Source organism: Bos indicus, chromosome 14, assembly GCF_029378745.1.
Source record: "Bos indicus isolate NIAB-ARS_2022 breed Sahiwal x Tharparkar chromosome 14, NIAB-ARS_B.indTharparkar_mat_pri_1.0, whole genome shotgun sequence".
In the NCBI taxonomy this organism is placed as follows: Eukaryota; Metazoa; Chordata; class Mammalia; order Artiodactyla; family Bovidae; genus Bos; species Bos indicus.
The window spans coordinates 77,651,062-77,714,977 of record NC_091773.1 but is presented as its reverse complement, the minus strand read 5'-3'; the positions used below and the strand labels follow the sequence as shown (position 1 = coordinate 77,714,977).

Sequence of the window (63,916 nt, the reverse complement as noted above, 5' to 3'; positions counted from 1 at the left end):
TTACCAGCTGAGCCACCAGGGAAGCCCAAGAATACTGGAGTAGGTAGCCTATCCCTTCTCCAGGGGATCTTCCCAACCCATGGAAGCCCTGATAGCTCAGTTGGTAAAGTAGTTAAAGCTAAAATCTTTAGAAGGTCAGCCTCTATCATCCAGCAGATGGTTGTGAGAATACCATTCCCTAAGCTACAGATGAAATGGTTGGATAGCATCACCGACTCAATGGACACGAGTTTGAGTAAGCTCTGGGAGTTGGTGATGGACAGGGAGGCCTGGCATGCTGCATGCAGTCCATGGGGTTGCAAAGAGTCGGACACGACTGAGTGACTGATCTGAACTGAACTGAAGCTACAGATAACCAAGGTATGAGCTTATGAGTGTGATAAGCCCCTTATTTTCCACTTGATAGTGATCCAGAATGAAAGAGGAGGCTTGAAGATGCAATCAACCACTGATATTTTTTAATGACAAAAGGCAGGTCAACTGTCATTTACACGTAACATGTCCTCACCCAGAAGTTCTGCTGATAGTACTTTCCTGGTCTTGACAGGGCTTTTAGACCGGCCCATAAACAGCGGTGTCACCCCACACAAATCTAAGGTTGACGGCGTGGCAAGACACGGCCAGTCCCACGCATGACCTATGAGTGGTCGACAGAAAGATCAACGTGCTCCGTGACCTACTCTTTCCCATCACTTCCTTTCAGTGTAACTACCCAACCTAACCCAGATAGTCTGAAATTCTTTTCTTTTTTTAAAGATAAGAAAATGTAGCATACTACATACATTCTTTTGCACCTTTGCTTATTTTTCCTCTTCTTTTTTCCCCCCCATTGGATCTGTCCCAGGACTCACCCTGTCTCTGTTCATGGAGATCTTCTTCATTCTTTTCAAATATTGACAGTAGCTGATTGTGCGGATGTTCTGCGGATTATCTAACCAGTATCTGTAAACGGCAGTCTGATTCCAATGGTTAGCTTGCTCTTTTGGAAAACTGGATAGAGTACACAATAAATTCAAGCCAGAGGACACTGTGAACCTAAGCAGTGAAATGAACAATTTGGGAAGGATTTTAAGCCCACTAATTGGAACTTCTTTAACAATTTTGGTCCATTCATTCATTTATTCATTCATCCAAGGATTATTCTTGAGCACTAGGAACTGACCAGATAGACCATCATTAACCTTGAAGTGCCAGGTCATCTGTGTTGCTGGAAACGGGGACACCAAGCTCCTTACAGAGAGGATCCTTGAGTTTGTAAAATACGAGACAGTTGATCTGAGACAAGGACACCATGAGAAGGTGGCTTATGGAGTTTTGAGCTTTCACAATCTTCTTCACAACATTCATAATATCCCCAACTATATCTATAGACTTAGTGTAGACTTAGGGCACTTAGCTGAGTAACCCAGACTTAACTTTTCAAGACAACATTCTTAAATAAGTTTAAGATACTTATATGTATCTTACACATGTATATGTTATAAATACTTTTATATCTTATATACACCCATGTATGCGTCCTAAGTCACTTCAGTTGGGTCTGACTCTGTGCGACCCTGTGGACTGTAGCCCACCAGGCTCCTCTGTCCATGGGATTCTCCAGGCAAGAAGACTGGAGTGGGTTGTCATCCCCTCCTCCAGGGGATCTTCCTGGCCCAGGGACTGAATGCACATCTCTTGCATCTCCTGCACTGGCAGGCAGGTTCTTTACCACCAGCACCACCTGGGGAGTGAAAAGTGAAAGTGAAGTTGCTCAGTCGTGTCTCATTCTTGAAACCCCATGGTCTGTAACCTACCAGACTCCTCCGTCCACGGGATTCTCCAGGCAAGAACACTGGACTGGGTTGCCATTTCCTTCTCCAGGAGATCTTCCTGGCCCAGGGATTAAACCTGGGTCTCCCGCATTGCAGGCAGACGCTTTACCGTCTGAGCCACCAGGGAAGTCCCTGTATGTACCCATATATGTGTGAATATTGTCTTCTGTGGTGAAAAATGAATATCGATTAGACCTTATTCTTGCAAGTCTGGTTCCTATTATATTAGTGGCATAAATGAATCCAGTTATGCCACAGAATATGGAATACGAAAGCCTTGGCCTTCTCCTAGGTGCAAAAGAAGCATCGTTTATTGTATTTCATCGCATTCTCTTCTATGCTGCTGCATTCTAGCCTCATTAAGATCTGTACAAGCAGAAGGAGCCACTGGCTGACCACAGAGCATCTACCTCAAGTCCAAAGAACACTTCAAACTGAGCCTTAGTTAGTGGTCCCTGAACAATGAGCGGTTTCCTAAAGCTGGACCTCCGGGGACCTGCAATTACCACTTTATGCAGCAGCCACGTGGATGGCAAGAGAAAATGAAAGATTTTCAAACATTCTTTTATGCAGTGAGTGAGTGAAAGTCGCTCAGTCGTGTCCGCCTCTTTGTGACCCCATGGACTACACAGTCCATGGAATTCTTCAGGCCAGAATACTGGCGTGGGTAGCCTTTCCTTTTTCCAGGGGATCATCCCAACTCAGGGATGGAACCCAGATCTCCCGTATTGCAGGCGGATTCTTTACCAGCTGAGCCACAAGGGAATTCCAAGAATACTGGAGTGGGTAGCTTATCCCTTCTCCAGTGGATCTTCCTGACCCAGGAATCAAACCAATGTTTCCTGCATTGCAGGCAGATTCTTTACCAACTGAACTATCAGGGTTTACCCAAGGGTCATGCCAATTAGGGGCTTCCTTGGTGGCTCAGATGGTAAAGCGTCAGCTTGCAGTTGGGGAGACTGGGTTCGATCCCTGGGTCGGGAAGATCCCCTGGAGAAAGGAAAGCTACCCACTCCAGTATTCTGGCCTGGAGAATTCCATGGACGGAGGAGCCTGGCGGGCTACAGACCATGGGGTCACAAAGAGTCGGACACGACTGAGAAACTTCACTGCTACTGCTGCTGCTAAGTCGCCTCAGTCGTGTCTGACTCTGTGCGACCCCACAGACGGCAGCTCACCAGGCTCCCCCATCCCTGGGATTCTCAAGGCAAGAACACTGGAGTGGCTTGCCATTTCCTTCTCCAATGGATGAAAGTGAAAGTGAAGTCGCTCAGTCGTGTCCCACTCTTCGCGACCCCATGAACTGCAGCCTAGCAGGCTCCTCCGTGCATGGGCAAAAGTACTGGAGTGGGGTGCCATCGCCTTGGGGTTCATGCCAATTACGAAGCTCTTTGCATAAATCTGTTCATAAACTACACTGCATTTGAACATTAAGTGAAACTGCATTAAACAGCCCGGGGGTTCCCCGGTCCCCGACGGCCCTGGGGCAGCCCTTTCCTTCCAGCAGGACCCCTGCTCAGAAGCAGCCCACCGGGCAGCCTTCCCCTCCTCCCTCTCTGTCTCTCCTTCTGCTGCCCCCGCCTCCCCGCCGAGCACAGTCTCTCCCCCTGGATCAAACCGACCGGACGGGCCCCGCGCCCCGCGCCCGGCCGCGGCTCCAGGGCGCCCCCAGCTGAACCCCGACACGGCCCCGGGGCGGGCGGAGCAGGGCCGGGCGGAGCAGGGCGGGCGGGGCCGCGGGGCCTGGAGCCGGGCCGCCCTCCGCTGGCTCCGCCGCAAGGGGCCATGTCGGGGTTCAGCTGGGGCTACGGCGAGAGCGACGGTGAGCCCGGAGTGGGTGGACGGGGTTCCGCGCGCCCGGGGGCTTCTGGGGTCCTCCTTGGAGACGGCGGCGCTCCGCGGAGCCGAGCGCGGGGCCGCAGGGGGCTGAGCGCCGTGCAGACGCGGACAGCGCCGGGGACCGCGGGGGCGGGGGGGCGGGCGCTGCGGGAGTCTGGACGCCGTGTAGACGCGGACAGCGCCGGGGGTGACCCCGGTCCACACACCCCGGCCCCCCACCTTCAGACGCGTCCGCTCCCTGGCGTTCGACCAGCGGAGAGCTGCCCCCAGCAGTAACTAGCGACCCGTCAAAGGCTCGCAGTTCACAACAGATCTGACGGCAGACTTCTATGAGCTGAGGACAAGCTTGCTTTTTTGCTCCTTTAAACTCGTTATTCATTTAGGGGAGGCAAATCATGGCCAAGATGTGACAATATACTTAAGAAATTTTAATGACTTGAATCGCAGCACTGAGATTTAAGTTGTCTTCCTGGCCACCAATGCCCCGCAGGTTTCTTAATAGCTGTTACTATTAACTGTTCCCCCAGCAGCCTGCAGGTAGTTGTCTGGAACTGCTGATTTTAGCAAGATTTTAGGTTCTTTTTGAGAAGTGAAGTTATATTTTAAACTACTTTTCCACGCTTTTTCTTTCTCCTTCCACTCATTCTTGCAGAGACTGGCGGTTAGCAACGGATCATTGATATTTTAAAGCGTTGGTCAAAACATGTTTATTGGTGGGAGCAACAGTTAATAATATGTATACTTTTCTTCTTGTATATTCTAAGTTATCAAAAGTAAACTATTTTTTCTTATTTTTATATTAAACTGATTATTTCAAATGGCCATTATGTGCAAAGTGACACCAAGAAAGTCTTACTCTCAATATTAGATCTGTGAATAATAATAGTAATAATACTTTCCTTGGATCAACATGCATATTATTGAGCAGTAGTATACACTTAGTTTTATAGAAAGCTTACTTTCACAAAGAAACAGAAGAGTTTCATTTCTAATTGTAGCATTTTTGAGACTATGATAAACTTGCCAGTTGAAAAATGGCAGCAAGTGAGAGTTTTAATAATGAAAAATATATTTAGGTGGATTTCTCTTTGAGTGAGACTACAATTATAGTCTTACATTTTGCTAATCTTCAATTTATGTTTGGGAAAATTGAAATTTCTTTTAATTTCCCTCTGCTGGAATAATTTTTCTTGTTATTTAATAGTTGGGTGGCTGCATGCTCAGTCCTGTCCAACTCTTTGCAACTCCAGGGACTGTAGCCCACCAGGCTCCTCTGTCCATGGGATTTTCCAGGCAACAATACTGGAGTGGGTTGCCATTTCCTACTTCAGGGGATCTTCCCTATTTAATAGTTTCTAGGTGTTAACACTGCCCTCACTATGATTAGGAAGGGAAGGGTATTTTCAATCAATGAATATTGATTACTCTTTAATAGGTTAGAAAATATTGGTTCCAGTGAAGTGCATCTGAAGTTTTAAAAATCCATCTTAGAAATATGTGAGGGAGATTAAGAGGTACAGACTTCCAGTTACAAAATAAATGACTCATGAGGATGAAATGTACAGAGTGGGAATGTGGTGAAACATCATGTCATGTTTTTGTGTGCTGAGAGATGGTAATTAGACTTATGGTGGTCATTTTGAAGTGTATAAAAATATCAAATCGCTATGTTGTGTACTAGGTACTAACATCGTGTTGTAGATAAATTATGCTTCAGAAACAAACAGGCGTATAGAGAAAGAGGCCAGATTTATGGTTGTTACCAGAGTGAGTGGGAGGGGGGAACTGGATGAAGGTGATCACTCCAGTTATAAAATAACTGAGTACTAAGGATTTAATGGACAACATGATACATATAGTTAACATTGCTATATGTTATGTATAAAAGTTAAGAGAGTGAGTCTTAGTTCTCATCACAATGAAGACATATTTTGTCTGCTCTTTAATTCTGTATCCATATGAGGTGATTGATGTTCACTAAACTCGTGGTAATCATATCATGGGTTATGTATTGTAAGTCAAATTGTTATGCTGTACACCTTAAACTTACATAGTGCTGTATGTCAATAGCATCTCAATAAAACTGGAGGGAAAAATTAAAAATTGAAAGCATAAAAGAAAGATCCTTTGTAGAAAAGCCATTAACAAGGAATTATTTTATATTTCCGCTAAGAATTGTAGGGCTGTTCTCTGCTTTTGACTTCCCAGTGGCTAAGACAGTGAAGAATCCACCTGCAATGCAGGAGACCCAGGTTCCATCCCTGGGTCAGTAAGATCCTCTGGAGAAGGAAATGAAACTCCAGGATTCTTGCCTGGGAGATCCCACGGACAAACAAACCTGTTGGGCCACAGTCCCTGGATTTGCAAAGAGCTGGATACTACTAACACTCCCTGATTTTAAATTCAGTAGCTTTCTGAGGACCACGCCTTTAAGTAGATCAACTTTGGCAAAATCCCATTCATATATTGTTTCCTGACTGGGCAAGTTCTGTTGCTTGTTTTCAGTTTAGACTGGCAAAACCAGTGAATGCAGAGATTAAAGGAAGCAAACTGGAAATAGTAGCAATGATAAATGGAACATCAGAAGGGGAGGCATCAGAAGATGCCACCACCTTCACAGACGACTGAGAACTTCTTCCAGGAACCTTTGACAATTTTATTAGTTTGGTTTAGGAAACATGACAGTCATGGAAAACTACACATCTCCAAGGGTCTTCAAAAGTTCCTGAATCAATGAAAGAACTACCATGTATCTCTACACCTGTGTTTAGATGAGTTTCAAAGTTGCACGTTATGGAGAATTTATAAAAGAGGAAGGGGCATTTTTAAGAGGCAGGGAAATGAACATACCATCGTGTTTAATAGATAATATTGACTGATGCAAAATGATATTATTTTTGTTTTATTTTGGTTTTCCTCTGTTTTAAAAAGTAGTTCTGGCTGTAAAGAACTGGAAATAGAAGCATAAAGGGATTAAGAGTAGAAAGAAACTCTTTCCTAATTAGAAAAATAGTTAACAACATACTATGACACACGTATATTTGAAGTCTGATTCTCAATAGGTTAATGCATACTTGAGGGCAGTGAAATAGAACATTTTTTTTTTTTCACATTGGAAAAGGACTGGCTTGTTTATAAAAAGAGTGCTAGAAAGGTGAATGACAGTACCTAGTAAATAAGGAAATGTAGTACCTTTCCTCAGAAAAGGCGATGGCACCCCACTCCAGTACTCTTGCCTGGAAAATCCATGGACGGAGGAGCCTGGTAGGCTGCAGTCCATGGGGTCGCTAAGAGTGGGACACGACTGGGAGACTTCACTTTCACTTTTTACTTTCATGCATTGGAGAAGGAAATGGCAACCCACTCCAGTGTTCTTGCCTGGAGAATCCCAGGGACAGAGGAGCCTGGTGGGCCGCCGTCTATGGGGTCACACAGAGTTGGACACGATTGAAGTGACTTAGCAGCAGCAGCAGCACCTTCCTGTAATAAGATGTAACAAAAGAATTTTGGTTTTCAAGTTGCTTCCAAGTCCAAAGTGTATGATTCATAAGAGAACAACGTCTAAGTTATGTGTGTGGTTCTGTATTCGTGTTCTGACTTTTTATACCTGATGCATGTATGAAGTAAAGAATTTATACTATCTCCTTTGCAAAGAAGATGAATAAGAAGGAACATTTGATTTAGACTGAAGCTGTTGATAACTCTGATATATTTGCACTTCTTGAAATTTCATTCTAAATCTTATCTTTAAAAAAATATTTTGTGTTGTCAGTAGCAAATGCTTAATTCATTGTCATGCTGTGTCATTTTAGTAAGTACTTGAGTTTTAGAAAAATCAAGTAAGTTGCTTAGTGAGCAGGGAAAAGCTTAGTCAGCAGCCTTTTCTACTGGCCTGGTAGAGGTTGTGCAAATTGCAGGCAGAGGAGAGAAGGTGAGAAGAACCTCTAACCTGTAAAGTCTGGAGGCTAGCTTGGAGCTTATTTGAAGTTGCGTCTTGCTGTTGATTTTGGTTCACCTCAATTTACCAAACATGCTTAATTTGGGAACTTAATGCAATTTTGACTATAAATGCAGAACTGGGATGACAGTTGTTCCTTGGGTGGGAGCTCAAATGTAGTATTGGCAAAACAACCGTGGAAGGACCTTCTGGAATATAGAAAGAGAAATAAATTGTTACTTGACTCTATTGCAGAAAACCAACCATATTATATTTCCTGATATGGTGGAGTCATTTTATATGGATTATACTATGTGAAAAATTTATATATTTCCTTAGTTTGTCTGTTGTACATTATTTACAGGAAATTAAATTGAGGCCTTGGTGATACCCAGGGATACAGTGAATGAAGAGAAGTGGGAAGAACATTTGAAAGAACGACACCCTTTCTTCACTAGACCGCTTTCTCCGCGACATTAGTTCTTTTAGCTCATGAGCCTGGCCTGTGGCATGGTCACAGTTCGTTCCTGGAGCTGAGACTGAGTCTGGCTGTTTTCAGTGATGAACTGTGCTGTTGTTTTTAGTTTGATAGAAGGCATTTGCAAAGTACTTTATGAAACTTACATACTCTTTTGTCAACAAGGGTGAGTTTAACTCTGAAGATGAATTCAGGCAAACCAAGAGGTTTGCATACTTACAATAAAGTATGCAATAAAGTATGCAATAAAGTATGCAAGACCAAATACTTGATCTTGTAAAATGAAGCAAAACAGTTAGATGTTAAAGTCCTGAAGGTAAAGGTCGTTGTTTACTCATCTGTGTGTTTTCGTCAAAGTCAAGTACAGCATGTGGTACTCAACAAGCCTTTGGTTGAACGAAATAACTTACTGCTTCCTTTTTGCTTGGTCCTGTGTATTGAAGGTCCTGTTCATTGGAATGAATTTTTCCCTATTGCTGATGGGGATCAACAATCTCCGATTGAGATTAAAACCAAAGAAGTGAGATATGATTCTTCCCTCCGACCTCTTGGTATCAAGTACGATGCCAGCTCAGCTAAAATCATCAGTAACAGTGGCCACTCCTTCAACGTTGACTTTGACGACACGGACGACAAATCAGGTTGGCGTTACCTTTTTTTTTTTCTTGCTTGGGGGTGAGGAGTTTGAATGATTGGATGGTGCGTTCTTCTTCTCTTTTAAAAAATTTCTTTATTTTTAATTGAAGGATAATTGCTTTACAGGATTGTGTTGGTTTTTGCCAAACATCAGCATGAATCAGTGGATGGCTCATTCTTATCTTCCACATTTGAAACACTTGTGTGTTCCTTGTTAGTGTTCTGCTAGAACTTGTAATAAAGTTGTGTTTGATTAGTTCACAGGATAAGGTCTTATTTATTCACACTGTGAATAAATAATGGGCCAACCGGAAAAAAAAAACAAAAACTAGTATATTTGTTAACTGAATGAAGTAGAAAAGAGCGTTTCCTGAAAACGAACATTTAATCCTCCTTCAAGTATACTTCTTGCCCAAAGAATAGATGATACCAAGTTTAAAAATAGATGAAAGAGAAAATTAGAGAGAATCATATTTTGGAATACCTTTAAAGGTTTCTGATAATTTTTTAATTTTATTTTTAGTCTAACGTTAGGATGATGCTGTATTTATTAATGAAAAATACAGTTAGATTATAAAAATCCTTATTTAGAAGTCTTCATGCATTCGTTATTTTGGCCTTGCCACTTGACTTGAGGAATCTTAGTTCCCCAACCAGGGATCACACCCAGGCCCTCTTCAGTGGAAGCCTGGAGTCCTAACTACTGGACTACTGGGGAATCCCCCATTTAGTCATTAAGCTTAGATTTAGATAAGTAATAAGGTCTTCATGTGTTTATATAATGTTACGTTGTTAGCAAAAATGAAACGCCCATTCCATTTCTTCCTCATCTTTCTTAACTTCATAAAAGTGATTCATTTTCATCAGAACATTTTAGTAAATGCGTAAGGGAGGGGAGAAGCAACGTCACTTTTTACATTTATTAAATTGTATTTCAAGCCCTCAACTTTATGAACCCATATTAACAGACATGATTGATGTGGTAGGTACACTATAGTAGTCCAAGGTTTCTAAGTACAAAGTTTATACCCCCTATAGTAGTTTGATACTGTTTATGATATCTCAAGCAAAAAACTGAGGCTATCCATTCCGACTTTTAGAGTAAGAACTGATTAGCTTGTACTTCATCATAAAAACCTTAGTTATGAAAAATTCTTCCTCTAATTTGTGCAGTGATGATCTGGGTCTTCTCACTCCCTCTCTTCCCCTCTCTCTTCCTCTCTCATTTTCCCTCTACCTTGGGTTAATCAGTGGAATCAGTTTGTCTGTTTCCACCTTTGACACTGGGTCTGTGATGGGTAGCGTGTGCCTTCACCCATAAGCGAGGGTCTCACTGCTATCTAATGAGATTACCAGGGTTAACTGGAAATCACCATAAGGGGCTTTGTATTCCTCTGATCCAGAAGCTGCATAAATATAGGTCATGATTCTCATTCTTTTTTTCTCACGATAAATGAGGGGGATGTTTCATGGTGATTTGAGGGGTTAAATTATTTAAAAGGTGGAGACCACCATAGCTAATACAAGCGATAAAAAACACAGATACTTCTGTAGCAGGTCACTTTAATTTGAATAAAGCAGTTTCCATTTTGTAAAGAAGCAGTTCTTCCCCAAGCTAACTCTGAATCCCACCAGTCACAGAACCACAGGCAGAAAGCTTTCTGCACAGTCCTGGCGGGGCTTCTTTGGTTGGGCTGCTGCACAACCAAGGTTAACCTGGGGGAGCTGCCTTTCAGAATTTTAATGGTCCTATAAAAGGGGGACAGGTGGACACGAAATTCACCCAGGAAGGAATTTCAGAGGAAGAACTCCTATCGGCCATAGTAAGGGAAATAGTAATCAGATGAGGAAAGACCAGAGTGCTCTCACTGGAGCGTCTGGTTTTTCTGAAACCAGACAGGATCCCGTCTCTCTGGGAATCTCACCTGGCTGGCTCCTCCAGTCAGGTCCTGGAACATCCCCAACCTCCTTCCTACAGAACTTCCCACACTGCATTGTGACTGCCAGCTGTTTCTTTCCACTCAGCTAAAATGAGCAACAGCCGTGTCTTACTCATCTACCTAGCATGGCACCTAGCACAGAAAGTAACCAATAAATGTATGTTTCAGTTAAATTGAAGTGAAATGAAGTCGCTCAGTCATGTCCGACTCTTTGCGACTCCGTGGACTATAGCCTACCAGGCTCCTCTGTCCATGGGATTTTCCAGGCAAGAGTACCGGAGTGGTTGCCATTTCCTTCTCCAGGGGATCTTCCCAACCCAGGGGATCAAACCCAGGTCTCCCGCATTGTAGGCAGATGCTTAACCATCTGAGCCACCAGGGAAGTTTCAGTTAAAACCATATTTTTGGGGGATGATTTTTTTGGAGGATATGGAAAATACTGTGATACGGCATTATGCTATATGTAGGCGAAGGTGGTGGGCTTAGTTGCTCAGTTGTGTCCGACTCTTTGTTACCCCATGGACTGTGGCCCGCCAGCTCCGCTGTCCGTGGGGATTCTCCAGGCAAGAAAACTGGAGTGGGTTGCCTTTTTCTTCTCCAGGGGAACTTCCCAACCCAGGGGTTGAACCCAGGTCTTCTTCATTGCAGGCGGATTCTTTACTGTCTGAGCTGCCAGAGAAGCCCTATATAGGCAAAATCTCAATAAAATTATAAACCACCAGCAATCAATTAATATTTACCATTTGATACATAAATAGCTTAAACATTGGTGGATTATTCATTGTTCAAACATTGAATTTTTTATAGGCTGTGATACTAATTTTGAAATTTTAAAAGGTGAAATAGCTCTTAGAATATAGTAAATAACAGCCCTGTCATGACAAAGGGGCTCATGTAACTCAGTGAAGCTGTGAGCCGTGCCGTGCAGGGCCACCCAAGACAGATGGCTCGTAGTGAAGAGTTCTGACAAAACGTGGTCCACTGGAGGAGGGAAGGGCAGCTCATTCTGGCATTCTTGCCATGAGAACCTTATGGACAGTCTGAAAAGGCAAAAAGATAGGACACCGAAGGTGAGCCACCCAGGTTGGGAAGTGTTCAGTATGCTACTGGGAAGAGTGGAGGGCAATTACTAACAGCTCCAGAAAGAATGAGGCGGCTGGCCCAAGGGGAAATGATGCTCAGTCATGGATGTGTCTGGGGGTGAAAGTAAAGTCTGATGCTGTAAAGGACAGTACTGCACTGGAACCTGGAATGTTAGATCTGTGAATCAGGGTAAACTGGAAGTGGTCAGGTAGGAGATGGCAAGAGTGAACATAGATATGTTAGGAATCAGTGAACTGAAATGAATGGGAAATGGAAAACTTAATTCAGGTGGCCATTATATCTACTGCTGTGGGCAAGAATCCCTTAGAAGAAATGGAGTAGCCATCATAGTCAACAGATGAATCTGAAAAGCAGTACTTGGGTGCAGTCTCAAAAACAACAGAATGATCTCGGTTAACTTCCAAGGCAAACCATTCAGAATCACAGTATCCAAGTCTATGCCCCAGTCACTGATGCTGAAGAAACTGAAGTTGACCAGTTTTATGTAGACTTACAAGACCTTCTAGATCTAACACCAAAAAAGATGTCTTCATCATAGGGGATTGGAATGCAAAAGTAGGAAGTCAAGAGATACCCAGCATAACAGGCAAGTTTAGCCTTGAAGCAGAGCAAAGGCTAACAGTTTTGTCAAGAGAACATGCTGGTCATAGCACATGCCAAATGCCCTTTTCCAACAACACATGAGATGACTCTACACATGGATATCACCAGATGGTCAACACCAAACTTTCTTTGCAGCCGAAGATGGAGAAGCTCTATACAGTCAGCAAGAAAAAGAGACCTTGAGCTGACAGTGGCTGAGGTCATGAGCTCCTTATTGCCAAATACGACTTAAGTTGAAGAAACTAAGGAAAACGACTAGGTCATTCAGGTATGACCTAAATCAAATCCCTTATGATTATACAATGGAGGTGATGGATAGATTCAAGGGATTAGATCTGTTAGAGTGCCTGAAGAACTATGGACAGAGGTTTGTAACATTGTACAGGAGGCAGCCACCAAAACCATCCCAAAGGAAGAGAGATACAAGACGGGCAAGAGGTTGTCTGAGGGGGCTTTACAAAAAGCTGAGGAAAGAAGAGAAACAAAAAGCAAGGGGGAAAAGAAAAGACCGACCCAACTGAAGGCAGAGCTCCTGAGAATAGAAAGAGAGATACGAAGGCTTTCCTAAATGAACAACGCAAACAAATAGAGGAAAACGATACAATGGGAAAAATTAGTGATCTCTTAAAAATACCTGGAAACATCAAGGGAACATTTTGTGCAAAGATGGGCACGATAAAGAATAGAAATGGTAAACAGAAGAGATTAAAAAGAGGTGGCAAGAATACACAGAAGAACTATACAAAAAAGTCTTAATGACCCGGATAACCATGATGGTGTGGTCACTCACCTAGAGCAGGACATCCTGAAGTGTGAAGTCAAGTGGGCCTTAGGAAGCATTACTATGAACAAAGCTAGTGGAGGTGATGGAATTCCAACTGAGCTATTTCAAATCCTAAAGATGATGCTGTCAAAGTGCTGCACTCAATATGTCAGCAAATTTGGAAAACTCAGCAGTGGCCACAGGACTGGAAAAGGTCAGTTTTCATTCCAGTCTGAAAGAAAGGCAATGCCAAAGAATGTTCAAACTACCATACAGTTGCACTTACTTCACATATTAGCGAAGTTATGCTCAAAATCTTTCAAGTTAGGCTTCAGCAGTATGTGAACTGTGAACTTCCAGATGTACAAAAGGATTTAGAAAAGGCAGAGGAACCAGAGATCAAATTGTCAGCATTCATTGGACCATCGAAAAAGCAAGGGAGTTCCAGAAAAACAGCTACTTCTGCTTCATTAACTATGCTAAAGACTTTGACTGTGTGGATCACAACAAACTGTGGAAAATTCTTAAAGAGATGGGAACACCAGACCATCTTGCTTATCTCCTAAGAAACCTGTGTGCAGGTCAAGAAGCAGCGGTTAGAACCAGACATGGAACAACAGACTGGTTCCAAACTGGGAAAGGAGTACGTCAAGGCTGTATATTGTTGCTCTGCTTATTTAACTTATATGCAAAGTGACTCAGTGCTGTGCTAAGTCGCTTCAGTCATGTCCAACTCTTTGCTACAGTATGGACTGTAGCCTGTGAAGCTCTTCTGCCCATGGACAGAGGGTTGCCATGCCCTCCTCCTGGGGATCTTCCTGAACCAGGGATCGAACCCACATCTCCTGTGCTGGCAGGTGGGTTCTTTACCACTAGCACCACCTGGGAAGCCCTATAGGTAAAGCACATCCTGCAAAACGCTGGGCTGGATGAATCACAGCTGGTATTACGATTGATGACTGACGTGAGAAATATCAACAACCTCAGAAACGCAGATGACACCACTCTAATAGCAGAAAGGGAAGAGGAACTAAAGAGCCTCTTGATGAAGGTGAAAGAGGAAAGTGAAAAAGGAGACTTGAAACTCAAAAAACTAAGATCATGGCATCCAGTCCCATCACCTCATGGAAAATAGAAGGGGGAAAAGTGGAAGCAGTGACAGATTTTGTTTTCTTGGACTCCAAAATCACTGCAGTCAGTGACTGCAACCATGAAATTAAGAGACAGTCGTTCCTTGGAAGGAAAGCTATGACCAACCTAGACAGTATATTAAAAAGCAGAGACATTACTTCCTGACATAAGTCCATCTAGGCAAAGCTATGGTTTTCCAGTGGTCATGTATGGATGTGAGAGTTGGACTATAAAGAAAGCTGAGTGCCGAAGAGTTGATGTTTTTGAACTGTGGTGTTGGAGAAGACTCTTGAGAGTCCCTTGGACTGCAAGGAGATCCAACCAGTCCATCCTAAAGGAGGTCAGTCCTGAATACTCATTGGAGGGACTGATGCTGAAGCTGAAGCTCCAGTACTTTGGCCACCTGATGCGAAGAACTGACTCATTGGAAAAGACCCTGATGCTGGGAAAGATTGAAGGCAGGAGGAGAAAGGGATGACAGAGGATGAGATGGTTGGATGGCATCACCAACTCAATGGACATGAGTTTGAGTATGCTCCGGGAGTTGGTGATGGACAGGGAGGCCTGGTGTGCTGTGATTCATGGGGTCGCAAAGAGTCGGACACGACTGAGCGACTGAACAACAAAGGAACACCAGTCACTTGGTGGATTCAGTGGTTGTAGTTTGATTTTTCAACTCTAAAAATTGTCAGTGTCTCAGTTATAATCCTGTTATCTAGTTCTAGGTAACTGCCCAAAGTCAACCAAGTGTACAGGATCTCAAATTACACATTAAAAAGGAAGAAGAAGCAGGAGCAGTTATGGGGCGTGTGAGCACACCTTAGTCATGCTCTCCCACCCCTTCCCAGCCAAGATACAGAGATGGCGCTGCTCATGTGTTCCTACCCCAAACACAGTTGCTGGCCCACTGTAAGCTCTTAAGGGTTGCTGTATGAATGAGTGAGCGGAGAGTAAGTTGACGTGCATGTGCTCAGAGCAGAGGAAGCCAGACTTGTGAAGACTTCCTGGATCCAGAAAGAATTCAAGCCCCAGCAGCTGGGACCATTCCTGTCTCCTCTCTCTCTCTCTCTCTCTTGCTATAATCCTGGTGGATTTGTGCTCTCTGTTTCCTCTTTTCCTAGATTCCAACCAAAACATAAGCGTGCTGTTCATTTACTTTTACTTCAGGGAGCTGTTCGCCCCACCACGACCAGGCCACGACGTTCATTAGATTCTCCGGGTCCTAAGACTTTGCTCTTTAGCGGTGCCCCGGCTGATTCAGTAGCGTCCTTACGGACTGAAGGTTGTGAAGGAGTGCTTCTCTTTCTTACTTTATAAGGTTCACTGACCCGGGCACTGTCATCCACACTGGTTATCCAGGAGAAGGAGGTCAGTGCTGCCCTCAGGGGAGTTGTATTCTAGCGAGATAGACAGTAAATGCGTTAACAGATAAGTGTTTTGATTAAAAAAATTTTTTTTTTTAATTTTGTTTTGCCAGCCTTGCTTGTCATTTTGGGCAACTGACTACTGTGTGCTAACAATTTAAAAAAGTTAAGTTCAACTGAATAATGTGTACGTTTCTCGTTGGTCTTTGCAGCATATAGCAAATGACTGATATCTATCTACTAAGTTATTACAATTTCCCAAACTTTAAAATTAACCCTGCTTTATTAATCAGTATAGACCTCTTATATGAGTTTTACTTGAAATAGTTTTTTAAAATCTTATTGGAGGCATATATACATGTATAAGGCTTCCCTGGTAGCACAGATGGTAAAGAATCTGTAATGTGGGAGACCTGGGTTTGATCCCTGGGTCTGGAAGATCCCCTGGAGATCATATATATATGATTTGGGTGAAATAATTGCTAATTTTAAAATTTAAGATGGCAACAATACTATATTTATTCATCTAGGTTGAAAAGTAAGATGAATAATTTGACTTCTGCAAACACTAAATCAGCCTCATTAAAAATAATTTTTGTCACCATTATTTATCTTATAGCATTGTTTAGCTGTTTTCTTATAAACCATCTCAAGACTTGTGATGAGCCTTGGTATTTGGACTCATTTTTTCCCACTCTGTGTTTCTTCGGTAGAGCACTGCTCCTCGAGAATGGTCTTCGTGATTAGACATTTGCTGACCATAGTCCCAGGTTGGACATTTTAATCGAAACAAAGTCCAGATACATATAGAGTAAGGCGGTCTCCATTGCGTAACTAAGCAGAGTTGTGCTAATCTGGCTTTTAGACCCTGGATTCAGAGCAAGCTTTCAAGAGATTACCCAGTGTTCTTGGACATTCCCTGATAGCGTGTGTGTGATTTTTATATCACTGTCGTTTCCTGAGCCAGCTTGTTTGCATCTTCTTCCAAAGTTAATTCTGCGTTGATCCCTCAGGCTCTCTCATCCGCTTTTTATATGTGAAGGAAAGACTTCATGGTTCGGCTCAGGTCTTATGCAACAGCAAGGGAAAAAGAGACAATAGGAGTGTTGATTTCTTTTTGTTTGAAATGCCGCTACATCCATGCTGTATGGAGTCACTTAGGGAAATGTGCCTTTTAAACTAATTTATCTGTGAATCATCCTTGAAACTGTTTGTCTACATACAAATAAAATATTTTATTCATTCCTTTGTCAAATATTTACCACTCATCTCCCCTGTGATGGTTACCCCGCTGGGTGAGGGTGTGGCAGGGACCCCAGCAGACAGCCTCTGTCCTCCTGTCCAGTGGGAGGTGAAACTACAATTTGCTCTTTGTGTCAGAGTAACAGAAGAGTGAGCTCTAGAGTGTGGTGTAAGTGGTTCTCTCTTCCCTTCTGTTTTTCAGATGGCTCGAGACACAACCATCTTTATCTATCTTAAAGAAATCTGGACATAAATGAATCTAAAGGAAGTCCCAACCATTCAGTCTTACAAAAGATTTTATTACATATGCCCCCAATTTGTTTTTCCTTAGGCAGTTTTGGGGATCGTAGAAGTTAAAGAACATTCAGTCCAATCTCCTAATTAAAAATAGTCAAACAATTACAAACATAGACAAGAGCTGAAGCCCATAGACGCACGCTTAAGTGAGTTTTGAAAGATGGCACAGTTTAGTTGCTGCTGCTGCTGCTAAGTCGCTTTAGTCGTGTCCGACTCTGTGCGACCCCATAGACAGCAGCCCACCAGGCTCCCCCGTCCCTGGGATTCTCCAGGCAAGAACACTGGAGTGGGGTGCCATTTCCTTCTCCAATGCATGAAAGTCAAAAGTGAAAGTGAAGTCTCTCAGTTGTATCCGACTCTTGCGACCCCATGGACTGCAGCCCACCAGGCTCCTCCATCCATGGGATTTTCCAGGCAAGAGTACTGGAGTGGGGTGCCATCGCCGTCTCCGATGTATGTGTTAATATACAGTATTTGTCTTTCTCTTTCTGACTCACTTCACTCTGTATAATTGTTTTGTCTTTTATTTATTGTTGTTTGTAGAAAACTTCATGATGCTGCTTAACATCTTTTGCTGCTTATATGAGGTGGCTCATTCTTGATGAGTTTTGAGATATATATGTATATATATTTCTTCTGAAGAGGAGGGTCATTTAAATTAGCTACCGTTTAAGGCTGTACCTCACAGATCCACACTCAAGCCTATTGGTGTTGATGAAAGATTAGTTGTGCTTTTGATGTAATCAGCCTACCCTGCTTTCTTATCCTCACATATCCTTTGAAGATTTGCCCAATAAAGATTAATTGGGAGGAGACAGGTTAGGACTGTTTTCTACTAAGAAGCTTATACTTAAGATATGATTCTGTTGGCATGGTTTTAGAGATCATATGTGTTGAGGCAAAGGACTAAAATATACTCTGCCAAAGTGACAAAGATGTGATGGATTAATTTAAAAGAGTTAATTTTGTTTTGTATTTCATGTTTCTCCAAGAGGATGGGATTCGAGTATAGAAGATGTGTTTACTCTGCCAGTTTCTGTAGTGATCGTAACCACAGTGAAAAAGCAGCCACAGCTAACGTGTCTGGCTTGCTGCCTCTCTGCCAGGCAGTGATAAGTGCTTTGCCTCCAGTTTTTGTTCTGTTTTCACAGCAGCATTAGGAGGAGGTATACTCTTCTTGAAGTTATAGACATAAAAGCTGAGGTTTCAAAACTAGAGGATGTGTGCAAGACGACCCAGTAAATAGAGTGTGAGCCCAGGTCTTCTAACACTGAGGCCTGTTCTCAGACTGGAATGCTGGGCTGGTCTACCGAGTTCAAGGTGGGCCTCTTTACACTTCACATTCTTATTTAAACAGGCTGACAGCCTCCATTTCACAGAACAATTCTTTACCTCGATGAACTCCCAGTTTTTCTACTTTCTAACCAGCATGTCTGTTTCCCAGGTATTCTGTCTCCCAGGCATCTGATTTCCCAGATATTCTGTAAAAATCTATTGTGGATTCTCTAACCTTTTAAAACACTTGGTTTTATTCCTTGCATACCGAAAAGTTGTATTCTTGTCAGCAAACTGAATGACACATTTATAAAAAAAATCCCTTGGAGGACATGGAGATGTTGAATGATCCAGGACGATGCTGTGGCTTGTGGACATTCACATGTTTTTCTTTCCTGCTAACAATTTGAACTGTATTGATGTGTAGTTCTTCGTGGGGGCCCCCTCACTGGAAGCTACAGGTTACGGCAGTTTCACCTTCACTGGGGGTCCACTGATGATCACGGCTCTGAACACGTGGTGGACGGCGTGAGGTACGCTGCAGAGGTGAGTCAGCAGCCCTGTATTCGTGGCCCAGAGTTGTTCCCTTCTGTTTTAGTTTGATTTTTATTTCCTATTGGAATATAGTTAATTCACAATGTCATGCAACTTTCAGGCATACAGCAAAGTGATTCAGTGATGCACGAGCATATATCTGTTCTTTCCCAGATTCTTTTCCCAAGTAGGTTATTGCACAGCATTGAGTAGAGTTCCTTGTGCTGTACAGTAGGTCCTTATCATTTAAAAATTTGATTGGAGTACGGGAGTACAGTTGTTCCAGGATGCTGTTAGTTTCAGGTGGTTCAGTTATACATATTCACGGAGCTTGTCTATGTGATGGGATTTAAGGGACGCACGAGACAGCTCTCCTTACACCAGATTCGTTTATCTCCGTGGCTGAAATTGCTTTATTATGTCAGCATGAGAGTTTATCAACATGAGAGCCACAAATTTGCCCCTTCTGAGCCTTAAAGCTTAGGGTTATTGTGCCCGTTTTAGAAATGAATAAACTGCAGACAGATTAAGTGGAAGGAAGGGAAAGAAACATTTGTTTCAGGCCCAACTGTGTACACACATGCAAAGTCCATATTATAGAGTTAATTGTAAATGGCAAAATTCCTTTAGGGACAAAAAGTAAAGTCACAAACTCTCCTGAACTCTACCTTACCTCTACAACCTCAAGTATTAAAATGCAGTCTCTGTTAATTCTTCAAGTCCTTGGTATGAAGTGTTCATTGACTTGTTTTTTTCCATTGGGGAGTTACTTCCTTTCCTTATACCTGATATTCATTAATTATATTCTGCTTTTTCTAATCCTCTGGTTAAAGGATAAAGCATAATATTCTTTAAGTTTTAATTAAATATTCTTCAAGTTTATAGTTAAATATTGCTAACACCTAGTTTTACCATGAGATGAAAGTGAATCATTGTATGATTCAACCAAAGCTACTTAAGTGAAAATATATAATGCGTCAAGGAAAGTTATGACCAATCTAGATAGCATATTCAAAAGCAGAGACATTACTTTGGCAACAAAGGTTCGTGTAGTCAAGGCTATGGTTTTTCCTGTGGTCATGTATGGATGTGAGAGTTGGACTGTGAAGAAGGCTGAGCGCTGAAGAATTGATGCTTTTGAACTGTGGTGTTGGAGAAGACTCTTGAGAGTCCCTTGGACTGCAAGGAGATCCAACCAGTCCATTCTGAAGGAGATCAGCCCTTTCTTTGGAGGGAATGATGCTAAAGCTGAAACTCCAGTACTTTGGCCACCTCATGCGAAGAGTTGACTCATTGGAAAAGACTCTGATGCTGAGAGGGATTGGGGGCAAGAGGAGAAGGGGACGACAGAGGATGAGATGGCTGGATGGCATCACTGACTCGATGGATGTGAGTCTGAGTGAACTCTGGGAGTTGGTGATGGACAGGGAGGCCTGGCATGCTGCGATTCATGGGGTCGCAAAGAGTAGGACACGACTGAGCGACTGATCTGATCTGATCTGATAATGCGTCTTGTAAGTAGTCTCAGCAAGACAGAGCAATGTTACCAGCCATGTTCAATTTTTCTTCATTTTTTCTCTTAATTACTGAGTTGTGGAGTTGAGGTATGCTTTCATAGCCCTGCTGATGACAGAGATTCAGATTCAGACTTCTTTCCAGTTTTCTTTTCCCACTGGCGTGCACAGCTGCTCTCTGAGACCATCAGTCGAAGCTTCCTTTTTGCCTACTAAAGCACTTTTGTTTGAGGCTGAGTGCTTAGGGTATGTGACCTGCCCTGTCCCTGGGCTGGAGGAATAAAATCTACGTTTAAAATGGACAAAAAAAAAAAAAAAAAAAAGCCTGGAATGTGGAAAGTGGGACTCCTGAATCTGTATGGCGTCTCAGTTTATATCACCTACTGAATAGTTTTCGTGTTTGCTTCCTAGAGTTTTGTGTTCTAAATTTGACATCTTCTTCTAAATCTCAGAAGCTTTGTGGGGATTGAGAGCTGGCTTTGCATCACTGTCGTAATTTTCCTAAGTCAGGCAAGTTAGTCGCATTGCTTTATGGTTAAGCCTTCTAGCCTCCTATACTTGAAAGCACACTCTGAGAGAGGCCGACTGTGAGCTGGCAAGTGGCCTCCTGAAAAGGGCTCTCAGATCCTGCAGTTCTCCAGCGGCTCAGAGTCCTGACTTGTAGAGCAAGGACCATCTTGTTAGGTTTTCCTTCTTGACGTGGCTAAAGCTTTGACTGGAATTTCATGCTGTTCTTAGTGTGTATTTCAGGCTGTTTAGTTCATCTGCTCACGCATGCGCTCATTCATTCATTCTTTTGAGATCCTAGCGTGTCCCCAGTCAGGGCCCACTTACCCGCGCTCATCATGAAGGGAGTACTGGGAATGAGGAGGGGTGGTCAGGGAGCACTTCCTCACGGTAGAGGTTTCTAACCGCAGGCCTGAAGGAGGAGCAGGAGTGAGCCAGGCAACGCGGAGAGGGAGCTGCAGAGAATCGTGCGTGAGCACTCGGGGCGGGGAACAGTATCACCGATTATCACACATTTGAGAAACAGAATGGCCGGTGTGGTTGGAGCATGAAGAACAAAGCGGGGTTGTCAGGGGTAAAATCAGGGAGGCCGGAGGGGCCTGATCGTTCGCAGATGAATCGTGTACGGATCGCAAACACTTTCAGTGCAGCGGGAAGCCGCTGACTGTCTTTGAATCAAGAGGTGGTCATCTTTGTGCTTTAAAAATACCAGTTTGAGCTACAGTTTGAAAACGGATTGGGTTGAAGCAGAGGTGGGTCAAGGGAGTCAGTGAGGAGGCTCTGGGGGCAGTTCCAGGGAATAGAAGAGGGTGCCCTTGGAGCGTTGGCCGGCGGAAGTGCTGCTTCCTTGGGGTTTGGTGATTGACCAGAGGCGAGAGGGAGGCGGGGGAGGACTCAGTGTTTCTGTCGAGAGACAGGAAGGCTACTGGAGGGAGGGGCGGTCTGGGTCAGACCTCGGGGTCGGGGGTGTTCAGGGCTGACAGTAAATAAGTAGATAAGTCGTATGCGGTAAGGTCTTTAAAAGGAACACCACATGATCTGGTGGAGTGACTGGGTGCTTACAGAGGGCCTCTTTGGGATGACACGTGATCATCTTTGAGACTGAATGGCTGGAAGAAGCCACCTGGAGGAGATCCAGGGAGATCTTTCTAGTGACTAGGAACAGCCGGTACAAAGGCTCTCAGGCAAACGACGAGGTTGGCATGTTCAAGAAGAGAGACCTTGGCTTCCAGGATTGGAGCGAATGAGAGAAGTTGTAAGTCATGTCCCAGAGAGGCCACAGGGACCACACCGCATCGGGCTTGGGGGCTTAGCAGGCAGTTTGCAGTTTATCTCTGTGTAGCAGGACCAATCAGTGGAGGGTTTCGAGTAGGGCAATGGCATATTCTGGTCTATACTTTATAAACTATAACTAGCTGCTCTGTGGCAAAGAGGTTGGGCAAACGTGGAGGAAGCAGGGAGGCAGACTAGAAGGCTGTGAACGTGTTCACATGCGCAGTGATGGTGACTTGTGCCATGGGGTAGTGGAGGTGAAGAGAGTTAAACAGGTGCGGGATATGTTTGGGAGGTAAAATCCCTGCTACCTGTCCAGGAGAAGGGCGTCCAGACTGAAGGAAAGAAAAGAGAACTCAAGCCAAAAGACTATGGCTTGAGCAGCTGTGAGGATGGTTGTGCTTTTTGCTGAGACGGGAAAGCTCAGGGAGGAGCAGGCTGAGACAGGAATTAACTGCTGGGATGTGTTAATTTGGAGATGCCTCAGGCTTGGCTTCCCAGGTGGCTCAGTGGTAAAGAATCCGCCTGCCAGTGCAGGAGACGTAGGAGACTGAGGTTTGATCCCTGGATGGGGAAGTTCCCTTGGAGAAGGAAATAGCAAGCCACTCCAGTATTCTTGCCTGGAGAATCCCGTGGATAGAGGAGCCTGGCAGGCTACAGTTCATGGGGTCACAAAGAGTCGGACGTGACTTAGCAGCTAACCAGCGACAACATAGATATTCCAGGCTTGCGTTCAAGTAGGGTGCTGGATACAAACCTGGGTCTAAAGAGGTCAGAGCTGCCCGTGGAGGCATTTGGGAGCCATTTGCCTTTGATTTCAGTTCAGAAGTATCCCTTTGTGCTTGGCTATAGAAGTGATTCCAAAGAATTTCCTTAGTTTCTCCAGCTACTTTTGTACCTGACTTCAGGATTATCATCAAGTTGTATCCTCTTAAGAAATAAAAATATGAAGAAACAAATGAAAGGGAAAACCATTTAAAGCTGTGAGGGAAAGTCGCTCAGTTGGGTCCGACTCTTTGCGACCCCATGAACTATACAGTCCGTGGGATTCTCCAGGCCAGAATACTGGAGTGGGTAGACTTTCCCTTCTCCAGGGGATCTTCCCAACCCAGGGATCGAACCCAGGTGGATTCTTTGCCAGCTAAGTCACAAGGGAAGCCCTTTAAGGCTGTAACCTATATAAAAAGTTTAATTTGGAGCCTAATCTAATGATTTGTGACATTACAGAGATTAAAATAATCTAAATCATGGAAGACTTTATCTCGAGTTGCATATCTATTAATAAAAAAAAGTAGGCTAATAGTCCATTGCATATTTAGAACTTTATCTGATTATAATTTATACCAAATATATGATAAGCAGATTATGTAGTTGATAGTAAAATTATGATTTCAACATTAATGGGGACTTTCATCATCATGAGCTCATTTTATGTATCCGTATGCAATTTAAAAACACTAAAGTTGAATAATGCTGTTATTTAGAAACTGCTTTTCATTAGGGGAGAATCTTATTCCCATTTATACATCGGCTGCAATGACTTTTTGTCATTCAGTTCAAATCACTGTGGCTGTCACTGTTCGGAAATGTGCGTTTGTTATTTGTTTGAGGTTCAGTTCATCTATGAATGCTAGTAAAAGTTGTGTCAGTTCCCCTTAGGTGACACTTGCAGTTAAGCAAGGTGTGTGGGAGCGAGAAGGACTCGTTTGAAAGAACAAAAGATTTCTCTTGCTTTAGTTTCCCATAGCACTTCAAACACTTGTTGCTTTTTAACCAGTGGAAAGATGATAGACGGATTCACGTCTCCTCAGCGGCACGTTCCTTTTCTAGTCCTCTGGGGTTGTGAACCTCAAGAGGGCTTTTCACATCTGTCTGCCTCTGCTCTCATCTCTTACCAAGTGAACTGCTGTGCTGCCTTGGCGCCGGCTCAAACAGCTCCAGCGTGCCTGCCTGCCGCTCCCTCAGTGTGGCACAGCGCTGGTCGCCCGTGAGCCGATGGACTTTGCTTCATCATCCGATGCTTTGAGGCGCTTTGCGCTTCCCCCGACTACCTCAAGTCAGCGAGGAGCAGGGCACCGCGAGAATCCGAGAATCCGCGCTTGTGTTTTCTGTCTGGATATTCCAGTCTGCCTTGATTGTTTCTGGGCAGTGCACTATTTTAAGTTGCTATAGTTCACAGTTTAGGAGAATTCTTATTTATCTTACAATCCTCCCGTATCAGTTGCCTGTAAGATGGGAAGTTATGGTTAAAAGAACGGATAAAACCATTCCCTTGAGGGTACTAAATCCTCTCTGTAACAGCTAGAAGGGTGATCTGTGCAAGAAACCCTTCACAGGCGTTTGCTCCCTGAGCGCCAGAAGGGCTCCTTTGACGGAGGTCTTACCTGAAGCCATGCTTCAGGGAGGGTCCCTGCTGAGCAGGGCCGAGCTGTGACCGTGGCCGAGTCAGGTGGGTGCCTCGCGGCCCTCTGGCTTCTGCCTCAGTTTGTCCTTCGCTTAGCCAGGAATGAAGATCCTCCAGGAAGGGTTTTCCGCCTTGCTGTCACTCTACAACCCTTCACACTTGTTTGTGAGTTGGGGATTCTGCACTGCGCCCCACGGTGGGACACGGAGCACACCTCTGGAGTTTGCAGTCAGCCGCTGCTGCGGGGGAGCTGCAAGTGGGTGAAGCCTGTCTTCTAGAGTGCCAGGCCCTCCACCTGCTTGTCTCCCCGATTTTCCTTTTCCCCTTGTCAGTGGCAGCAGCTGCCTCTCATTTTCTTCCTGAGATGCCTCTGTTTGGAACAGCCTGAGGCCTCTTTTTCCTGTTAAAACTTCCTCTCAGCAAAGAATTTGAACATTCATAGAAAGTAGAATATATGTAACTATTGCTGAAAACAATTATTAAGGTGAATTTGCATTTTCAAGCCATAAATAGTCTTAAACTTTTAAGACTTAAAACTTTTCATGGACAACTGAGCACTGCCCTTAGTAGCAGGATTGTGCCCGATCACCTTCTTCACAGGGTTGACTTCCCCACCCATCTGTGAGTGTGAGCTTGTGTGCTGGACTCAGCCACCAGCGGGGGTCTGACGGAAGGCTGCACAATTGTAGTTCCATCTGTGGACGTGGGTGTTTTGAACTGTGGTGTTGGAGAAGACTCTTGAGAGTCCCTTGGACTGCAAGGAGATCCAACCAGTCCATCCTAAAGGAGATCAGCCCTGGGTGTTCATTGGAGGGACTGATGCTGAAGCTGAAACTCCAATACTTTGGCCACCTGATGTGAAGAACTGACTCTTTGGAAAAGACCCTGATGCTGGGAAAGATTGAGGGAAGGAGGAGAAGGGGATGACAGAGGATGAGATGGTCGGATGGCCTCATCGACTCGACGGACATGGGTTTGGGTGAACTCCAGGAGTTGGTGATGGACAGGGAGGCCTGGCGTGCTGCAATTCATGGGGTCGCAAAGAGTCGGACATGACTGAGCGATGGGACAGAACTGTGGACGTGGGGGAGCCCCAAGTCTTTTGGAAGCAATGGTTGGAGATTTTGGGGGCTAGAGAGGCTTGGCAGGATGCTCCAGAACCTTCTATGATGTAGACCTCAGCACAGGACACCACAGACCAGCTAAGCGACAGGGTCCTTCCCTTGTGTAGTTTTCAGACCAAAGTAAATAGGAGGATTCTGTCCAAGGTTCTCGTGCATAGGACAGGAAGATATATAGAAATGTTTTATTTGCATTTATGTTTTTAAAGGTGTCTAAAAAATAATGTTTGAATTATGTCCTGTTCCTCCCTTTCAGCTCCACGTTGTTCACTGGAATTCAGACAAATACCCCAGCTTTGTTGAGGCAGCTCATGAGCCAGATGGACTAGCTGTCTTGGGAATATTTTTACAGGTGAAAAAAATCCATTGATTTCGTTTTGAATAACTAGTCAGTCGTGTTGGATAAAGAGTTTCATTGTGGAGTAGATAGTCTACCACTTTTTATTCAATAATAGTAAACTTGTTCTAGGCTTACTGTTTTCCTTTTGAAGTGAATATTCACATTTTATGTTAGTTTATGGTCCATCTAAGGGCCCAGAACTACCCTAGGAGGGTTGTCTTATGATTCATCTTATTGTCCACGGATCAGTTTTATGTAGCTGCAATAACAATAATATCAGAAGTATTACCTAATAGCAGAAGTGTTACACTGATATCTTGAGAAGGCAATCTTTATGATAGGCTCTTCCTGATTGCTCAATATTCGGAGATACAGCTTAGGGTAAAGTTCAAGTTCCTGATTCTTGAAGCACTAGTTTGACCACTAGTTTATTATGGTTTATTATCCCAAACGCACTGATCGATTTTAAAGATTTCTTTGTGTTTTCCTTTGTCTGGTATTCATATGAGGTTAGACAAGTGCCAGTGTCCTGATACCTGTGCAAGGGCTGGGCGGCTCAACCCCCACTGTGCCAGATTCTTTAGGGTGTGCCCTTTCGTGATGCCAGCAGCTCTGTGTGTGGTATAACTCGTTGCACGGGGGCTGGGGGAAGCCGGGGGCAGAGAGGAGACCAGCGTGCACAGCAGCAGCTCCTTCTTTGGGTCCCCAGGTCTGGCGGTGGCTGTGAAGGCCAAGTGGGGAAAGGCATTATACTTGAACCCTGAATGACCTAAAACCTTCAGGTAATTCAGGACACCCCAAACAAAGGAAAATAAGTACGTATATATTTTCTGAAGGCTTCTCCTCATGATGACATAGTCTGTTGATTCAGAACCTCAAGTCATCTTAAAAGGAAAGTGGGAGATGTTTTCCTCTAATGTTTGATGTCACCAAGAATCAGGGTCTGAAAGTCACATCTAGTTAAACAGTGCAGGTATTATGGAGGAGTTTCCTAAGCAAAGTTTCTCTCGAGAGAACCTGTACCCTAAATGTTCATAAAGCTGGAAGAATATGAAGCTATTACTTCCAGCTTTGGAATCAAAGGTATGGTTCAGCCAAGGAGCCCTGTAATATTATCTTGTTTAGATTTTTCTGGTGTGATACGGCTGGCAGGTGAAAGAGAGCCTCATTATAGAACAATCACTGCTTGTTCTCAGCTGACTTAGGGTTTAAAAAAAAAACAAAAAATAGGGACTGAAATGGAGTGAGTCAGACAGTAACCATTTCTTTTGCAATTTCATGTTTTCAGATTGGTGAACATAATCCCCAACTGCAAAAGATTACTGACATTTTGGATTCCATTAAAGAAAAGGTAAAGTTAATTACTGTTTACCAGTGACTAATATGTTCCCTGTTTTCTCCTGAATTCTCTTATCTTCTGTTAGACTTTGACGTAGCATATGCTGCAGGCTTGGAAGCGGGTTTGAAACATCCTTGACCAATAGAGCGGAAGTAACATTGCCACTTATCTCTTGAAAATTATGACAGGATCTTAAATTATCTAAAACAATAATGTAAATTATTAAAATTTACATTAAATTTTATGTAAATTATCTAAAATTTCTAAAATTATCTAAAACAAATAATGTCATGCCACTTACATTAAAAAGAAATCCAGCGCTGCTTAAATAAATCTAAGTGAGGTGCTACTTCATCTTCAATTTTTAGAGTAAGGCAGATAGTTTTTTTAAAGACCTAACAGCAGATACTAAATCGTTCCATGAATTACAGAATTCCAGTGAAATAGCATTTCACGGGTATTTATTTTTTTGAGGTCTGTGTAAAGCTTTCCCACTGTCATTTATGAGAATTCTTTTTTCTTCCTCAGGGTAAACAAACTCGGTTTACGAATTTCGACCCGGTATGTCTACTTCCTCCATGCCGGGATTATTGGACATATCCTGGCTCTCTTACGGTCCCACCTCTTCTGGAGAGCGTCACTTGGATCATTTTAAAGCAGCCCATAAACATCAGCTCTCAACAGGTACATCGCTTCCTCCACGCTGACCCTGATTCTCTAGAGGGGCTGAATCGTGTGTGTGTGTGTGTGTGTGTGTGTGTGTGTGTGTGTTTCAAACCCTGCCCTTCATTTCTGCTGTTATGAAGCCTGTGTTTTCCCTTCATTAGTCAGATGAGTGGTTGAACCCAGTGAGGTTTCTCTTTTCTTATTTGACCTTCTATGATTAGATTATTTCTTTCCCATTTCCTAGAAATGTAATGTGCAGACAGGCATGGATGGACGTGACGTGCCCCCTTGCGGGCTCTGCTCTTTCTTCTCTTGTGTGGTCCGAGGTATTAAAGGTCTGCGATACAAAAGGGAAAATCAGGAGCGAGTCTTCCTTCAAAGGGCGACATTCTCCTTTTTGACCTTGGTGTCTGGACCTGCTCCTCCTGCAGATTTCACGTTCAGAAAGGGAACAGTGAGAACAGCCGTGGGCCCAGCACTCTGCCCTTGCTAGATTGAGGAAATCCGTCTGATCTTTTGGCTTTTGTTGACAAAGCTATTGTGAAGCTGGCTGAGGGGCTTTAAAGCATTTGCCTAGGAGCTGTGGGTGGCCGCCTGTGCTCTTCCTGGGAGCAGATTTCCTCTGATCAGGCTCCCGGGGTCGGTGGGCCCAGCAGTCTGCAGGTTCAGTGTGTCTTTGATGCTTAGAGACTCCAGATAGAGCTGTGATCCCCCATCGTGGTGGTTTAGTCACTCAGTCGTGAACCACTCTTCGAGACCCCGTGGACTGTAGCCTGCGGGTCTCCTCTGTCCCTGGGATCCTCCAGGCAAGAATACTGGAGTGGATTGCCGTGCCCTCCTCCAGGGGATCTTCCCGATCCAAGGGCCAAATCTGCATTTTCCGGGGAAGCCCACCATGGGACTGACCAATCTGTTGGGTGATGCTGTTTGCCTAATGGATTTGGTTTTGGTTTTGTTATTGTTTTCTTTTTCGAATTATATGCTGCGAAATCTTGGCAAGAACACAGCCTGGTAATTTTTGCAGCTAATGATGTTACTCCCGTTCTGGGCTGACCCACACACCTAACTGATTCATCTTTCCCCTAAGCAAAGACTAGAGTTGGTTCACCTTTACGAAGGTTGCATCAGATAACGTTTCTCCTTGTGGTGTTGAATCATCCAACTTTTGTTGACCTTGTGTTTAGGATGAAAGCCAGATAATAGTCTGGCTCATACTTATTAAAACATTTTATAAAAATCTGGGTAGATAGCCAGAGCTTCACTGACATGGAAATTCCTGTGGGTTTTTTCCATCATAAATTATAACGTGAGTTGCACCATGAGAAAAGTGGCCTTCATGGACTCAGCGGCCTTGTTAATGCAGCTCACTTTTCTCCCCTTCATGCACTAAGTGGTTTGCTTTTACTTTTCTTTATTAAATTTGAACAGGTTAATAGTAAGAGTTAACAAGGTAGTAATAATAAAGGAATCATGTTTTTTCTCACATTTTAAGAATTAATTTATCCATTAAAACCATTTGGAAAATATATATTTTTAACCCACCTGTGATTTGGAAGAGAAAATATCAAAATATTATTTAGTCATATACAATACATGCTATGCTATGCTAAGTCACTTCAGTCGTGTCCGACTCTGTGCGACCCCAGTGACTGTAGCCCACCAGGCTCCCCCGTCCCTACCTAATCAAAAATAACACCCTGCAAATGTAGGAATGACTGCCTAGATGTGAATTCACTATTGTATCTCACTTTAATCATTAACATTAATTATTAATGTAGTTCTTATGCAGTTTATAAAATAATAGCTGTATGTTAGAACTTTAGTGTGAGCAATAATTCATTTTGAGGTTCCATTTGTTAATATTAATTATTAATGTGGTTTTTATGCCGTTAGAGTTTATAAACTAATAGCTGCATTTTAGAGGTTTAGTGTGAGTGATAACTTATTCTGAGGCATTCACTGAAATCTGCTGTGACAGGAACACTGACAGACATTTTCAGTCAGATTGAAATGATTATTTGAGTAGTAATCACAATTATTATGATGACTATAATAGCTTAGTAATCCAAATTATTATGGTGATTTTAAGATTTACAGAATGAAGTAAAAGATATTTTAAAAGTTCAGTAATACCAAGTTGTAAATATTTATCTTATACTCCTCATATCTCTACTCTTTGAAAAGACACCTCAAAATATCACTGTGGAAACACATGACTGCTTGTATATGATACTTGAACTTATCTCCATAGAACATGGTTATAAACTGTTGCCTATTTATTATGAAGGACAGCTATCACCTCTGTCTCCTATCCCGGCTAGTATCGTAAGAGAACTATTTTAGGCTTTAGATAAATGGTAAGGATGGAAGCCTAAGTGACGTGTCCTGGTCTGAATTTCTGTGACTCTTTGATTAGATGACTATCAAAGCTTCAAGAATAGAAGCTGTTTTCAACAGTTTAATAAAGCTGTGCACACACAAACAGCAAAACAGCAAAAACTTGCTCATGTGGCAATATGGTTTTAGTGAATGTTTTTGAGACAGCAGAATTATTCAGATACTTTACCCAACTTTCATTTTACTACTATAAACCTGTCCTTAATCTTAGTAATGTTAAATCACCAAGGAATTGCTGAATAACTCATAAACATGCTTATAACATAAACTTTTCAACAATTAAAAAAGTGACATAGAATAATATCTATTGACATGCAAAGGATATATATTAAGTGAAAAACTAAGGTTTCAGACGAGTAAATATATTGAGCTTTTTTTGCACGAAAACTCTCGAATGCAAACACCAATGCATAGTGTTTATACACAGAGAAACTTCTGGAAGGGTATACTCCATAATGTGAACAGTGGTTAAATTTTGTGACATGATTACTAGTAATTTCTATTTTCTTCTTGACACTTGTGTACTATATGAAATTTATAAGGTAAGTAAGCATTTTGTTGCGTGTGTGATAAGAAAAAGTAAACCTTTGTGTTGAGAAATATGCCTGTATCACTTAAATTGTATTGAAATATTGTCAGCAGTTGAAGGACTGGGCTTTTCCCCTAGTTAGTTGCTTATAAGGCGCAGTTATGGTGAGGGATAGATCACTTTTATAAAGTCCATAAAAGGTGAGCATTCTATAGGATGAACAGCACGTGGTTCCCATTATATTGGAGTGTTTTAAATGTTGAGTGTAAATTCTAAGAACCGATGGCCCCTGTTGAGGTAATCTAATCCAATGCTTCACTTTATAGCTGAGGAAACTGAAGACTAAAGACAATAAGTGAATTTCCGAGGTCACACAGCTCTCGCTAGTGGCAGAACTAGGAGTGGGACCCCTCCTGGAAAACTCTTCCCACTCTCATTCTGCCACTGGAGGTCACATTTTCTGATTTCTACATATGTTGTCTTTAAACCACATCCTGACTGTTTTTTCTCCCTTATTTGATCTTCAAATGAAGAATGCTTCTATACTTATTTTTGAAGCCATAGGAATTTGTATGATGGACATGTTTGGGTGAACTCCTGGAGTTGGTGATGGACAGGGAGGCCTGGCGTGCTGCAATTCATGGGGTCACAAAGAGTCAGACATGACTGAGCGACTGAACTGAACTGAACTGAAGACACTAGCAGAAGAGTTGCTTTATGATATATGAGCCATAACTTAGAAAATTTTCATTGAAATACATTTAATTCCTAGTAGAAGAAAGCTTATAAGCTTCTTAACTTTCCAGTCAGGGCAGTTCATTAACGCTGGTGTGACTTTCTCTGCTAATAATTCTCCTCTTTTCTTCAACAGCTGGCCACATTCCGCACCCTCCTGTGCAGCAGGGAGGGTGAAACGGCGGCTTTTCTGTTGAGCAATCACCGTCCACCACAGCCTTTGAAGGGCCGAAAAGTGAGAGCCTCTTTCCGTTAAAAGTTGTGGCCAAGAGACCACCCCAGACACGCCTGTGGAGAGAAAAGAAAACAAACACAAAACTCCCAACTTTCCTAGAATTGTAATTTATGGGGTGACGTTTATGGGGTGACATAGCCGTTTTGCTATCAGCTTGTGCCCAAAGAAAATCAGATCTTTTGAATCAAACTGACTTAAGTCACCTGTCTCAGATTCGCACTCTTAGGTTTATAAGCAGCAGACACTGTTTGATGTGTATTAAAGCCTGTGGAATACATGTTTCCACCTGTGTGACCGCATGGCGGGCATCGTAAACCTCAGAATGTGTTAGGAATTGTCTCTTGCCCTAGAGGCTGATCAGTCACATCTCTCAGTGGTGTTGGTGATATACCTAAATTCATTCCCAGAATAATAGGATTGTGGTACCTTTTTCTAAACAAGTGATTCTGCTGGATATCTTGATATCATTCCAATTCGTAAAAGTAGATACTATTTCCTTTTCAAGTGAATTTTCATTTGGATTATGTTGCTGGTTTTCATTGCAGAGTACTTCTAATAAAACAAACAGAATGAGAGCTATGGAGACATGGGATATAGTGAATTAAAGCATCTATTCCACAGCTCAAGAAGAGCCCATCCAATTTTGGAGAGGACTTCCCCGGGATATAAGTAGCTTTTAAACTTTAATGCCTTACACCACCTATCTCATTCACTTGGTGATGCTAATAATAAACTGGCTAATAATTGATCAGACACAGTGATTGTCAGTATATGGCATAAGCGGTGTTTATGGCGTGGTTTGAAACTGATGAGGTGCCACTGATGAGGGCAGGCAGAGCTGCCCATGGGCTCGAGGGACAGACTGCCTAATTTTGACCTGTGTTTTGGCAGCAGAGCAGACAGCAGTCCTGTGAAGATCATTGTTTTATCAACTAATGGGGAAAGTTACTTGAGTCTCAAATATTTGCTCAGTCCACAGTCCCATCGACCCATTTCCATAGCAACACCTGTCTCCCCTGACACACGTGTCCCTCCATCTCTTAAGCAGTTTTGTAAGCTGGCTCTTGACATTCACTTTAACCTGTTATCTCACATATCTTTGCCTGGTTTTGGTGAAGAAGAAACGGAGAGGTCCTTCTGCTCTTTCTGGTTCAAACAGAGTGACTCTCAGCATTAACTTAATAATCAAATTTAAAACGAACACATACTCCACTCTGCCACCTTCTGAAAGGAGTTAATTGAGTTTCCTTAATTGTGATGATTTGTTTCAGACACCCATCTTCCTCTGGATATAGATTTTCATAATTGAAAGTATCCAGTAAATTGTGTAATAAAGACATATATATTTGCATTAAGATGAGTTCCTAAGACGAAAGCTCCATTGATTTTCTTTTTCACTTTACATTTTCTAGCTTGAGGCCTTGTAGGAGATTGACATATAATAAATACATAATTAATTGAATATTTAAAAACTTTTATTTTGTATGTTTGGTAATTATCTTGCTGCTTGCAACCAAATGCACTGTTAATTCATGTAACAAGTAAAGTGCAATTTATCTCTTGAAAATTATTTTCTTCTTAAAGGAATACTTATTAAATCTACCTGTGTATCCAGAAGTTCTAATGGCTTTAGAAAGACCGGTGTTGAATGAATTTCTTTAGTTTGGAAAGACATGCTGTCTCCCTCACTAGTACTCTAGTGAGTCAAAGAAGTCTGTTTTCTCAGAGAAAGTAACTAGCATGAAAGACAGGGATTCTAATTACTGTGTATGAGCGTTACCACTTTGTAAGTCACGGTTCCTGCCACAGTATTCCACCAGTTCTATGCTACAAATTGGACTTTAGTAGACTGAAAAAGTCTGCACAGCACTGATTTCCTTGAAGATTGTCTGATAATTTATCTCTCAGAGGCAAAAGGTCTAAGTGTTATCCAAAATTGTTATCTTGTGGAAAGATTAAAGAGTTGTAAATACTAATATTTTGTTTCCCACCTAGATTGGATTTATATTTGTTAAGCATTTTGTATTTTAACTTAAATTGGATTCAATCGTAATAAAGATAATGAGACAAACTTTGAACTTGTTTATGCAAGATACAGAATGAAATTACACTTTTACACTCTGTATTTAGAAGGCAATTTCAAATCCACAGAAAAATTGTAAACACCTTTGTTTTTCCCTCTGGATTTGAGAGGAAACTTACCAACAGGTTACTGCATCATCTCAGAAACTGTAGTGTATATTTTCACAAGTTAGGACATTATCCTACAGAACTGTGTGTGTGTGTGTGTGAGTGTGTGTGTGTGTGTGTGTGCGTGTGTGTGCTCAGTCACTCAGTCATGCCCAGCTCTTTGCAATCCTATGGAATATAGCCTGCCAGGTTCCTCTGTCCATGGGATTCTCCAGGCAAGAATACTGGAGTGGGTTGCCATGCCCTCCTCCAGGGAATCTTCCCAACCCAGGGATGAAACCTGTGTGTCTTATGTCTCCTGTATTGGCAAGCAGAATCTTAGCATTGCACCACGTGGGAAACCCTACACAACCGTCAGTTCAGTTCAGTCAGTTCAGTCGTGTCCGACTCTTTGCGACCCCATGAATCGCAGCACACCAGGCCTCCCTGTCCATCACCAACTCCCGGAGTTCACTCAGACTCACATCCGTCGAGTCCGTGATGCCATCCAGCCATCTCATCCTCTGTCATCCCCTTCTCCTCCTGCCCCCAATCCCTCCCAGCATCAGAGTCTTTTCCAATGAGTCAACTCTTCGCATGAGGTGGCCAAAGTACTGTAGTTTCAGCTTCAGCATCATTCCTTCCAAAGAAATCCCAGGGCTGATCTCCTTCAGAATGGACTGGTTGGATCTCCTTGCAGTCCAAGGGACTCTCAAGAGTCTTCTCCAACACCACAGTTCAAAAGCATCAGTTCTTCAGCACTCAGCCTTCTTCACAGTCCAACTCTCACATCCATACATGACCACAGGAAAAGCCATAGCCTTGACTAGACGGACCTTTGTTGGCAAAGTAATGTCTCTGCTTTTGAATATGCTATCTAGGTTGGTCATAACTTTCCTTCCAAAGAGTAAGCGTCTTTTAATTTCATGGCTGCAGTCACCATCTGCAGTGATTTTGGAGCCCCAAAAAAGAAAGTCTGACACTGTTTCCACTGTTTCCCCATCTATTTCCCATGAAGTGACGGGACCAGATGCCACGATCTTCGTTTTCTGAATGTTGAGCTTTAAGCCAACTTTTTCACTCTCCACTTTCACTTTCATCAAGAGGCTTTTGAGTTCCTCTTCACTTTCTGCCATAAGGGTGGTGTCATCTGCATATCTGAGGTTATTGATATTTGTCCTGGCAATCTTGATTCCAGCTTGTGTTTCTTCCAGTCCAGCGTTTCTCATGATGTACTCTGCATAGAAGTTAAATAAACAGGGTGACAATATACAGCCTTGACGTACTCCTTTTCCTATTTGGAACCAGTCTGTTGTTCCATGTCCAGTTAAAACTGTTGCTTCCTGACCTGCATACAGATTTCTCAAGAGGCAGGTCAGGTGGTCTGGTATTCCCATCTCTCTAAGAATTTTCCAGAGTTTATTGTGATCCACACAGTCAAAGGCTTTGGCATAGTCAATAAAGCAGAAATAAATGTTTTTCTGGAACTCTCTTGCTTTTTCCATGATCCAGCGGATGTTGGCAATGTGATCTCTGGTTCCTCTGCCTTTTCTAAAACCAGCTTGAACATCAGGAAGTTCACGGTTCACATATTGCTGAAGCCTGGCTTGGAGAATTGTGAGCATTACTTGACTAGCGTGTGAGATGAGTGCAATTGTGTGGTAATTTGAGCATTCTTTGGCATTGCCTTTCTTTGGGATTGGAATGAAAACTGACCTTTTCCAGTCCTGTGGCCACTGCTGAGTTTTCCAAATTTGCTGGCATACTGAGTGCAGCACTTTCACAGCATCATCTTCCAGGATTTGAAATAGCTCAACTGGCATTCCATCACCTCCACTAGCTTTGTTCTTAGTGATGCTTTCTAAGGCCCACTTAACTTTACATTCCAGGATGTCTGGCTCTAGGTCAGTGATCACACCATCATGATTATCTGGGTCGTGAACCATAGTATGGCTAAAATAGCTATGAGATTCAGTTCAGTTTAGTTGCTCAGTTGTGTCCGGCTCTGTGCAACCTCATGGACTGTATCATACCAGGCTTCCCTGTCCATTACTAACTCCTGGAGCTTGCTCAAACTCGTGTCCATTGAGTTGGTAATGCCATCCAACCATCCAACCATCTCATCCTCTGTTGTCCCCTTCTCCTCCTGCCTTCAATCTTTCCTACCATTAGAGTCTTTTCCAATGAGTCAGTTCCATGAGGTTAACCTTGCTTTTTTATCACTGCCTATGCCATTTGAAAGTAACTCAATCATTTCAGTTCAGTTCAGTCACGCAGTCGTGTCTGACTCTTTGCGACCCCATGGACTGCAGCACGCCAGGCCTCCCTGTCCATCACCAACTCCCGGAGTTCACCCAAACTTATGTCCATGGAGTTGGTGATGCCATCCAACCATCTCATCCTCTGCAGTCCCCTTATCCTCCCACCTTCAATCTTTCCCAGCATCAGGGTCTTTTCCAATGAGTCAGCTCTTCACATCAAGTGGCCAAAGGACTGCAGTTTCAGCTTCAACATCAGTCCTTCCAATGAACACTCAAGACTGATTTCCTTTAGGATGGACTGGTTGGATCTCCTTGCAGTCCAAAGGACTCTCAAGAGTCTTCTCCAACACCACAGTTCAAAAACATCAATTCTTCTGCAGTCAGCTTTCTTTATAGTCCAACTCTCATGAAGTGATAAATGGGTCCTTTCCCCCAGGGAGAAGGAAGAACAGAGGTCGGCAGATGTGGTACCCAAAGTGGAGCCGGGAAACCTGGCCTGTGCAGGACAGAGACGCTTGTCCACCGGATCAGCGGGTCTTCCATGTGTAGACATCGGCTTCTGACCACTGTGCTCTGTCTCCTGTTGAGCTCTCAGGTTCCCGGGAAGCAAGGTGTCTCGGTTAGATCTTGTCCTCATCTCTTTCAGCCTCCTTCGGATTTGTCCATCAACCAGTGTGGAGTGATGATGCCTACTGGTCACAGGGCCATGTATTTATGGATGGCTCAAGAAGCATTTGTTGAAAGAATTAACCAGTCAACACACGAATGGATAACTGCTCTGACTCTGTGTAAACTTCGCACATCCTGAAATGTGTCCTTCCTCAATAAACTGGCAAGTGCCCGTAAGTTAGTGATCTGTACTCTGTGTGTGAGTTGCTCAGTCATGTCCAACCCTTTGTGACCTCATGGACTGTAGCCCGCCAGGCTCCTCTGTCTGTGGAATCCTCCAGGCAAGGATACTGGAGGGGGTTGCCATGCCCTCCTCCAGGGGATCTTCCTGACCCAGGGATCGAACCCGGGTCTCCCCTATTGCAAGAAGATTCTTTACTGTCTGAACCACCAGGGAAGCTAAAAATCCAAGCAATTTGTTCTGTAAAGGGAATGTTACTTCACCAGTTGTGAAATTAAGCCAAGATAAATGTGTAGGGGCTATAGGTTATATCGTTGTGTTGTAACTAAACGGGACACCCTCTCCCCAGGATGTGCTGTGCCTTGTCGCTCAGTCGTGTCCAACTCTTTGTATCCAGGTCTTTCACACCGCAGGCGGATTCTTTACCATCTGAGCCACCAGCGTCCCCAGGACGGTCTCCAGACAGGTTCTTGCCAAAGCCAAGGTTCTCGCCAAAGCCAATGTTCTCATACCTCTTCTGCAAGTAAAACCTTCTACTGCCCTCAGCTGGACGACTAGAGAATTGCCTTCCATAGCACATGCTGCAGACCAACGGCACTCAGTCTGGTCTGAAGACCCCTGAGGGTTCTGAGACAGTTTCAAGGGGTCGATGAAGTCAAAACTATTTTCTGGATTTCCCTGGTGGCCCAGTGACTAGGACTCTAGGCTCCCCACATCAGGATCCTGGCTTCAGTCCTTGGTCAGGGGACTAAATCCCACATGCCACAACGGAAGATCCCATGTACCACCAAAAATATGGAAGATCCTAGCACAGCCAAATAAACCAAACAAAACAAGGACTTCCCTGGAGACCAGTGGTTAAGACGTCACCTTCCAAGGCAGAGGGTTTGATCCCTGGCCAGGGAACTAAGATCCCATGTGCTTCACAGCCAAAAAACCAAAGCATTAAAGAAAAAAAAAAGGAAGCAATATTGTAACAAATTCAATAAACAACAAACAAACAAATGAACAACAACAACAAAAACCCAAAGAAAAAGAAAACTATTGCCTAGTTGTCCCAGGAAGCTATCTGCTTTTTTCACTTCTGGACACTTGCAACGCTAATGCAAAAGCAATGACATTTAAAACTGCTGGTTTCTTAGCATCAGGGTTGTGACTGTAAATAGTATGTAAATAGTATTAGTAGTCATACACGTGCATGCGTGGGTGCTAAGTTGCTTCAGTTATGTCCGATGGACTGTGTGTGGCCCACCAGGCTCCTCTGTCCATGGGATTCTCTAGGCAAAAATACTGGAGTAGGGTGCCATGCCCTCCTCCAGAGGATCTTCTTGACCTGGGGATCGAACCCACGGCTCTTGTCTCCTGCATTGGCGGGTGGGTTCTTTACCACTAGCACTGCCTGGGAAGCGCATGTACACACGTATATATGCATTACTCACATAGAAAAGGTAAATGGTAGTCACATAGTCTCACATTTGACATAGGATTAATCACTTAATTTCAGGTACTTCTAGATTTATTCTTCCTAACATCAAGTTCAAGGTCAAGAAATTTGCATCAATTTCTGTTTAGGTGCTGAAGGAACAATGTAATTTTTTCTAAATTTAGGTTAACTCCTTGAATTCAAGCCCACACTACTTACTGTAGTCACTCAAGTTATATAGTAGTTCCCTGGCTTCTGCTAACAGAAATTTTCCTATGACATTTTCCTCCTAGTAAACTTCTCTTCCTTCTGTTCTAAGTACTCAGTTTGGAAAAATTCTTTCCAGCCCTTTCTCTTTTTCTGATTGGATGTTTCTGAATGCTTTTGACCATGACCTTCAAGTTTCCTTGCCACATCCTTTCCTAACCCCGTCTTTTACATTTAACAATCCCCTTTCCATATCTCCTTCAATTCCACCCTTAGGGAATTATCTCTCCAGGGCTTCTATCTTCCAGTTCTTGCTTCTCCTCTTGGAAAAGAGTAGCTGCCTTGGCAGGTTAGTTACGATTCTACTTTCTTGCTGGGTCATAGCAATACAAGGGAGAAGGCAATGGCAACCCACTCCAGTACTCCTGGCTGGAAAATCCCATGGACGGAGGAGCCTGGTAGGCTGCAGTCCATGGGGTGGCTAAGAGTCAGGCACGACTGAGCGACTTCACTTTCACTTTTCACTTTCATGCATTGGTGAAGGAAACGGCAACCCACTCCAGTGTTCTTGCCTGGAGAATCCCAGGGATGGGGGAGCCTGGTGGGCTGCCGTCTATGGGGTCGCACAGAGTCGAACACAACTGAAGCAACTTAGCAGTGGCAGCAGCAATACAAGAGGGTGATGTGCGACCAGGTGTTGGCCATCACAATACTTTCCTAAGAAGTCTCCGGAGCTTATCTGCCTTGACGGAACTCTCCAGGTCTAGTCACAGGGCTCAGCTCTGGAAGGTCTGAAACCCAGTTCTTCACAGCAATGAATGCTTTTTTCAAGTGCACACCCACAATAAGTGAGTTTGCAAGGCTCTTATATAAAACAAAATTCAAGTTATTAATTTAGGAAGAGTGACACGAGCCTTACCTTAGCTTGGGATATTCAATCAAGCTGGACCTTGAGTACGGTCCTGAGCTGGGTCATTCATTCAAGGGACGTTTACCGAGTTCCACTAGGAAGGCTACCACACACAGAAAACTGAATCAAACGTTTGCTTGGTGAGTATGGAACTCAGAACAAAGAGTAAGTAGAAGCAGTAAGTGTTTCATATGACTAGACCTGGAAAGGCATGAAACATCCAAGTCCCTAAAAGGGTGCTTTTAAAAATGAGACCATAATGATAGAATTTTGTTGGTTGTGTCTACACAGCACTGCCTCTAAAATACGGATAGTTTTGGCAGAAGGACTTTGGTCTGCTGGCTAATATTTTCTCTACATTGGGTCATGCTTGGATAAACTTTATTAATATGCGCCTCTGCAGTTTTCCTTTTTTCTGTTCTTTTCTGACTAATCAACCTTTTCCCCAGTTGGCACATTTTTTTCTGGACAAGTCACATTCACTCAAGTTAGAGTTTAAAATCTGAAGGCCACTCTGCCCTTTAAGGAGAGTTTTCAAATGTCTGCTCTTATTCATAATATATAGATTATAAAATCAAACTCATAGAGCTATTTAGCTGATATGTAAACTTTTAAACTTATTTTTCTTATTCTCAAGGATTTTTCTTTTCCCTTGGAAAGTCTCAGTAAATCTTTTAAGACTAACAATGGTATTATTTAAATCTATTTACTGAATAGATATAAAAGAAAACAAAAAATGAGACAGCATACTAAAAAGAATTCAATATATCCTGTTTCTTCATTTTATTCTGTTTTATTTTTATGGTGATTTTCTCCTAGGGAAACAGCATTTTATTTCAGTTCATTTCAGTCGCTCAGTCGTGTCCGACTCTTTGCGACCCCATGAATTGCAGCACGCCAGGCTTCCCTGTCCATCCCCAACTCCCGGAGTTCATTCAGACTCACGTCCATTGAGTCAGTGATGCCATCCAGCCATCTCATCCTCTGTCGTCACCTTATCCTCCTGCCCCCAATCCCTCCCAGCATCAGAGTCTTTTCCAATGAGTCAACTCTTTGCATGAGGTGGCCAAAGTACTGGAGTTTCAGCGTTAGCATTATTCCTTCTAAAGAAATCCCAGGGCTGATCTCCTTCAGAATGGACTGGTTGGATCTCCTTGCAGTCCAAGGGACTCTCAAGAGTCTTCTCCAACACCACAGTTCAAAAGCATCAATTCTTCAGTGCTCAGGTTTCTTGATAGTCCAGCTCTCACACCCATACATGACTACTGGAAAAACCATAGCTTTGACTAGATGGATAATTTGTTGGCAAATTATTTTCTTGAAGTGTAGTTAATTTGCAATGTTGTGTTAATTTCTACTGTACATTAAAATGATATGTGTATATTCTTCTTCATATTCTTTTCCATGATGGTTTATCACAGGGCTTTGCTGTTATTCATTCTGTATACTATTGCTTTCATCTCCTAATCCCAAATTCTCAATCCACCCCTCTGTCCCCACCTTGGCAAAAGCAGTTCTGTTCTCTGTGTCTGGGAGTCTTCTGTTTTGTAGATAAATTAATCTGTGTCATATTTTAGATCTCACATAAAAGCGGTACCATATGGTATTTGTCTTTCTGACTTAAGTCACTTAGTACGCTAATCCCTAGTTCCATCCATGTTGCTGCAAGTGGCATTGTTCCATTATTTTTAATGGCTGAGTAGGATTCCGTTGTGTATACATGTACCACATCTTTTGGCATTCACCTATGGATGGACATTTAAGTTGGGCAAACTTAATATGTGATACAGACAGATGCACTGTTTACTCAGTCGGCCAAGATGAGAAACCAAAGGGTGAAATCAGGGATATAGATGGGAGGAATCGACTGTGGTAAATACAAATCAGACTATTCACAATTCTGTGACTAAAGATTTCACGTGTATAAAGACTTTTAAAGACAATTTTCAGGTATGTTATACAATAAAGTATAGAAAGTCAAGTCAAGAAACACCTGGGGTAACAGGCAAATTTGGCCTTGGAATACGGAATGAAGCAGGGCAAAGACTAATAGAGTTTTGCAAAGAGAACACACTGGTCATAGAAAACACCCTCTTCCAACAACACAAGAGAAGACTCTACACATGGACATCACCAGATGGCCAACACTGAAATCAGATTGATTATATTCTTTGCAGCCAAAGATGGAGAAGCTCTATACAGTCAGCAAAAACAAGACCGGGAGCTGACTGTGGCTCAGATCATGAACTCCTTATTGCCAAATTCAGACTTAAATTGAAGAAAGTAGGGAAAACCACTAGACCATTCAGGTATGACCTAAATCAAATCCCTTATGATTATACAGTGGAAGTGAGAAATAGATTTAAGGGACTAGATCTGATAGATAGAGTGCTTGATAAACTATGGATGGAGGTTCGTGACAATGTACAGGAGACAGGGATCAAGACCATCCCTATGGAAAAGAAATGCAAAAAGCAAAATGGCTGTCTGGGGAGGCCTTACAAATAGCTGTGAAAAGAATAGAAGCTAAAAGTAAAGGAGAAAAGGAAAGATATAAGCATCTGAATGCAGATTTCCAAAGAATAGCAAGAAGAGATAAGAAAGCCTTCTTCAGCGATCAATGCAAAGAAATAGAGGAAAAAACAGAATGGGAAAGACTAGAGATCTCTTCAAGAAAATCAGAGATACCAAGGGAACATTTCATGCAAAGATGGGCTCGATAAAGGACAGAAATGGTATGGACCTAACAGAAGCAGAAGATATTAAGAAGAGATGGCAAGAATACACAGAAGAACTGTACAAAAAAGATCTTCATGACCCAGATAATCACGATGGTGTGATCACTCACCTAGAGCTAGACATCCTGAAGTGTGAAGTCAAGTGGGTCTTAGAAAGCATCGCTATGAACAAAGCTAGTGGAGGTGATGGAATTCCAGCTGAGCTATTCCAAATCCTGAAAGATGATGCTGTGAAAGTGCTGCACTCAATATGCCAGCAAATTTGGAAAACTCAGCAGTGGCCACAGGACTGGAGAAGGTCAGTTTTCATTCCAATCCCAAAGAAAGCCAATGCCAAAGAACGCTCAAACTACCGCACAATCACACTCATCTCACATGCTAGTAAAGTAATGCTCACAATTCTCCAAGCCAGGCTTCAGCAATATGTGAACCGTGAACTTCCAGATGTTCACACTGGTTTTAAAAAGGCAGAGGAACCAGAGATCAAGTTGCCAACATCCATTGGATCATGGAAAAAGGAAGAGAGTTTCAGAAAAACATCTAGTTCTGCTTTATTGACTATGCCAAAGCCTTTGACTGTGTGGATCACAATAAACTGTGGCAAATTCTTCAAGAGATGGGAATACCAGACCACCTGACGTGCCTCTTGAGAAACCTATATGCAAGTCAGGAAGGAACAGTTAGAACTGGACATGGAAAAACAGACTGGTTCCAAATAGGAAAAGGAGTACGTCAAGGCTGTATATTGTCACCCTGCTTATTTAACTTCTATGCAGAGTACATCATGAGAAATGCTGGGCTGGAAGAAGCACAGGCTGGAATTAAGATTGCAGGGAGAAATATCAATAACCTCAGATATGCAGATGACACCACCCTTATGGCAGAAAGTGAAGAGGAACTAAAAAGCCTCTTGATGAAAATGAAAGAGGAGAGTGAAACAGTTGGCTTAAAGCTCAACATTCAGAAAACGAAGATCATGGCATCTGGTCCCATCACTTCATGGAAAATAGATGGGGAAACAGTGGAAACAGTGTCAGACTTTATTTTTCTGGGCTCCAAAATCACTACTGATGGTGACTGCAGCCATGAAATTAAAAGACGCTTACTCCTTGGAAGGAAAGTTATGACCAACCTAGATAGCATATTCAAAAGCAGAGACATTACTTTGCCAACAAAGGTCCATCTAGTCAAACCTATGGTTTTTCCAGTGGTCATGTATGGATGTGAGAGTTGGACTGTGAAGAAGGCTGAGCGCCGAAGAATTGATGCCTTTGAACTGTGGTGTTGGAGAAGACTCTTGAGAGTCCCTTGGACTGCAAGGAGATCCAACCAGTCCATTCTGAAGGAGATCAGTCCTGAGTATTCTTTGGAAGGACTGATGCTAAAGCTGAATGAAACTCCAATCCTTTGGCCACCTCATGGGAAGAGTTTTCTCATTGGAAAAGACCCTTATGCTGGGAGGGATTGGGGGCAAGAGGAGAAAGGGATGACAGAGGATGTGATGGCTGGATGGCATCACCGACTCGATGGACAAGAGTTTGAGTAAGCTCCGGGAATGGTGATGGATAGGGAGGCCTGGCGTGCTGTGATTCATGGGATCGCAAAACATCAGACGTGACTGGGCAACTGAAATGAACTGAACTGAGCTGATACAATAAACATCTTTGGGATCTAGGAGACTCCTGCAGCCCTGATCCCAAGGGGTCTCTCAAATAACATTTACCTCACTGTGCCTTTTCCTCTTGTCATAGGAACTCTGCTGTGGGGTGTGGGGTTTTCCAGCTGCCACTCAATCCTGAAATAGAGCATGGAAACAGTAATTCCTAAAGCTCCTTTTATTTGCTGTGTGGTCAATATACTTTCTGTGTTTTTCTTTTAGAAATGGGAACCTGGACAAATGCAAGCTTGAAGTGCTCCTTCCTCAAACAATGGAAGGTTCTGTCGTGCTTTGGAGCTACCCAGAAGCATACTTTTTGGCTGAGTATACTCACTTATCACTAGAGTTTGAGATTTGAGCCCCAAGTATTCTTTCACATTATAGAAAAAGAAAATCCAAATCTGGCTTTGCAACCAATACTAAAGAAAGGAAGAAGCAGGGAGCTCTACTTACTGTCTTCATTATGAGGATACACTACATTTCTATCCAAGCAAAGAAATCTCTGTCGCATTTAATGAAGATGATTCCTTTTAAAAAATTAGGAAGATTGACAAGGTTATGAGACATATTCTTTTTAATAAAAGAATTATTTCATATACATCTCCAAACTGCTAATGTTCAATAACAGTTCATTCTTGAATTAGTCCCCGTAACTGATGATGTGTAGATGTGTCAATTAATCACCAGGTCAGACAGTATGCTACAAATGACTTGGTAAAACTTAGTCACCTTCTATTGTTGTGTAATAATTTCTGATATGTGGGCTTAGATGTGAATGTTCTGCAATGAAGTCATAAATCAAAGCCCCAAATTGTCTGTGCTCCTTCTCCCCAACCTTCCTTTAATCTCCTGTAGTCTTGGGATAGAATCAGAGAAACACTATGTGCCTAATTATGAAATTAATTATTTACTAATTAATAACTAATTAAAAACTAGACATGGATATACATACACACATACGTGTATATACATACACAGGCACACACATATACATCTATACACACACACACACACACACACATACACAGTCCTGAAAGTGAAAGTGTGGGTTGCTCAGTCGTGTCAGACTCCATGTGACCCCATGGAGTGTTGACTGCTGGGCTCCTCTGTCCTTGGAATTCTCCAGGCAAGAATACTGGAGTAGCTTGCCATTCCATGCTCCAGGGGATCTTCCCTACCCAGGGATTGAACTGGGTCTCCTGAACTGCAGGCAGATTCTTTAGTTCCTGAGCCACCAGGGAAGCCCTACATGGACCCCTATACACATGCACACACACACACACACGTGTGCAGGCATCTCTTCACTTTTTTGAGACACACCTCCTGCTTTCCTCTGTCCTTTCCAGCTGTATCTTTCTCATCTGGTCTTCTCTCTACTTCACTCCCTCTGTGGGTGAGTTGTTTTCTTGTTCCATGACTTTAAGCAACATTTAAATATACTAATGATACACAGGCCTGGCGTGCTGCGATTCATGGGGTCACGAAGAGTCGGACACGAACTGAGCGACTGAACTGAACTGAACTGAATGATACACATATGTGTATTCCAGCCCCAACCTTTCCTCTGCACTTCTAGTTCATATATCAACTGCCTGTAGGGCAGCTTCACGGGGTTTCTGCTGGACACCCACAACTGACACGCCCAGACAGACCCCTGCGCTTCCCTGCACCTTGCGCTCTCCCGGGAGCTTTGTCCCAGGGAGGAGCACCACCAGCTCCTGCAAACCCACAGTCGTCTCTCAACCCTCTCTCTCAGACCATGTCGGTCTCTCAGAAGCCCTGTGGACTCTCCAGTTAACACTCCTAACTGGCTCCCTGCTGCACAGCTGCCACCTCCTCCCTGCTCCACAAAGCACCAGAGGAAACCTTAAAACAGAAACCAACAGGTCAAAGTGCTTCGTTCCATCGAGCTCCACGCTGCAGGGACTCCCTGTCACTCGGAACAAAAGCCCGAGTCCTCGCAAGGCTGGGGGCCCCGTGGCACCGGGTGCTGGCTGCCTCTCTCTCCACTGCCCCTTCCTGCTACCTACGGTCCCTGCTGCCCGCACGCCCCTGTGCTTCCTGCAACAGGCCTTTCAAGTCCTGACATCTCACGGTCTCTTCACCTTTAAGGCCCTCCTCTGGATCTTCTCACGGATCACCCCTTCATTCATCCACAGGTCACCCCCTCAGAGAGGCTTTCCCTGATCACACTGACGTAGCGCCCATCAGTCTCTTTCGCCTTACTCTGCCTGACTATTTTCTCATAGCACTTAATATAACAAAATATTGTTCAATTCTAATGTCATCTTCTCCTACAAGAAGGTTAACCTTCTTAGGGACAGGGGTTTTACTTTGTTAACTAGTGTTTTGAGCCCTGAAATAGTTGTTGGTACGTGATAGACATAATAAATATGTATTTGATGACCAAATGAATATTTTTTCACCCAGATTTAAAATAAACATAGTCAAAGGGTGCCAACTTGCAACTCGAAAAAGAAAATTCTGACGATCTGACGCACAGCACTGTGCTACATATGATACGTTTCAAAGTTGCTGAGAGACTGGACCTTAAATGTTCTCACCATGTAAAAGAAGTGATGATTACGTGGCGTGAGAGAGGTGTTAGCTCAGGCAATATATGAGTATATCAAATCAACACATTGCACATCTTAAAATTATACAGTGTTGCATGTTAACTATATCTCAATAAAAACAAGTAAAATAACACCATGATTCACAATATAATCTTTAATTTTCTGGAGCAGTTTTGTGCTTCTGTAGAAGACTGAGTGTAGACTTACAACTATATGTCAGCTTGGGATTCATATACAGTGTGCAGTATTCTTTAAAACACATTTCTCAAGATTTAGCAGTCTTACATCATGAGAAATGCTGGACTGGAAGAAACACAAACTGGAATCAAGATTGCCGGGAGAAATATCAATAACCTCAGATATGCAGATGACACCACCCTTATGGCAGAAAGTGAAGAGGAACTCAAAAGCCTCTTGATGAAAGTGAAAGAGGAGAGTGAAAAAGTTGGCTTAAAGCTCAACATTCAGAAAACGAAGATCACGGCATCCGGTCCCATCACTTCATGGCAAATAGATGGGGAAACAGTGGAAACAGTGTCAGACTTTATTTTTCTGGGCTCCAAAATCACTACTGATGGTGACTGCAGCCATGCAATTAAAAGACGCTTACTCCTTGGAAGGAAAGTTATGACCAACCTAGATAGCATATTCAAAAGCAGAGACATTACTTTGCCAACAAAGGTTTGTCTAGTCAAGGCTATGGTTTTTCCTGTGGTCATGTATGGATGTGAGAGTTGGACTGTGAAGAAGGCTGAGCACTGAAGAATTGATGCCTTTGAACTGTGGTGTTGGAGAAGACTCTTGAGAGTCCCTTGGACTGCAAGGAGATCCAACCAGTCCATTCTGAAGGAGATCAGCCCTGGGATTTCTTTGGAAGGAATGATGCTGAAGCTGAAACTCCAGTACTTTGGCCACCTCATGCGAAGAGTTGACTCATTGGAAAAGACTCTGATGCTGGGAGGGATTGGAGGCAGGAGGAGAAGGGAACGACAGAGGATGAGATGGCTGGATGGCATCACAGACTCGATGGACGTGAGTCTGAGTGAACTCCGGGAGTTGGTGATGGACAGGGAGGCCTGGCGTGCTGCGATTCATGGGGTCACAAAGAGTTGGACACGACTGAGCGACTGATCTGATCTGAAGGTGTGAGTTAATACAGTAATGCATATACATATATGTGCACACACTATTTGCAATAGTGCTTTTAGTACTTTGAATGGCTTTTGCAAGTTTTCATGCAATGTATGAGTGTATAAATCTTACTGTCAAGTCGCTGATTCCCTCCAAGATCCTCCATTATAGTTGAATGGATGATGTATTTCCAACTCAGGTGGTCACTTTGCCCTGGACACCAGACCTTCCAGAACAATGTGGCTAGTGTGAGAGACACACTGAGAGACGACCTTCCGGAATAACACTGCTTGAGTGAGAGGCACACTGAGAGAAAGGAGAGAAAGGACACGGAAGAGGATGCGGAGCAGGGAAACATGTTCTTGCAGTAAACCGTCCATATCTGAAAGGGAGAACATTTGGTGAAAGAAAGAGAGTATTTTATCAGGAATTAAAAAAAAAAAATCTTTTGGGGGAAAAATTTGTGCGAGGAGAATCTCCCTAAAAAAGGAGGAAGGCACCAGACCTGTTCCTTTTTTAGCCCCCAGATGGTGCTGTTGGAGAAGGAGAGCGATAGGATCCCCTGGGAGTGGAGAGGCTGCAGGGAGACCGCCCATCCTGGGCCTCCTTCCCATCCCATACCACCCATCCTGGGCCTCCTTCCACCTCCTGGTGCAGGATTCCAGTCCCTGCCACAGGCGCCCCCTCCTTTAGTTTTTAGTATGAGACTGAGTGTCTCCTTTTGTACTCGTGTTTAAGTCAGCTCATACTTAGTGTCCTTAATTCCCTCTCTTTTGTTCTTACCTCCTCTTCTCCCTTCTCCCACAGGTACATCTCCAGGCTACCGTGCCCTCTGGGTGCAGCCCTGCCAGCTGCTCTGGGTGTCTCTTAATCCCCTGAGCACCGTACAGATTCCACTGCGCTGCCTCTCTGCCCCTGCCAAGGGAGAGAAAGCTGAGGAAGCACGTTAACAGTAAACATTGGATGTCCCCGCCCTCTGCAGTCTGCCTTTACTAGCCCAAAACCAGGGAAGCGGCCTCAGTGTGCATGACATTTTCCTGGAGTCAGGCCTGCTCTAATGCTGAGCCGCAGCTCTTCACTTCTGTAAATATGTCATCCTTTATTCCTGGTTTGTTTTTTTTTTAAATGAATGGCATAAGAACAGCACCATGAGTGCTGTTCTCTTCCTGTGCAAAAGGGACGGACTAGGTCAGGGATCTGTAAGCAGTGTTCAGGACGCATCAGCAGATATCAGAAATTTACTTATTAAAAGTGTTCTTATCAGACGGCCACTTATGAAGGCATTTGTCTCATTTTTACCATGTTGTCCTTCTCTTTGCACCACCTCAGATAGCTCAGTCAGTAGAGAATCCACCTGCAATGCAGGAGACACCCATTGTATTCCTGGGTCGGGAAGATCCCCTGGAGAAGGAAACGGCTCCCCACTCCAGGATTCTGGCCTGGAGAACTCCAAGGACTGTATAGTCCAAGGGGTCGCAAAAAGTCAGACACCACTGAGCAACTTTCACTTTCACTTCACAGTCTTGTTGAGATTCTTGGAGATAGGCAAGTTAGGAGTTAGGAGACCAGCTGGTATTCTTTCTTCAGTCCGCATTCTCTTCTGTATCAAAGCATCATCCCTGCCTTCAAGGCTCAGAGATCTTTCAAGGCAGTCTACCACCTTGCTCAGCCTGGCTTTCCTCCCGCAGATCCCCATATATCCATCCACAGCACACACACCTCCTCTCCTCCCAGCCATTCTTATAATTCAGTTCAATTCAGTTCAGTCATTCAGTCGTGTCCGACTCTTTGCGACCCCATGGACTGCAGCATGCCAGGCCTCCCTGTCCATCACCAACTCCCAGAGTTTACTCAAACTCATGTCCATTGAGTCAGTGATGCCATCCAACCATCTCATCCTCTGTCATCTCCTGCTCCTCCTGCTTTCAATCTTTCCCAGCATCAGGGTCTTTCCCAATGAGTCAACTCTTCGCATTAGGTGGCCAAAGTATTGGATTTTCAGCTTCAGAATCAGTGCTTCTAATGAATCAGTTCAGTTCAGTGGCTCAGTCATGTCCAACTCTTTGTGACTCCATGAACCGCAGCACACCAGGCCTCCCTGTCCATCACCAACTCCCGGAGTTCACCCAAACCCATGTCTATTGAGTCGGTGATGCCATCCAACCATCTCATCCTCTGTCGTCCCCTTCTCCTCCTGCCCCCAATCCCTCCCAGCATCAGGGTCTTTTCCAATGAGTCAACTCTTCGCATGAGGTGGCCAAAGTACTGGAGTTTCAGCGTTAGCATCATTCCTTCCAAAGAAATCCCAGGGCTGATCTCCTTCAGAATGGACTGGTTGGATCTCCTTGCAGTCCAAGGGACTCTCAAGAGTCTTCTCCAACACCACAGTTCAAAAGCATCAATTCTTCTGCGCTCAGCTTTCTTTATGGTCCAACTCTCACATCCATACATGACCACTGGAAAAACCATAGCTTTGACTAGATGGACCTTTGTTGACAAAGTAATGTCTCTGCTTTTCAATAGGCTGTCTAGGTTGGTCCTAACTTTCCTCAAGAATCTTTTCCAACACTACAGTTCAAAAGCACCAATTCTTACAATCAGGGGAATTAAAAAACAACAACAAAAAATTCACAAAAAATGTCTACAAAAAGGGAGCATAAGTAGGATTTTTCTAGTCATAAAATTCTAGAGATATCAGATCACTACTTTCTCATATAAGAGAAAAGTGTTTTTCAAAAAAATTTTTTTTTACCAAAAAGATAAATGCTTTTGAAAAGCCTTCAGGGTTTCTGGCCCTACCTTCCCACACTGTATCACCTGGGGTTAATCTGAGCTTAAGTGCGTTTTTAGATCTGAGGTTAAGACTGTGGCTGCCCAGGGGCATGACTCCTCATCAGAAGGGAGGGGAAGTTTAATGGCTTGTGAGCACCAGCAAGTGTCTCAACTTCTTCAGGTCTCATTTTGCCTCATCAGAAGGGAGGGGGGAGTTTAATGGCTTGTGAGCACCAGCAAGTGTCTCAACTTCTTCAGGTCTCATTTTGCTAACCCCCAAAAAAGGAAGAAAAAGGGATTCGACCCAATGAGTTGGTTATGCAATGTAGACAAGAAGAGGCACTTAAGGGAGTCATCACAGGGAGACTCAAGAATGAACCCAGTCTGTCAGCCAAGGAGATGCAACAGCAATCTCGGAGTTCCAGATTCCTTTTAGACTCAGACACTAGATGTCACTGCTGATGTTTGCTACTTTCCAAGTGGAGGTTAAAAAAAAAAAAAACGGTCTAAAGGAAAAAGAGGGATGGGGGCGGGGATTGCTTTCTTAAGAACGTGAGCCCGGAAGCATTTATTTAAATACCATAATAAAAGTGAGTCAGCTTTAAAAAAATCATGACTTTAATCAACATATTTAGACATCAACTAAGCCACTTATGGTTTGCTGATTAACCAATTCAAGTTGGTACAAGAATAAATACTGATACTATATTTAAGATGCCACTGCTTCTGATGTAAGCTTAAAGCAAGGGAATCAGCCTCAGAAATTAGAGGCTTGGATGAGATGACGGAGGGGGAATGTTAGCAAACAGATGAAAAACAGAAGTTAGAAAAACAACAAGACAACATCCTACTGATTGTATTTATATAACAGATGTCATATAAATATAGATCTTCCTCTTCCCACTAAAAATGTAGTCAATGTACTTAAATATTGAAGCCTTGTTTCGAGTACCTTCTCTGGTCTGTATGTGTGTAGAACATCAGATTAAATGAAAATAATCTAAAGCAAAAATTCCACAATTCAGTATACACCCAAGAAGAAAGAAGTTTCATGTTGTGCTGATTTTGTTAATTGCATTAGAGGTTTGAGAGGGAAATACAATTTTAATCGAGTATTAAAAAGAGAGGTGCTTGGAAATCTAGAAGCCTCTGCAGTGGTGGAGAGTCTTAGATCAGCGGTGGCCTTCCATAGAGAGTGTGGCTGACATTTACTGCATTTAGCGAAAGAGAAGGGAGATGGGCAGCTGGCTAAATCTGAACGCTTCTCTTTTGCTATCACTTTACCTCAAAAGTTTTACACCTGAATGTTGTTCAGTCGCCAAGTCATGTCCAGCTCTTTAAGGCCCCACTGGAGTGTGCTGTGCTTGACTCTCCCGGCCAGAGTACTGGAGTGGGTTGCCATGCCTTGCTCCAGGGGATCTTCCCCACCCAGGGGTCGAACCCAGGGCTCCCGCATGGCAGGCGGATTCTTTACCAGCTGAGCCATCAGTCCCTTACACCACTTGCATGTAAGGGACTGAGGATATCACTAATGGTGGTTAATATCTATCAAGCCATTGCTTTATGCTCTGTACACAAATCAACCCATCTGAGGCTCACAGTAACCCCATGATTGTCATTGTACAGATGAGAATGCTGAGGGAAACCACGTTAATTGCCTAAAGCGTTAGGGCTCCTCAGAGACATTGATAGAATACATTTCCATTAAGTCTAAAACAACCGTGTAAGAGTAGACCCGGAGAAGGGAATGGCAACCACTCCAGTATTCTTGCCTGGAGAATCCCATGGACAGAGGAGCCTGGGGGCTACAGTCCATGCGGTCGCAAAGAGTAGGACACGACTGAGTGACTAAGCACAAGATAAGACCAGTTATGTTCCCCACCTACCATCTTTCCAATCGTCTTAATTGCATGCATTTTATGCAGATGCATGTATCTGCGTGTGCATCATGTGGCTGAGCTCCTCTCTACTCATTTATCATTACTTTGTAGCGTTATCTCAGACACGTTTTGCTTGTGTGGCTGTACACTTATTTTAGTGACAACAGGTACGGTGCAGTGGTGGTTTTGCCCCAGCTCCACGGTGCTCTGTGGCTGCCTCAGAGGTGGTCTGGGGCCCTGTGCAGAGTGGAGGGTGGGTGGGGGCACCAGCAGGAAGGCCTTGGGTCCTCCCCTTCCTCCTGCTTCACTCAGAGCAGTTGGTATTCAAAAATATCTTCCATCAACTTGCCTATTTAGCTTACGTATAATGTTTCAATGAAGATATCCAACCAAGTTTAAACTAACTATATCATAGCTTATAATTCCTCTAGTGAGCATTCAGATTAGCTGTTTTTTTATTGTTATAAACGATACTCCTAAGAACATCTTCTTTTTCTATTTCATTTTTCCCTTTTGTTTTAATTTTTTCTTTTAAAATACGTAATTTATAATTCCTCTAGTGAGCATTTAGTTTAGCTCCATTTTTTATTGTTATAAATAATACTCCTAAGGGCATCTATTTTGCCTTCAATTCTTTTCCTGTGTACAAGCATTTTAGGTAGCAAACTTCTATCTGAGGCAATTTACAATTTACCCTGCCAACCACCATGTGAGCACAAAGCCAGCCACCTCGCCACCCAAAGGCAACAGCTTTAAAACCAACACAACAGCAACAGGCAAAAGCAAGCAAAACCCCAAACAGGCAAACCAAAAATCGGCAATGTGAGGTAGTGTATTCAAACTAACCTAATTGAAAAGGCAAGCTGTGCCTCAAACGGGAGGCTGACTCTGGCTCAGTTGGGTTGGCCAAAAAGAATTTTAGCTTGCTGAGAAGCTGTGGGAGGTGGCCAGAGAGTCAGTGGGAAAGCAGCCTGACCCTGAATAAAGGGTCTATTGAAGTAGAAGACGGTCAGGAGCCACTCACAAAGGGCTATTCACGGACCGCAGAAAAGGTGAGAGACCCTGGCCTCCTGGAACTGTGAGGGGCCATCCTAGAGGGGAGTGCGAATTGGAGAACTGGGCTTTTCCAGAAGATATCTTGCCTCTGAAGTTTAGACCAGCAGGATTTAATTGGTGCAGCCCATTCACAGGCTCTACTGGGAAAATGTTAACGCATTTAACACATGCAGACAGTGGCTTTAAAATATCATTTATCGAAGACAAGGGGAAAAAAAGAGAAAAAAATCACTCATTTTCTTACTTCCACACCAATAACACTCTGACCATTTTGCCTTTTTTAGTATTGAGACAATGACCCTCTAGTGCATCTTGCTTTTATCAAGTTTTGATAGTTTGTTTTACTTTTTATAGATCGGATAATGCAGTGGAAAATTGAAGGGATCAGATAAATTGATTGTGACTCCATGCTTGTAAGTTCCAGATTTGCAGAAACTTACAATGTATTTTATAATGTGAAGGATAAAGGCTATTTTTTTTTTTTTTAAATCCAAAAGCTCTGGTTTACTTTCCTCAGTGAAACAGAAACCCTCCAGCTGGCATCTCTGCCTGCTAGCTCAGCAGAGAGGACGGGAGGAAAAATTGTTCTATTTCCTCACCTCCACATGACATCATCCATGGCAGGATAGTGGCAAATGGTTGAAGCATGTTGCACAGTGCCCTGTGGTGCTAATCTCTCTTCTCATAAAGCAGAGGTATGCAGTCTATGGTGTCACACAGAGGCAGGATTAAGGGTGGAGCAAACAAGGAAAGAACATGCCTTTTTTGTTACATAGGTGTGCAAAGAGTCACCAGGACTTTGGCAAAAGTCATGCGTTTGCCGTTTTGCACAGAGAACTCCGTTTTAAGTTTGGCTCTGTGGGATGCAGTGGGGGAGTGGAGCAGTGGGGCTGTTGAGTGCCTGCCATTCACAACTTCACCCAGAGCCGCAGGCTGGGACACGTGTGTGCTTCAGGTCAGCACTTGATGGTCCTCACCGCCCCTTCTCTTGCCCTCGGCCCAAGAGCTTCCCCTCTGTACTGATCGCTTCTCTGCCACGCAGACCTGCTGGTTCTTCCCCAGCTGCACACCTCTGATGGGGCGACACAGCTGACAGAGTGAAGTCTTAGCATCAAGGGTTTTCGCCTTCAAAGGCTGCACTTTCTGCCTCCAACCCCCTTTCCAGCCTCATTTCCTGCCACTCAGTGGCAAGCACCTGTCCCCCACTCCCAGCGTCTGGACTTTCCAGACAACTTGCCGAGTTCTAAGCAAGCCCTGTTCTTTGCTCCTTTTGTTCGGGCTCATGCTTTTTTTCTTTGCCACTAGATTCCTTTTCTCCATTCCTTTGTTCTTTAAGGACCAGCACAAGCAACCTCCTCTCAGAATCCTTCTGTGAGTATCTCTGTCTGCTGGGCAGAACTAAGAGCTTTTTCATCTCCGCTTCAGTCTGTCTCATTTGTGGCCCGGGTCCACCTTATAACACAACTCTTTGTATTTGCCTCTCCCACTGCTGGCGTACTGCCTCTCCTCTGGGGCAGGGGCTGTGTCTGTTTCATGATTTTATCCCCAGTTTTAACATGGTATCAGACACATAGTGCTTGCTGAATGCTTTTGAACAAACTCATTTATTTATAAATAGGTTATAGTTACTGGTGAATTAGTAAAAAGTAAAGGTTCAGTTCAGTCACTCAGTTGTGTCCAACTCTTTGCGACCCCATGAACTGCAGCACACCAGGCCTCCCTGTCCATCACCGACTCCAGGTGTTCACCCAAACCCATGTCCCTTGAGTCAGCGATGCCGTCCAGCCATCTCATCCTCTGTCGCCCCCTTCTCCTCCTGCCCTCAATCTTTCCCAGCATCAGGGTCTTTTCAAATGAGTCAGCTCTTCACATCAGGTGGCCAAAGGATTGCTGTTTCAGCTTCAGCATCAGTCCTTCCAATGAACACCTTCCAAGAATCGGTGTTTATTCAACCATTCTCTCCTGGTCCCGAGTATGTGTCAGTCATTGTGATGTGCTAGTGGTGAAGAATCCACTTGCTGATGCAGGAGACATAAGAGACACAGGTTTGCTCCCTGGGTTGGGAAGATCTCCTGGAGAAGGGAATGGCAAGTCACTCTAGTATTCTGGCCGGGAGTATCCCATGGACAGAAGAGCCTGGCAACCTACAGTCCATAGGGTTGCAAAGAGTCGGACACGAATGAAGCAACTTAGCACACAACCATTCTTTCTGAGTCCCTACTACATGCCAGGCATTGTGATGAGCACTGGTACGGGAAGCTAAGACATTGCTCCTGACCTGAAAGGGTTCACAGCCTTGTGAGAGAGGTGGCCATCTAAGTGTGGAGTCTATTCATTTATTTGTTTTGTAAAATAGAAAAATGTTCTTAAACTTGAATTTTTTTTCACTGTGAATTTAGAGTCAGTAATGGCATTTTAAGAGTGTAAGTAGCAAAAACATATAAACTATATCTAATTTCTTGGCTGTACTACTCAGAAAAAGATATATTTATGAGTAATTCCTCTTTCTTTTATCAGCAAGAACACAGTGCTGGGTATTTGTACTGCCAGGGAGAAGAGTAGTCATACTAGAAATACAGAAAGAGAGAGAAAGAGAGAGAGAAAGTTTCTGTTCTTCGCTGCAGAGCCCTGTTGAGATTCTCTACTGCTCCAGAAACACTAGCAGCAAGCAACTGTATCTCCCCAAACATCCCTGGCTTCTGGTAAAGTGAGAACTTAACAAGATAAGTGTAAAAGAGTCTTAAATCAGGCTTTGCTTTCAGTGGAAGCCAGCCTCACAGGCTAGCAGGGAGGGCTTGCGAGAGGCTTCCTTTCGTTGGTCAAGCGACATGGGGAGTCCTAGTTATTAATGACCCATGACATATGAAAGGACAGCCCGAGAGACTCAGCTGGTATTTAGGAAAGGTCAGAGGTTACTATAAAAGGAACTATGACATAGCAATCCCACTCCTGGGTATATATCTGAAAAAAAAAAAAAGGCACTAATTTGAAAAAATACAGGCTCCTTGTTGCAGATACTCAGCCTCTGTTCACCGGTGCTGAGTAGAAACCCAAGGCAGAGTCTTGGGTAAAGTGGAAAAGAGTTGCTTTTATTGCTTTGCCAGGCCAAGGGGGCCGCAGTGGGCTAACGCCCTCCAGGCTGTGTCGGGCAGTGAGGGGTTTCATAGCATCACAGGGGCAGAGCGTGATCAGCCGGGGGGCAGTCCTTGCGTGGGTTGGCAGCAAGGTGACGTTCCAAGCATCACTAACCTTCTGGTGTCAGCCAGGGTTCGCTCTTGTGGTCAGAAGTTTCCATCTGGAAGAGGGTCTGCTGCCTGTAAAAACAGCTTCGGAATGTGTGTCCAGCCCTTATCTATTCTTTCAGGGAACCTGGATTCTGGTGTTTCTGCTGTGTGGCTGAATTATCCTCTAAATTGTTACCGTTTCCTTAGCCCAACAGCCCTTCTTTGTTTCAACATCTTCATAATTCCCAATCGCTAATTCTTGAGCCAGCATTGTCCTTCAGAAGACAAGGACACAGGGGCATGTTTCATTCTCAGTGTTCACAGCAACATTATTTATATCTGGCAAGATACAGAAGCAACTAAAGAATCCATCAACAAACGAGTAGAGGGGACTTCTCCGGCAGTCCCGTGGTTGAGAGTCCGCCTTCTAATGCAGGGAGCTTTGATCCCTGGTTGGGGAACTAGGATCCCACATGCTGCTCAGTGTAGCCAAAAAATAATAATAATAATAGATGAGTGGATAAAGAAGATGTGGTATATTTATATCACAGAATACTACTCAGCCATAACAAAGAACAAATGTTTGCCATTTGCAGCAACACAAATGCACTTGAAGGGCATTATGTTAAGTGAAGTAAGTCAGACCGAGAAAGACCAATACTGTACGACATCACTTAACACATGGAATTTTGACGTTTCAGCAAACTAGTCAACATAATAGGAGAGAAGCTGACTCACAGATATGGAGAATAAATTATGGTTACCAGGGGGGAGGGGGGAGGGGCCATACCGGGTCGGGGACTGGGAGGCCCGTCACTGGGTGTAAGGTAGGCTCAAGGGTATGTTGAACAATGTGGGGAGAATAGCCAATATTTTGTAATAACTGTAAATGGTAACTTCTAAAAATTGCATAAATAATAACATTAAAAAGATAAAAACAAGGACTTGCACAGAGGCAACAGTTTTTTGCCCACTATACAGGGAGTACAATCCAGATGCACAAGATCCTAAGACTATGAGGGATACCAGAAAGAAAGACAGTTCAGCCCCTGGTTCTAAAAAGGAAGGCATGCAATCATTCAAAAAAAACCATGAGTAAAGAGAATGAACTCTATAAACCAGATCTTATTTTTGGAAGTCAAATGTTTTTCGAGCAAATGGCTTAGGTATCATGTGCGTGGTATATGAGCTGGTGTTCTAGAATAGCATGGAACTCTGAAGACATTTAACAATTTTCTTACCAGTATTATCAGTTTTCTTGAGTGAGGATTTTTTTAGTTAGGAAAGATAATGCAAAGCTGCATCTATTATATCAGGACATGATACAGTGCAACAGTGAGATGCATGCTCTTGAAGATTCTGTAGAAACAAATGTCACCTCCACTGTAGGTGGAGGTCTCCTTGGAGGTGTGGGGGTAAGTATTGGCTCCAGGTGTGAAAATGTAAGACTATAGACTCAGAGTTACTGGACCATCAGGAGAGTCTATTATAAACATTTTTTCTTTTGCATAGGCACAGTTCAGTTCAGTTCAGTCGCTCAGTCGTGTCCGACTCTTTGCAACCCCATGGACTGCAGCACACCAGGCTTCCCTGTCCATCACCAACTATCAGAGTTTACTCAAACTCATGTCCATTGAGTCAGTAATGCCATCCAACCATCTCATCCTCTGTCATCCCCTTCTCCTCCTGCCTTCAATCTTATTGTGCATAGGCACAATAAGCTCTTTATAGTGTTAGGTAATAATACTTACTAATTACCAGTTCTGTGGTGTTATTTTCAACTATTTTAATGTATTGTCTTTCTTCTCTCCCTTGTCAGCTTTCCCAGAGTTTAATACAGCTTCTAACAAAGTCTTATGCCTCTTATTATCATTTTCCAGAAAAGAGTAAAAGGCATATTGGAAATTAAGTCTGTCAATCTGTGATGTAGGAGTCTGTAAAAAATTGACCTGGGCACCCCACTCCAGTACTCTTGCCTGGAAAAAAATTCCCACGGACGGAGGAGCCTGGTAGACTGCAGTCCATGGGGTCGCAAAGAGTCGGACACGACTGAGTGACTTCGCTTTCACTTTTCACTTTCATGCATTGGAGAAGGAAATGGCACCCCACTCCAGTGTTCTTGCCTGGAGAATCCCAGGGACGGGGGAGCCTGGTGGGCTGCCGTCTATGGGGTCGCATAGCGTCGGACACGACTGAAGCGACTTAGCAGCAGCAGCAGCAGCGACGACAATAAAGTAGGTTTTGGTTTGGTCGTAGAAGACTGTAACTTAAACCAGCGCTCATTTGGACTAGGTTCTGGGTTTGAGATCAGAGCACCCTATTGGATGTATGGAGACGCATGCTCAGAGCAGGCGTTGCGTGGTGGTGTCTGTCCTCACTGTTACAAAATGGCCCTGAAAGATGCTCATATCCGAATGCTCAGAAGCTGTCAATAGATTAGCTCACATGGCGACAGGGACTTCACAGATGTTAATAAAGGAACAGACACTGAGATGGGACGGTATCCCAGATAATTCAGGTGGGTTCAATCTAATCACACAAATTCTTAAAAACGGAGAACCGTATCTACATGCGGTTAGAGACAGAGATGTGACTGGAGAAGAGGTGCCACTTTTTGTGATTTATATTAATTAAAATTTTAAAATAATTCCCTTCCCCAGCTTTATTGAAGTATTACTGACAAATAAAAATAAAGTATCTTTCAGTTTTTAAAGATGCATAGTGTAATGACTTAATATATATATTATATATATATGCATTGTAAAATGATTATCACACTCAAGTTAATTAGCATATCCATCACGTTACATCGTTATCTTTTTTTGATGGTAAGAACTCTAAAAACTTACTATTTTAGCAAATTTCAGGTATATAATGAAATATTATTAATTACATTATTATTAACCATGCTGTACATTAGAGCTCCAAAGCTTCTTCATCCATTTCTGCAATGAAAAGCTTTCACTCTTTGACAAACATTTGCCCACTCCCTCACTCCTTCAGCCCCCGGAAGCCACCATTGAACTCTTGGCTCCTATGAGCTTTACATTTTTTCAAAATATTTTTATTGGGATACTGTTGATTTGCAATGTTGTGTTAATTTCAGGTGTGCAGCAAAATGATCAGTGACACATATCTTTTGTAAAGATTCTTTTCCCATATAGGTCATTACAAAGTATTGAGTAGAATTCCCTATGGTATGCAGGAAATCCTTATTAATTATCTATTTTATATATATTGAGAGTCCCATGGACTGCAAGGAGATCCAACCAATCCATTCTAAAGGAGATCAGTCCTGGGTGTTCTTTGGAAGGAATGATGCTAAGGCTGAAACTCCAGTACTTTGGCCACCTCATGCAAAGAGTTGACTCATTGGAAAAGACTCTGATGCTGGGAGGGATTGGGGGCAGGAGGAGAAGGGGACGACAGAGGATGAGATGGCAGGATGGCATCACCGACTCGATGCACATGGGTTTGGGTGAACTCTGGGAGTTGGTGATGGACAGGGAGGCCTGGCGTGCTGCAGTCCATGGGGTCGCAAAGAGTTGGACACGGCTGAGCGACTGAACTGAACTGAACTGAGTGTGTATATGCTAATCCCAATCTCCCAACTTGCCTCTCCCCACTTATCCTATGTGTCCATAAATTTGTTTCTACATGTGTGACTCTATTCCTGTTTTGTAGATAAGTTCATTTGTACCTTTTATTAGGTTTCACATATAAGCGATATATGATATTTGTCTTTTTGTGTCTGACTTATTCCACTTAGTATGACAATCTTTAGATCAATCCATGGTACTGCAAATGGCATTATTTCATTATTTTTTATGATGATTAATATTCAATTGTATATACGCACAGCAGCCTCCTCATCTATTCCTCTGTTTACAGACATTTACATTGCTTACCTGTCCTGGTTATTGTAAACAGTGCTGCAATGAACATTGGGGTGCACATATTATTTTCAGATTACGGATTTCTTAGTATATATGCCCAGGAGTGGGATTGCTGGACCATATGATAGCTCTATTTTTAGTTTTTTTAAGGAACCTTCATAATATTGTCTACAGTGGCTATATTAATTTACATTTCCACTGGCAGTGTAGGAGGGCTCCTTTTTCTCCACACCCTCTCCAGCGTTTATTGTTTGTAGATTTTTGGATAATGGCCATTCTGACTGGTGTGAGGTGATACCTCACTGTAGCTGTGATTTGCATTTCTCTAATAAGAAAACAGACAAGATCTTCATAACACAGATAGCCACGATGGTGTGATTGCTCAGCTAGAGCCTGACATCCTGGAATGAGAGGTCAAGTAGGCCCTAGGAAGCATCACTACAAACAAAGCTAGTTGAGGTGATGGAATTTCAGTTGAGCTATTTCAAATCCTAAAAGATGATGCTGTGAAAGTGCTGCACTCAATATGCCAGCAAATTTGGAAAACTCAGCAGTGGTCATGGGACTGGAAAAGATCAGTTTTCATTCCAATCCCAAAGAAGGGCAATGCCAAAGAATGTTCAAACTACTGCACAATTGCACTCATTTCACACTAGCATTACTAGCAAAGTAATGCTCAAAATTCTCCAAGCCAGGCTTCAACAGTATGAGGAACTGTGAACTTCCAGATGTTCAAGCTGGATTTAGAAAAGGCAGAGGAACAAGAAATCAAATTGCCAATATTGGCTGGATCATAGATACAGCAAGAGAGTTCCAGAAAAACATCTACTTCTGCTTTATTGATTAAGCCAAAGCCTTTGATTGTGTGGATCACAACAAACTGGAAAATTCTTAAAGAGATGGGAATACCAGACCACCTGATCTGCCTCCTGAGAAATCTGTATGCAGGTCCAGAGACAATAGTTAGAACCAGACATGGAACAACAGACTGGTCCCAAATTGGGAAAGGAGTACCTTAAGGTTATACATTGTCACCCTGCTTATTTAACTTATATGCAGAGTACATCATGAGAAATGCTGGGCTGGATGAAGCACAAGCTGGAATCAAGATTGCTAGGAGAAATATCAGTAACCTCAGATATGCAGATGACACCACCCTTATGGCAGAAAGTGAGGAGGAACTAAAGAGCCTCTTGATGAAAGTGAAAGAAGAGAATGAAAAGCTGGCTTATAACTCAACATTCAGAAAACTAAGATCATGACATCTTGTCCCATAACTTCATGACAAATAGATGGGGAAACAATGGAAACAGTGACAGATTTTATTTTCTTGGGCTCCAAAATCACTGCAGATGGTGACTGCACCCATGAAATTCAAAGATGCCTGCTCATTTGAAGAAAAGCTATGACCAACCTAGACATTAAAAAGCAGAGACATTACTTTGCCAACAAAGGTCCATCTAGTCAAGGCTATGGTTTTTCCAGTAGTCATGTATGGATGTGAGAGTCAGACTATAAAGAAAAAGTACTTTTGATGCTTTTGAACTATGGTATTGAAGAAGACTCTTGAGAGTCCCTTGGACTGCAAGGAGATCCAACCAGTCCATCCTAAAGGAAATTGGTGCTGAATATCCATTGGAAGGACTGATCCTGAAGCTGAAACTCCAATACTTAACACTCTTTTACACGACTGAGCGACTGAACTGAACCGATGACCTACATGGGGAAAGAATCTAAAGATGAGTGGATATCTGCATATGTATAACTGATTCATTTTGCTGTACACTTGAAGCCAAGACAACATTGTAAATCAACTGTACTTCGATAATGACTAATGTTAAAAACAGTTCTGTGGGAAAAAGGAGAAAATAAAATCTTTAGCCACTGCTTGAGACATCTAAAAATGATCAAATTTTCATGAGCTGGTTCTTACATGGTGTTCTTATTCACTGCTGAGAATTAACATGCTGTTGATCACACTTCATAAAATATTTCATTTGATCTTCATGACTACCCTAATTTGTATTATTCTATTTCATATAAGGAAGACTGTGTATAAGAAGTTAAGCAAAACTGAAAAATGTTAGATGGTCCATCCAAAAAGTAGGGGAAGAAGGATCCAAAGCCCATCACAATGCCCTGCAGATTGTCCGTCATCCTCAATACAGATGTTTTTCCCATACGTTTGGGTCAGTCTTTTTCTTAATCTTATTACATATCCTTGAGTATTGAAACATAATAAAGATTTCCTTCAAAAGCTGTGTTTTGTTTTCTATGTCTGGTGCAAAAATGGGTATATATTATTTTCCACAAACTAGTTTTTGAAAATATTGCAAGAATTAAAAAGTTGGAGTTACCTCCTCAGCCTTAGGTTAGCTGATTTTTGCTTCCATCACTGAGAGAGGTTTTCACCCCTTTCACAACACAAAGCCTACGTGCTTAGTCGCTCAGTCATGTCTGACTCTTGCGACCCCATTGACTGTAGCCTGCCAGGCTCCCCTGTCCTTGGAATTCTCCAGCACGAAGCTGAGCTCTGATGAAAACCATCCGTATCAGATACTGCTTTATTCAGGGCTTTCCTGGTGGCTCAGGTAGTAAAGAATCTGCCTGCAATGCAGGAGGCTCCAGTTCAGTCCTGAGGTTGCGAAGATCCCCTGGAGAAAGGAATGACTCCTCACTCCAGTATTCTTTCCTGGAGAGTCCCATGGACAGAGGAGCCTGACGGGTTACAGTCCGTGGGATCTCAAAGAGTTGGACATGGCTGAAGTGACTGAGCACGAATGCACGCGTAGCACAGTGCAGAGAAAGCATTTTCCTGTACTACCAGGAACTGTAGGTAGGAAAAGAAAAATAAGCCACTGAAACCTAATTTTAAAAATATGTTCAAATTTGCCTGTGCTTTCTTCTTAATGAAAGTAATTCAGATGCAAAGAGGGAGAATTTTTATGAGAACTGAAAAAATAACACTATTCAGATATAGTCCACATACCATTACAATTCACCCACTTCAGATGTAAAATTCAATGTTTTTTGGTGTATTACATTTCGACTTCTTTCATAGCAATAAAATATACAGAACTACCATAGCATCCAGGTGGCACTACTGGTAAAGAATCCCGCCTGCCAAGGCAGGAGACCTGGGTTCTATCC

At 43.1% G+C, this 63,916-nt stretch overlaps 1 protein-coding gene across 2 annotated transcripts; it reads left to right on the top strand.

Annotated features, from left to right (window-relative positions):
- Window positions 1–3,533: 3,533 nt before the first annotated feature.
- CA13 (carbonic anhydrase 13) lies at window positions 3,534–34,087 on the top strand. Of its 2 annotated transcripts, XM_070802958.1 has the most exons (7): window positions 3,534–3,636; window positions 8,512–8,709; window positions 18,851–18,969; window positions 26,032–26,127; window positions 27,404–27,466; window positions 27,983–28,138; window positions 31,918–34,087. In XM_070802958.1, the coding sequence occupies exons 1-7, from the start codon at window positions 3,600–3,602 to the stop codon at window positions 32,035–32,037; spliced, it is 789 nt and encodes a 262-aa protein (XP_070659059.1). In that variant the 5' UTR covers window positions 3,534–3,599; the 3' UTR covers window positions 32,038–34,087. The 2 variants fall into 2 exon arrangements, with proteins under 2 accessions (XP_070659059.1, XP_070659060.1); XM_070802959.1 differs by lacking the exons at window positions 3,534–3,636; window positions 18,851–18,969 and having other exon boundaries at window positions 8,583–8,709.
- Window positions 34,088–63,916: the final 29,829 nt, after the last annotated feature.

What these genes read in the sequence shown, in the direction of transcription:
- CA13 (XM_070802958.1), top strand. Translation starts at nt 3,600, where the DNA reads ATGTCGGGGTTCAGCTGGGGCTACGGCGAGAGCGACG. An exon ending in TCTTGGGAATATTTTTACAG is followed by an intron (nt 26,128 to 27,403) that starts GTGAAAAAAATC and finishes TCATGTTTTCAG; the next exon opens with ATTGGTGAACATAATCCCCA. An exon ending in TGGATTCCATTAAAGAAAAG is followed by an intron (nt 27,467 to 27,982) that starts GTAAAGTTAATT and finishes TTTCTTCCTCAG; the next exon opens with GGTAAACAAACTCGGTTTAC.